The sequence below is a fragment of the Centruroides vittatus genome, unplaced genomic scaffold, assembly GCF_030686945.1.
Source record: "Centruroides vittatus isolate TY-2023 unplaced genomic scaffold, ASM3068694v2 contig_1050, whole genome shotgun sequence".
Classification (NCBI taxonomy): Eukaryota; Metazoa; Arthropoda; class Arachnida; order Scorpiones; family Buthidae; genus Centruroides; species Centruroides vittatus.
Genome location: NW_027120679.1, coordinates 1,035,123 through 1,107,211, shown reverse-complemented (window position 1 = coordinate 1,107,211; position 72,089 = coordinate 1,035,123). Strand labels below are relative to the sequence as shown.

The window sequence follows — 72,089 nt, the reverse complement described above, 5'->3', positions numbered from 1 at the left end:
TGGGCACGGTTAAAAATTAAGACAACGTAAGCACAATTATTACAGGTATTACAGGTAAAGAATTTTGAGTCCTGCCACAAATAAGCAACATATTGATTATTAATCATTTGTGACGTGCCATAACGAGTAAAAATTACAAAAATCTAATAAGTAGGTTTAAAATTAATAAATACAAATGTATACAGACAGTTTATCAGTTAACTATACTTTCTATTTGCAAAATTTCCCCAACCTTAACACAAAATAAGAAAAAAGTGAATTTTTAAGAAATTTGCGAGATTTCCCGGGATAAGAAAAATTTCCCGGGTTTAAAAAAAAACCACCGGAATCCCGTTTTGAAAAACCCTAGTATCCACGTTTTTGATTATTTTTGTGTTTTAGGAAACAACAAATGTAAAAAAAAAAAAAATATTTCGTGAATCAATTGTTTAAATTTTGTACTGTACAAATATTATATACTTTATGTATGAACTACATAATCCGCTATTAATTGCTATTAAATTCATTGAAACAATATTCAAAAACATAACAATATGTAAAGTTATATTTGTGATTTTTAATAACCATTTTTCCATCGAACACCCAATCGACCTCCTAACCGCAACTATCCCCTAATAATGTTATATCGACCACTTTGGCGATCCCTGGTCTAGTGTAAATTTTCGACCGAATCGGTGCAGATAATTCGATGGAAAGCTGACAAACCCATTTTTCAAGATAATTAGAAACAAGATTTTTGCTTTATTCTCTCTAATTGAGAAAAAAGGAAAATAAAAGTAGCATTTGAATTGCGTTCTTTTTGTTTCATAACAAGCGTATGGAATAATTACGAAATTTAATTCTTCCCGAATATAATGTTAGTAGATGTCCATCGTTATTTCTACGCAATTCTTATTTAACACATCAAGTCTGCTCTACAAAATTACACGTTGAGAATCCATTATCCGAAATCCCTAACGCTGATAAACCTCGAAAATCGGAAAGTTTTTCGAGTGCTGACGTTACAAATTAAACTTTCAAAAAACCGAGGTAAAAACGTTATCGTGTCCTGCCCGTATGGATTGTCTACCCACTCGGCTGTTATGCTTTAATTAGAAATATACAGTGTATACAAGGCTTTGTCGTACTCCTGCAGTGTATACAAGAATTTATCGTAATCCTTCAGACAAGCGTACTCCTGCAGTTCAGTCCTAATTTTTAACATTCGTTTATCAAAATACGTTTAAAATCTAAACAAATATGCGTTTTTTTCGAATTATAGCCAATCATATTCAGTTTCATCTGTCAACGCATAATCTACATAACGTAATCACACCCGTTTATCTCTACAATCAAAATGTTTCTAAGGTAAGCAGTGAAATTCTATTGTTCATTTATTGGCTAGATGATATTAACGCCACTAAGTAACCGTTGTGTTGCTACTCCCTTCATTACCAGGTTAATACAGACCATACTAGCATAGTTTATTTATTTATTTTTTCTTTTAAATTGATAAGTTCCCAATAAGGATATGTTTATATAATGTTGGCAAGTTATATAATGTCTTTAATATTAGAAAACCGATTATATCGCTTTCCAAAACAAAAAGAAAGGTAGATATTAGTGTGGGAATCCGGGGTTAAGAAAGAATTGTTTCTTACCTGTGTTTGGCGTCAGATCCGAAAGATCTGCACACAGTGTCACTGGATGGGATTATAATAATATTTTATTTGTGAACAGGAAGTTATTGTGATCTTCCTGTAGATTTTTCTTGACACCAGCCTAATTAATGCGTTAGGCAAGCGAAATAATAATTTTATACTTTAGTCCGAGGCAAAGGATTCGTGGATTCGCGAAAAGACTTTGTCTGATATTTGAAATCAAAAACAAGATCATTTTAATCGAAATAAGATAAAATTTAATGAAAACAAATTAAAATATAATACAAATATGCGATCATTCATAAAGAAGTTTTAAAGTCCCTATCTGGACGCCAGGGAGAGAGGGAGAGAGAGTTTACATCAATAAAAACTTACTACCTCCGTTGACAAATTGTTGCACGTGTGGCAGATGAAAATAATATTCGCGTGTTGTCGGACTTCTTCTCTTCTGTTGGCAAATTGGGGTGAAATTCGGCAGACGTCGGCTTGGAGAGAATGTGGAGCGGTGAAGGATTTTTTGGGGATGGAGCACAAAGTAAAGAGTCAACTCGTCAACTGCCAAAACTCCCCGACTGGTGGGAAATCGCTCTTTTTATGCGTAGGTTTCTTCCAATATAAATTTGGGATATATATCAGCTGACTGGACATGCTAATGAGTTAAACATCCAGATGTTTCTTAAAATTTGAGATAATTCCTTGTGAACAGAAATTCGATTTCCGTCTTTGCCAGAAAAGTGACAAAAGTGTCATCTTTCCGATCGGAAAAATAAGTCAACAAAATAACGTACAACAATTAATTTAAGTTAATTGTTTGAAAAGAAAGTGTTTTTGTTATATTTCACAAGTGAAAATAGTTTGGATTATGGCCCGAATTATTGCCGTTTTCTACATTGATTACTAAAACCAAGTTTCTGTAATAAGTTTTATAACTCACAAAAGATAGCGAAGTTAAAATTTATATTTCATTTAATAATTAAATTTGCGTACATTCCTTTAATATAATTATAAATCAATTGGGCAATACAATTAATAAAATTACAATTAAATAAAATTCTGGAATGCGGGATTATTAAACAACTAGGAAATAAGCCCGGCGTTGCTCGGGCAAAAAGTAACGATAGCGAAGATTAAGGTTATTACATTATAGCCAATCTTACCCGTTTTCACAAAATGCAAGAATTAGTCCCCCTGTTTCCAGACTAATTAGAGAGCTTTCAGATGGGTCTAAGGGTGCGACTATGCAGACGCGAATTTAGTAGCGAGCGAGAGGTTGCGAGCGATATAGTTCTCGCAAAGGAGAACCATGCACAAGCGAGAAGCGAGAAATCTCGCTGGCGAGAGCGAATTTCTGGTTCTCGCACATATCTGACAGGTTTTGATATTTCTCGCGTCTCGCCAGTTCTCGCTGAACGGTGCGCATGCGCCTTCGTAAAGGAGTACAAAATGGCTTCTTCCAGTGAGCAAGACGGCGGACCAGCCATAAAAGAAAAATTGATAAATAACGTTTATTTACACCCAGAAATATGGGATAAACGACTTCCTGATCACAGGAATCGAAACGTTTTATATGCAAAGTGGAATCAGATAGCTGAAGACACTCAATTAGACGGTAAGTTTCTGTTTAGTAGCGTATATAAGTATGTAAGTTCTGGTATAAAATAAGCTTATTTTATACCAGAAACACTTGACATAAAAAATAGAGAATAAAGATTCCGTAGCGTGTATAATCTGTTTAATATATGCTCAGAATTTTTATTACTTCGTTACATCGCGTCGTCGGATATACCGTGCTTTTCTTTGTCTCAGGACACGTGCAATATAACTAAAAGCTCTTGTAATTAATGTCGAAATATAAAACTTGATTATTTATGAGTTAAATTATACAGTAGTTGTTAATAAATTAGTTTTTATATTTGCAGTAACCAGATGCAAGAAGTTATGGAAAAATCTCTGTGATCAGTTCCGGGCTATCCACAACAGCTTGCCAAGGAGTGGAAGTGGCTTAGAAGCCAAAAAGCCTAAATGGATCTTTTATTCACAGTTACAGTTTTTAGCTGATGTGGTAGAAGCTAGAGAGTAAGAATCTTTACATTAATATTTTAAAATAATGATAAATAAATTTTATTTTATTAGTAGTTTTCTAAGGTACAAGTAGAACATTTCATACAATAGTATTATTATACTTATTTTCCAGAACACAATCAAATATTTCAGAAACTGAAATAAATGAAAATATGGAACCAACTGCATCAGAAGTATGTATTCTTTTTGTAATCTTTAAAATTATTTTTTATTGTTCTATTTCTAAATCTCAACAAATACTTCAGATTTTAGAAAATATTGCTATGGGTTGTGATGTGAATATAGAAGAAGTTTCACCGTCCACATCACATCCTCATCCTCATCCTCATCCAAAGAAGAGGAAAACATCCTTTCCAGAACAGTTACTAAAAGAAATTAGTAATGTAAATAGGTGAGAATATATTTTCTATGTACAGAACAATTTTATATGTAATAATTGTCAAAATCTGTTTGACAAAATTTTATAAAAAATTACAATTCAGAACATTAAAAATTTATTTCTTTTCAGAGAATTGAATGAATGTCAAGGGAGTCCTTTCGCACTATATCTTGACACCTTAATGAAGCAAGTGCCATCAAAAAAAAGAAGATTGTGCGAAAGGACGGTTATTGATATAGTGAATAGTTTTATTGATGATGTGTCAGATTAATAATTATTAATAAACATTACTTTTTAAACAATTTTTGTTTATTTAATCAATATATATTATTCCATTGCCAAGATACATTTCCTTCTGAAACAAAATATATGGCAAATTTATCTCTAATATCTCCTGCCAATTTTGAAAAATTGCGTGATACATTTTGTTTAAATGGTTTCCATTGCTCACACAATTCATCTGTGCGCCATGAACCTTCGCAAAATACACCATTAGTATCTAAATAGTCTCTGTATCCTTCTGGGCAATATGCTGCTTCATCTAGAAGACACATTAATACTATAAATACAAAATATAACAAATAAAAATAATTATTGTAACAAATGATACCTGATAAATTATTCTCAGTGATCATAAAATTGTGCAGCACAACAGCTGCTTTTATTACTTTATCTACGTTATCTGGTGCTAAAGCAATGGGCCTTCGAAAAATTCTCCATCGGTTGGCAAGTATACCAAAGGCACATTCAATACAACGCCTACAAATACATTAATTATTTGTATCTAGAATTATAACTATTAATGTAAAAAAAATATAAATATACCTTGCTCGACTTAAGCGATAATTAAACACACTCTGCAAAGGGGACAGTTGTCTACCAGGATACGGTCTCATAAAATCTGGGCGTAGTTGAAATGCTTCATCTCCTATCAACACATGTGGAGATAAAGTATTTGAATTAGGCAGAATACTTGAACTTGGTATCCCCAATGTTCCATTTTTCAATTTTCTGCCTAGTACTGACGCCTTCAGAACTCCTCCATCAGAAAATGAGCCATATGCACCAATATCAACAGCCAAGAATCTGCAATGTGCATCAGCAATGCCTAACAATATAATGGAGTTAGTTCCCTGGAAGAAATTTAAACAAATTAAAATTCTTGAATTTTATCTATTTCAGATTTCTTGACATGGTTGAGCATTAATAATTTTATCATAATTTTTAACAAGCTTTTAAAATAGTATATAGATAGGTCAATAGAACACAATTCCTTGATTGAAAGTATTAATATCTTCATTTGTACATTACAATTGTCTTTAAAAACTTTATCCATCAGCAATTGTTTCTCTAAATCATAAATAACTGATAAATATATTCATTATCTGTTTACTCTATATGTTATAAAATGCATTATGAGAAACTAATGTTTTAAAATAAGATTAAAAGATTGCATTGCAAGTTATTCATTCTTTTTGAAAATCACCTTATAATTGTAAAATTGAGAGCCACTATTTGCAGGCTGCTGAATGTTGACATGCTTGCCATCAACTGCTCCACAGCAATTTGGGAATTGCCATAATTTTTCAAATTCTATGGCAGACTTCCTCCATATCTGTTCAGTAGGTTCCTGCAAGGAATGCACACAGTACAGCAGATATATTTCAGAATAAACTAATGCAATATGATATATATACATGCTTGCCATCAACTGCTCCACAGCAATTTGGGAATTGCCATAATTTTTCAAATTCTATAGCAGACTTCCTCCATATCTGTTCAGTAGGTTCCTGCAACGAATGCACACAGTACAGCAGATATATTTCAGAATAAACTAATGCATATATATATATATATTAAAATAAAATGCAGTGCAAAAGTATGGAATTATCACAATACTTAATTACAATTATGTATGAAATTTTACATAGCATTGTAGTGTATATTTTCTATGTTATATACCAGACATACATAAATACTCACGGGAATGTATTTTTTTCTAAGTGTATCCCAAATAACTTGGCAAGTTTCTGGAATAATTTTTTAGATTGTGGAGAATCCTACATAAAATGCATAGGCTAAAGACTTGTAAGAGTCTCCAGTTGCCAAAAATCTAGAAAAGCATTTAATTAGTTGATAAATTATTTAATTTTAAATTTTTATCTGAACTATTATATTCGAATTTTACCTTAATGTAATCGCTAAACGTTCACCAGGAGAAATTGACTCATTATTACTATATTTTTGTAATCGATCAGCAGTCAGCCGTAATAACTGATCGAACTGTGACGGAGCCATCCGTAAATAGTTCCGAAAAAATGAGGAATGATTATTTCTCTTGTCTTTCATCTATATATAAAAAGATTTTTGTTTTAATATTATTCAAACTACAGACAAACATGAAATTATACAAATTCTATTTTCTTACCAAATTATTATAATGTCTTTTAGCTTTTCGCTGTTTCCATAGAGGATGAACACCGTATCGTCGTTTTATTTTTATTTCTTCGTGCAGTAATCCTAATAATAACAACTTTTTTTTTGCTAGTAAGAAGCGTCGATGTCGAACCATTTTGTGTTTTATTTGTATATAACAATAGCTTCACTCGTCAAGTTCGACGAGAACACGTGACTCATTAACTTCACGCCGCTTTCTCTCGTTCGCTCGCGCGCTGTGTGGTCGTATAATCGAGAGCGAGAAACAAAAGGGAGCGAGAAATGTCATCACCTCTTCTCGCCACTTATTCTCGCTCTCTCCAAAAATTCGCTCGCTCGCGTCTGCATAGTCGCACCCTTAGGGTGGACATAGGCTGTATATTATTCCGTTAAACATTCGTATACATGAGCCAATTACAGCCCGGCACACGGGCTGTGATTGGCTCATGTATTTAAGTGACTCGTACAACACGGATTCATATAACACGGAACTTATCTACCGTGTTATAGGGGGTAGGTTATAGTGTATATACTGTATAACACATTTTGAAAAATCTGCTAATGTAGTAAATCTTGGAATTCTCGATAAAAATACATTACAGTAGATGTGAAGGCAGATAACAAGATACCGATTAAAATACAGAAAAAAGTAAGAGTAGCACAGAGTAATGAATAGAAAATTTTTAACGCAAACTGTACTTTTCAGAAAGGTTGAAAATGAAGTACATTAGATTTGTTTCCATTAACAAAGTACCGTACATTATTGTTAATACGTAATTGAACGTTCTGTTGAATTGATTGGTAAAATTCAAAAGTTCGTCGTGTTGTGCTATAATTTCATTCAGTTCAGATTTCAAATTTCGAATGTTCTTTTTAAGAGATACGAATTTTTTTACAGTTTTTCGAATGCCTTCATTACAAGAAAGTGAAACAGAACGAGGAAAGTAAAGATGTAGAGAAGAAGGTGGTATTATGGAATTCCTCTATTTCAGACATAATAAATTCGAACTCTAGCAAATTGTGGCTGTGCTGCACTAAGCAGCCATCCATAGCAAGGGGAGGACGCCTCCCATTTCAGTTATGCGGTGGAACTCAGCGAACAGGACATTTGTTTTTGGCAATTCCAAACTTTTGAATGGTAAGTGAATTTAATTATTTCTAAAATATAAATCCTGTAGTTGTAGGTAACTGATACATATGTCCCATTTTATAGGCCTAGGGATACATGTTAATCTGTCTAATGTTTACGTTTTTAAAGTTTGGTGCTGACAGAAATTAAGTTAATCCAAGATGGAGATGCATGAAATATGGACCCCATTGGTGCTTTTAATATGGAACCCGATTCCTCTGGGGTTCGTAATACCCAGAAATTAAAACCATGGAATATTTTTGTAAAAGTACGTGGTAGACAAATGAAAAAATCAGAAATAGATACCTAAAACTGTAGATAAGTAGATCTAGCTAAATTCTAAAGTTATTTTTGGTTTTAAAATACTGTTCTGGATAGATAAGTGTTTTTTTAAACTGATTTTTTAAAATTGATTTTATTTTAATTTTTAGATTCTTAGAGCCCAGGTGAACAAGCCAAAGAAAAACTTAAAGAGACAAACATGGAACCAAGAAAAAATGGCAGGGACAGTGAGTATGGTAAAAGACAAGATAATGGGGCCGAAGAAAGCTGCAAAATTTTATGAGGTGCCAAAAACTACTTTGCGTACTTACTCTTTGCAAGCAGACATTCGTCCTGAGCAATTTGTGAAAAAGACACTAGGTAGAAAGCCAATTCTTCCTGAGTATATCGAAAAAGAAATGCAGGAATATACATTGTTGATGGAGATCATATTTTTCTATTTAAGCGTTCTTTCGATAAAATACATTGGAATAAATGATTTTGTAATAAATTAACTTTTTTGTACTTTTCTATTTGTTTTTGAATACATTAAAGCATTTTTTGAAAACATACAATGGGGTTCCATATTACCACCCGGCTTCCCAAAAACTACTTTGTCTTTTCTTACAGAAGCCCTCAAAAACCATACTTATAGTTATACTAGAGAAAAATCCAATTAGGAACATTTAGTTTGATAGTTACTAGTACTTCTCGCACAAAAAATGTGGGCGTAGTTATATCTTGTTTACAACTCACTATAATGTAAATGGAGTTCCATAATACTACGTTCTCCTATACATTATACTATTTTTTAAAAATAGAGTTGTGCATGTCATCTATCTAACTCCTTTCAGGGAAAATTTTGAATTTAAATAACGTGACATCTGGTACAAACCGGAAGTTCTTATATACTTAATCGGGGATTTCTGCCCCTAAGGTTCTCATATCTGATCGCGTCTTTCATCTATCGAACTCTGTTCTTGTAAGAAAAATCAGACGGACATGAGGACGGACGGACGGACGGACAACTGACGACAGTAGGAATTTATGGTCTACAATTTTTTTCAAATTGCAGCTCAAAAAATGAATGTCGCGTGACAACGTACAGAACTTAAAGTTTAGGTGTTTAGAGCTCTCTGTATAAAAAAAAAAAAAACTGGTAATTTTTGGATATGCTATCCAGTATATGCAGTTTCGATTTTCAAAAAATAATTTTACTTGAAAATTCAGCACTAAGGTAAAATTTGGCGCTAATGTTTCTTCAAGATTCATATTTAGTACATTTTCTAAATCTCGGGTATAAAAGTTCTGCAGATATTTTTTGATAATTTTCTCACGACTCGTAAGTAGGCTTATAAGAATAAATTCTCATGCCTCTAATATCATTACAAAAAATCCACGTAGACAATGCCTCAAATCTTTCCCTTCCCAGCAAATACAATGATGAACTTTTCGCAATCCCCTCTCTCTCTCTCTCATAAATTGTATACAAGTAATGGCTACAGTACTTTGTTTTACTTCGTTTCTTAACTTCCAAAATTCAATTAAAAAACGTACGTATATGCACATGGGGATAACAGTGCCAAATTTCATCCTAGCAGCTAAAGTTTGAAGTAAAATTTTTTCCCGAAAAATGAAACCGTATTTTAATTTTTTGTTATATGAATATACAAAATACGAACTGAATATAGATGTATTTTGATCGTTTTGCTTGCATTGTATTTTAATTTTATAATTATTCAAAAAAAATTTTGAAATCTTAATAACAATTAGAAATCTTTACGATTTAATAACACTTTTTGCTATACTCCATTTTAAATCCGAAAGAGTTTCACAAATTTCCAGTCAATATACAGTAATAAGAAGTTTAATTTTACAAAAAGTTTAAAAAATTGTATAATTTTAAAAATTTACAAATCAGCTAAATTCAAAACTCTCTTCCCATTTCTATTGCATACTTGTATACGTGAGGACAGTTGACAGACATAATCATCCCATAAGCAGTATCTAAATCAGGTAAAAGTGCTTGTTTAGAGCTAAGATAATTCCAAAGATGAATCACGTAACTTTCTCCTATTTTACGAATTACATGCTTCCTCGAATCTTTACTAAAGTATTGTTTCCAGTTGTAGTATGGAATCGGAAAAGCACAACTGGCAGGAAGAACAGCAACGTTGCAATTCATGTCGGTTTCTATGTCTTTCATGTCTAATCCCTTACAGAAAGATCCGAATTGATTAGTAAGGAGCCAAGGTCCTATACAAAGCCAACAATCGCTTCTATACTGCTCTACAAGATTTATCATACACTTAAACAAAAAGGGATGATTGCGTGTAAAACCGAAAACACTATTAGCCAGTACATTATCCCTCTCTTTAATTAAAAAGTTTCTCAAGCCACGATGCCAAAATCCGGATAGGGACGTTAACATCATCATGTCCAGATCCAAATACATACCACCATATTTCCAGATAACAGCTAGCCTTGAAGCATCACTCAGATGATTTATTTTGTACACGGTGCTGTTCCATTCTCCCATCTTATACCATTCGTACAATGGGGTACCTTCAAATATCTCTTCAAACGAAAGTAACTTAACCTGTACATTATCAAACATTCTAGTTAAGTTGTACGAATCTTCAAATTGATTTTGAGTGAACATTATAACAATAACATTGGATTGTAGATTATATCTAGCGGTAGATTCTACAGCACATGCTTGACGGATGGATAAATTAGTAACTCCTGTTGTCTCCAGAAAGAATATATTATGTGATTCGAATTGTGGGTTTGGCATGTTTATCTTGTAACCTGAAGAAATATAGAATATTACGAGAAGAAATTTATGTAACAAATCAAAATTACTTACTTACTTTTACGACTGTAGCATAATTCCTTATTTTCAGCTTTAAATGAATATCTTTTAATGAGATTAATCCCTATTCTCGAGCAGTAAAAGGTAGAAAATATCAATATTACGAAAAATATAATTAAATATATAATGGTTTTTTTACGACGAGTTCTCGTTTTCCTCTGGAGAAAACATATTATAGATATTTTACAACTACCGGGAAAAATATAGAATTGTAATTCACTACCAACGAAGATCGATTTGAAAGCGTTAAGATAAGAGCCACATGCTGTAACGTTATGCAAATTTCTGATAAACACAGCAATAAAAAAATTGATAAATTTACAAAAGTTTAAAAATTATAAAAATTTCATATTTATTAAATTAAAATTAACATTTAAAGAATGTTTTAAAACCTGTAGAAATATTATTTTATAAATTACAATATACACATATTAGTGCTTTGATTTGATTTGAAAATTATAGCTTCTTCGTGTAATATATTAATAATAAAAAGCTTAATTACAGAATTATAATTAATATTATTGTGTAAATAAAAATAATTAAGAAATCTGTATAAAGAGTACTAGAATTTAAATTTGCATGGCTGTCAAGACATATTTCTCGTCACTGAACACTGGTTGCCGGTTTATGGTGGCAGCCATCTTAATGTTTGTCTTCAGTGCTTGTGAAGCTCGCTGCACTAGCGTTACAGCAGCTAATTTAAAGCGGAAATAGCTTAGCTTTCTCTTAACAATGCGGCTTTGAACGGTTTTAAACTAGGAATTCGTCAAATGTATATTTTTAAGATCCTTTATAAATGTATACCAACGACATTTTGTGACAATTTTCTGATAATTTTGTATCATATGCTATTTCATTTATGAAAACAGCCGAACAATATAAATTCAAAACTAAAAAAATACCTAAATTTGTTGAAAGATTGTTTATTATGTTGCCGTATTTTGTTTCACAACTTCAATGAAAACTCGATTATCCAAACTTGATGAGCTGGGATTTCTCCAATAAACGAAAGTTCAGATAATCCAGAAATTCGTTTACTTTCGTGTTTTAGATACACCAAGTACTGTGCATTTAGAGTTTTATGAAATGTAAATACTATAATGCAATTGCAAATTGTCAAAATGCAAATTACCATATTTTAAAATAATTTACTCGAAATATGACGTAACGTTACGTATATGACGTCTACACAATCGACAAATATTGTAGTGATTTTCATTTACATGGAGAGTTTGGTCACTGTGTATTAACTCTTCTCCTCTAACAACTTTACAAAAGAATATAAATAAGTTACTTTATTGAATATTGATACATTATCCTACAGAAATTCTGAATTGACTTCAAACTTATTGTATCAAATCAAATTGCAATAATTAATGTCCTAATTGTCTGAAATCTGATTTGAGACAATGAGAATCCCAAGATCATCTACAACAGTCTTCGATCTGGATAGAATTCGGCGTTGACTTTTCTAGCGGTCCGAGGTGTCTAATTTCATCTAGAAACAAGCAAAACATTGTTGATTTTACAAATATTGGACATGATGTCTCTTTCTCAGTAAACGGCTTGTACAACATAAGAACGGTCCTTTTTTGAAGCCTTGAAAAGTAATACAATACTCCGTGCTGATAGATTGTCTATTTCTCACTGGGTTGATGGTATGTCGATTCAGAAAGGTTTCGTGATGATCTTCCTAACATGCAAGGAAAAAGTAAACCAGAAAAAATGATACTTATAGAAAAAATATAACGTTACGATAAGTGTTGTAGAACCACAGATACATTCTTCTAGGTATGAAGAATATATCTGTACATCTACAGTGTAAACTATAAATAATGTGCAAAAACACCGGTAAACCTTACAGGTATAGAAACTGCTGTCGAGCAAGCCTAGATCAATTGTTTTCAATTTATCACTATTTTATATTAGATGTACACGAAACACAATAAACTATGAAGCCTTCATTCAATGACTACGTTTTACATTCATAAATATTTCTCTATGGAAAGTCATGGTATCGGGGACGTCAACTAATTATTCCGACGTCAAAAGCTGTGATTGTGGAGGCTATTGGCGTGGAAAGGTTAAATTAAATACGGTTTTGGTATCGGTGCGAATGTCATTTTTAACGAATTATTTCGACATCGTATTACCGTCACCCTTCGTAACTGTAGAAATAAATAATTTTAAATATTTTATTATTACTATTATACAGGGTGGGCCAACGAAAACGAAACGGCAGAGTGTTCGTGTTCGTCCAAGCAAATCGCTCGGACAGGTCGATTTTATTCTCGAGGGGACATCTTATGCAATAAAGTTTTTGCGAATCTGAATGTTAACTAACTAACAAACATTTTTTTCGAAATAAATGCTTGTTTAGTTAATACAAAATAAATGAGTTTTTAAAATTTTTTGTTGTCTGTTGTATTCAGAATCGCAAAAACTTTATTGCAAAAGATGTCCCCTCGAGAATAAAATCGACCTGTCCGAACGATTTGCTTGGACGAACACGAACACTCTGTCGTTTCGTTTTCGTTGGCCCACCCTGTATATATGTTTTATTTCTATAAAAAGATTTCGGTAATTATTAAAATTGTCAAGTTTGTTTAACAGAACGTTCTGTAACTACAATGACTCCGAAATGCCTCGGCCTCTAAAGCCTTGGTCACACTATGCGATTTCCAGCAGCGCAGGCGACTGCGACCGCAACAAGCGCGAGTCGCGCGCGTCTGCTCGTGGTCACACATTGTTCGTTGACGTTGCAACTCGGAAACACGTGACCCTATAATAAACCAATAAAATTACAGTAGCTTGTTTTTGTCTACTTTCGTGAGTTTACCGACATTTTACGTTCTACTTCAGAGTATTTACGGAATTTTAGCCACTTTTCTTATTAAAATGGCAAGCAGTTCCTTTTCTGGAATGAATAAAAGAAAAAAGGCGATAATTTTGTTAGAGCTGGCGAGAATATACGAAGAGAAAAATAAGAAAAAACGTTCGTGCTGGGTTAAAACTTGGCAAAATGAAAATCAACGGGCTAAACAATCGTGCTTTCACCAGCTGATGAATGAATTAAGGCTTTCGGATGCCGAAGGTTATAGAGGATATATCCGTATGAATACCAATACTTATATATAATTTAGGCGAAACGTTTCGTAGTTGGACATATCAATTTAGAGTGGGCCATAATTCGATATCAGTCATTATCCCAGAAGTTTTGGATGCTATTTATCAATCTTATAAAAGTGAATATTTGAGGGTTGAAGTGGTTTAGAAAAAAGCTTGAATGATTTAATTCATTTATAATCGATATATTTTTTTCTTTTATATCAGCATTTATTTTATTCAATTGTATATTATTAAAAGTAATCAAACTTTTTAAAATAAATCTAACAATAACTTTTAAAACTTCAGATTTGATTTATATCGAATATAGCATTTAAATGTACTGAAACTCAGTTAATACAAATGTTATAATTAAGATATGTTGACAAATATACAACACAAAGTATGACGTGGCACAAAGACGTTTTCTGATTGAATGAGCGTTTGCAACCGTCGCGAGTAGAACAAACTTTTTGTTTCTAGCTGCGGTCGCAGTCGCGCCGGTTTTCGAGGGGGGATTACTAGTTAACGGGAACAGTCGTCGCGGTTGCAGTCGCCCGCGCGGCTGGAAATCGCATAGTGTGACCAGGGCTTAACGTTTTATAACCGACACGATACTCGAATTGTAAATAAATGCATCTAATTTAGATTAATTGTAGTTTTAAGTTCTCTCCCATATGAATATCGAAATTTGAACATTTAAAACAAATTTAAAGTATTTAATTTCGTTATTTTTGCTCCAAGCAATTAATTAATGAATAATTTTGTCGATTCGTACCGTTTACAACATTTATCAAAGGAACGATATCCATTTTTTATCTAAACTTTTCCACCAACAAAACTACATAAAGCCCTCTAAACCTGCTGTCGAGTGTGTCTAGAAAGTAGGTCAAATAACGTGTTTCTAATCGCTCAGTTACTCAGTTATTCAGTTTTATTAAAAGGTACAAATTAATGTACATCCTGGCTCTGCAATTAGCACTACCAGGGTTCAATACAGAATACATAAATTGGAATTACAGATATATATATAAAGTTACAAATGAATGTGAGAAATAAAATATAAAATAAAATAATAATGATAATAATAAAAGAAGACGTGTCACAATGAGGTGGCAAAAGTAAAAACCTAATAACTAGTATGTACAATTATATACAAGTTGAACAGTATTGCAGAGTGTATATAAGATAAGATATACAAACAAAAGAGGAAAGTATTACAATGTGGGGAGGGAAGAAAGCCAATTAACAAATATGTACAAAAATTTACATGCTGAGCAGTATTAGTGATGGTGATATAAGAAATGCAACGCAACAGGCAAGCAGGAGACAGATTGTAGTGTAAGTAGTACAGCCACGGGTAGTACAATGAGATCGCGTGATGAGTCAGCTGCCAGCTGCAGAGGAAGAGTCCGATGGCAACAGCTGAATCTAGTTGTTGATGAGCCTCATTGAGTGGTTGCTGAAGCTTATGGCTAAACTTTCAAAGGCAAGGAAGATTTCCTTGCTGGCCCAAATGTCTTGACGAGCAAAAAGGCTGTAGCTTTCTCTGTTATATAGACAACAGCGAAGTGTTCAGTAAGCAGTATCGCCTGGATCACTTGTGTTCTGTCTTCCAGGCAGAACTTTTTGCAAAATTGCTTTATTCTGTATTTTTTAAAAAATAATCAGAATCGTCGTCATTATTACTTTCCCGGCTGTTATACAGTATAGGCTTGTAAACAAAGGAAAAGAATGACGATCAGTCAAAAAATGACTTGTCTCAGATTTTTACTCTTTTGAACTGGGGGAAGCCTCGAAACGTAGAGAAGTGCAAACGGATGTTAGAATGTGTACCAACCGATTTAGTTCAACCATTTTCAAGCTTAATAACTCCTGCGTTAAACCATCCGACTCCGATTATAAATCGTGCCTCCCATACACTCTAACATTCGTACATACAAGAAAAAAACCGAATCTTTTGCATATCTCGACATTTCGAGATGCCGAGTTCAAAAATGCAAAAATTTGGGGTGGGATCATTTTTGAACGATCGCTACACTTTTCCTCTGTTAGATATAACAACAGAAAAGTAAAAATGATCGTATTGACTCATTACTTGGAGGCATATTTTAGCTTTGGAATAAAAAAGTTTCTACGTTCTATCTTTATTAGAACTATATTTATTGATGCTAATATTTCTGAGGTCACGTGATGACGTCAGAATTTTCGGGCCTACTTTATTAACAACTCCGCTCCTGGTCGAAGTCGGAGTCGGAGTTGAAGTCGAATCGTAAGAAAGAGTCGGAGTCGTGTAAAAATCTACCGACTTCACAGCCCTGGTTTCTGGAACTAATATAAATCGAAAATAAAGAATTTTGCCCGGATATATGCTGCAATACAATAGGGCATGCAGGTATACAATCATAGTATACTATTCTGTGATAGTATTTACCACAGATGTTGCATCTGCCGCTGCAGATCCCTCACATCCGTAAATGATCGATGCTAATATCTGATGTGGTTTCAGAAATGTTCGAGGGCGGAGAACGGACACACAAAAGAACTATGACAAAGTGATGCAGACGTGACCAAGCATTATCTTGTATAAGCATTATCGTTGTGTATGACCAAGCATTATCTTGCTGGAAAATTTGCTGTTTGCAGCTCTGCTATGAAAGGCAACACACGAGGTCACTGAATTTTCTGTACTTAGTGTTACGCCGTCAATGTCCTTTGTTGATATGATAGTATCACAAGAGTTGCTTCCTAGTTCGGTACCCCAGCAGAGGAAGCGGTATATGGATTAAATTAATTATCGCTATACCGGTAATGCAGTCGCTAATGCAAACGAAGCTAACGATGTTGAGGCGTTAAAGGCTGGAAAAATAGCAGTCGCTATGCTTGAAAATTTGCCTGTACTAATTGACTGCTTAGTTATTATCACTGAAAATAAATATTGTTCCGAGTATAATGTCCACGTCTTTATGAATTTTCTCATTACATGTTAGAAACATTAATTAATTATGACTACGAAAATTGAGAATTGTTTATTATTTTTATAAAGGAAACGCTGACGTTTCGACAAAATTTTTATGATTTTTTAAAGCACCTCTCCTTTAGTAGCTAGATCAAAAACTACATCAGCGGAAGAAAACGATTCCAAAGCTAAATAAGACCCATTACATAACTTTCGGAAAATGTATTATTACACAAAACTTTTCGAATGCTGCTTACTTTAATTTCACATTTCTGCGAGTACACATCTTATAGTATGTTGCAGTACAACTTTCAGACTTTTCCCCTTAACAGCGAAAATACCAAACGTCTTAAAACGTTAGGTGAGCTTAATTTGACGAATGTAGCTCATTTAGAGTAAATTTCGATGTGAAATTCTTTTTGGTCGGATATATTTTAAGTTTGTTACAAGTACTGTACATATTCTTTTTCCTTATATACATTTTATAAGTGTATATTTTTATATTAGAAAATATCTTTACTTAATGCATCATTTTTCTCCAGCGAAAACCGGGTATTTCATCTATTATTTTATAAAAGTTAAAATATATAACTATAGAATTATATGATTTTATATCATCATTGCTTGTCATTTTCAACATTTCTTTTATGTCTCAAATATGCTAAAGACAAGGATTTTATTATTAAAACTATGCTATTTATTATGAGCAGTGGTATAAACCCGATTACGTTTTTCTGGAATACAGTGTATATGTATAAAAGTGTCAGGTGTTATTAGATATTAATGGATAAACTTTAACGAAGCTTCTATATTAAAATTTATGTGCTAAAGTGAAGCGTAAGTAATATAACATTGCTGTGAACGTTTGATTGCAGGAAGAATACCAAGCATTATTATGAAAATTGCAAAGCAAACATATAGCAATAAAATGAACAAAATTCGATTCAGTAATCGAATATTCACTTAAAATTCTTGATTTATATTTTTCTAAAAGATTATTAAAATGTTTTCTCTTGCATTCACTTTACATAAATTACTCTTACTAAAACAGCTATCCATTTAATGCATTACATTAATGTCTTAATAGCTTAATTATTAGTTTACTTTAAGACTCCAGAATTAACATTAAAATTTCAAGTATCTTAAGAATCTTTCTTTACATTAGAATTTTAATTTTATTATATAGGTAAAATTTAGCTCTAGCATTAACTTACTGCTTTCCATTAAGTGCTGTCGTACTAATTAAAAAGTAATATTCAGTATGGTAATAAAATGACTATTTCCTGTATTAATGTATCCAGTGCATTTACATATACTCATATACGTCCATTAAAGAAGAATCTATTATTATTCTGTGATGAAATCATGGGTAAACAGTTTACAACTGTGCAAGAGCTGAAGTAAAACGGGTTTTCTCTTGGATTTGCAAGTCTTATTCATCGTATAATTTAATATATTTAAATTCAAATTTAATTATTTTAATATTTATCAAAATAAAGTATGGAAAGCAATCCTGATGAAAAGGATAATGTACGAGATAACTGTTCATGTGAGCATTTGTTACCAGCTGTAAATTTTATGAAAATATTCGGAATTTCTAGCTTATATGAATGTAAACATAAAAAAGAATTACGTTCGTCATATCTAAATAAACTCTTTCAGATCTTCATATTAGCAACTCTCATTGCATACAATCTGTGTCTCTTTCTGATGTTGCTACTTCCTAAAACTCAATCTCGCTATTTCTGTTCTACTTTATTAGAAAGCCACGGAAAGGATAAATTAACTACTGCTGGTTATGTTATTACATTCCAAAATTACATTATATTTATATACTTTATCTTAATAACGAATAAAAATAAAATCAATTTTGGAAATTTCCCAGACAGAGAATTGTCTGCTTTAAAGAAGTATCAAATGTTTATAATTAATCTTACTTCTATAATTTATCTCGTTCTGTGTGTGATGATTTATGTATTACATCTACTTTCCCTTTTTCCAAGGTTGTTAAAGACTGTTGGTCATCAAGTAGCTATAACTTGCCATTTCTTCATTACCTTAAACTGTTTTCTCGTGGATGGTATCACACTGTTTACTGTAGCTACAATTACTTTAAATGAAATAATAATAAAGAAGAAATTTGACCAATTAAAAAATGACGTTTTGAATTTCCATCCTTACTTTGACGATATCGAAGAATTTACCCAGAAATTTCGTCATAGATATAAAGAATGTTGCATGAGATTGGACGAAATTAATGAAGTATTTATTCACATCGCTTCTGCATCTTATTGTATGGTTATTTTTATATTTTGCCTTACACTTTATAATTTACTGTATTTCTCGCGAAATTCAGGGGATTTATTTGTATTAGTTATTAACATTCTACTTATGTTTTTAATCACCAAGTTAGTCACTGACATCGCAGCCGATCTCTCAGTTTCGGTAAGTACAGTACATTGATGATCGTTGTTTGATTTATGCTTAGCCTCAACACTTTTATTATTAGAAACAGTACCGTTGAGAGGGGAGGACAGATGGGGCTTTTTCTCTAAGACTGGAGTATATTTAGGGGAGTGTACGGGTATATTTTTAACCTTTCTTCCTGAGGAATATTTTCATACTAATTGTTGGTTTGACCAGGTCCACAATTTGTATGAAGCGATCAGGTGTTGAAAGACCATTATCTATTCGTTATTTTAGAAAATATTAATTAGTTATTAAAATATCTTTTATTAATTATTTAATTATCCATATACTTCTTTATTTTAATTATTTTAGGCAATTTCTCCCTTGATTGAGCTGAAGAAATTCTGTTTCTATGATATGACAAGACGTAATAGACTAAAGGTAGTTAGATGATTTTATATTGTTAATATCTAGAATATTGTCTTGAAATAAATTTAATTTACATGCCACTAATTATTTTCAGTTAATTTGTTCTTTAAAATTACTGGATGGACCATGTCGAGGAATGAAATGTTTGGATTTCGTCTTTACGAAAATTAGTATTCTTCAGGTGAGTTTTCATATAAAATAACCGCTATATTATTAGATTAATTTATTCTCTTGCAGATGATGGAGAGCTTGATTTCGATATTTTCGAGTATCAAAGAGCTGCAAGAAACGAGAAAACCCAAGCCTTGCGTAACAAAAATATCTTTTAATGATTATTTCATATCATCACTTTGAAACTCGAAGAATTCTTCACGATAATTGATTTTCGTGAATCAAAAATGTATTTATTTATTCAAATATTTAATTTAATTTTATTTTTTTTAATGTTTCATTCGGGTGGCTGATGGACAAAGCAGTAAACCTTACAGCCATTCTGAGGGACATGGATATAGAACAATCTGTTCTGGAATCTCAGTATGCTTTTTATGAATAGTTTGACTTAGATATGACGCCCATTCCTTTATATTTTGTAATCAAGTAGTGGCTAAATAGATAAAAACTACTGAATACTGATAGCTTGTCACGAGTTCACACTTTACCATACCCACATACACTTTTCTAGATTTTCTTTATATGTTTAACACTTAAATAGAGCCGGTTTTCCATAGAAAGTCCTCCCAAGAGAGACTGTTTTGGTACACCGTCTAAATGTGCGTTACTGTATCTCATATACTTGGCCGTCCTCATATAACCTTTATTGAATCCATATTTTCATTTTCAATATGGAAATGAAAGGAGGCTCTTTTAAAACTTTCAGGCAAAAAGACTTAAAATTGAAAAATCTTATTTGACTTTACATTTATTCTTTTATAAAATCTGACGCAAATAATGACAAAGCGAAAATATTTTAGTAACTTTAATCAATAAAATATTTATTACTTTTCACAGATATTTTTATCTACTCACAATTATACTAGCTGTAACCCATCAACAATGATCAAAAGAAGGAATTAAATACATAAGTTTTAAATGTATTGCACATATAAAAGCAGATACAATAATATAAAAGAATGCTCTCAATGGGAAAGTTTAAAGATATTGCTGAAATTTCTTCTATATTCTATAGTTTATAGTAAGGATAGGTAATTTAGTGATATTGATAATGTGGTAAGATTTTGACAAAGAATCACCAAATTACCAGTCTTTTCCCTATAATTAGAAGGAAAAAATATGATTAATTATAGCATTTCATCGATTTCTTATTTCATTATGAAAGAAAACATTTACAAGTTATATAAAGCATAAAAAAACAAAATACAGTATTTAAATTTTATTAAATGTTGTTTAGCTTTAAATATATTTTAAAATCATTCACCAAAATTTAATAACGTATAACGGCCAGATTGATGAAAACGATTTAAGTTTTTACTGCTCTGGGATATTCGGGGTCTCATCCGTGACTATCAATCTTACGAATATTCTTTGGGTGGTCTGTTCCGGGTATGTGGGTCCCCATCGTAGACCTGACAAGACCCATAATGAATATAATTAAAAAGTCTGTCTTAGTACCCACAGGGTAGAAAGAGTCAAAAATACAGAAAAGTGTATTTTACAAACACGACGTGCAATTAAATGATGATGATGATGTATAATTTTAGTTCATTACTTTTAAAATAAATTCACATGGAATATGTAAATATGGAAACTGATTATGAAAAACATAAAGAAAAAGTTCATAATTTTATATTATAATCTATTCCATTATTTTATTTATTTAAGTTGATATATTTTTATAATTTTTCTGTCATTATATGAATATGGTTTTAAAACTAACTTTTTAAAGAAATATTTGTTCGAAATTACAAATCATTCTTTTATTGTCAGGGCCGTTTCTGGATTGTTGACCCTCAGGAACAAAAATTTAGTCTTGTTAATTTAATATTATTCAATTAAGAATTTGATATGCAGTGTTTACTTTCATATCTGTATATATGTTACAGTCAAAATCCGTTTTTAGTTAGAACGCGTTTTAACTAGTTGAAACTAGTTTATACTGGACGTCTTTGTTAAAACCCGTTTTGTCTAGTTAAAACTAGTTTTAACTCAAATTCATTTTTGACTAGCAGTAAATTCTAGTTTTAACTAGACAAAACCCGTTTTGTCTAGTAAAACTAGAATTTACTGCTGTACATGTTTTGATTTTAGATAAAACTAGTTTTAACTTTTAACATTAGTTAAAACTAATTTTAGTTACATAAATATGTTTGGGGGAAATAAATAAAGTTATGTATAGTGATTCGGAGAAAGATGCCTAACATTTTGCTTATGAAGGAAATTATAACGATAATTTGGGTTTTGGAGGCCTCTAACGAAAATATCATATTCTTGAGCATGTTTTTCAAATAAAACTTTGGAGTATATGAAAAATAATTGTATATTGTGTTTGCAATGACGACTTTTTTACTGTCTGGCATTTTAGGCATCTCACCCCAAGTATCCGGGTGAGATGCCAAATGCCATTAGGGTAAGATAACAAATATAATTGCATAAAATTAATTTTCGAATATCTTAACCAAATTTAATTTATTGCATATGTAGTACAAAGTACTTCATAGTAAGTATAACAGCGCAGTATAAGTATTGTTAAGTTTCCGCCCGTTCTAACGTGCTCTATAGCTAGCTGAAAGCTCTTTTCAGTCCAAAAACCTTTTTGAGAAGTCCTTATATAATTTCTATGCATATCCTGCAATAAAACGAGAAAACAAAAATTTATTAAAAATAGGCATATTGGAATTCAATTAACAAGAAAATAGGCATGTTACCCCAAGAAAAATGTGGCATCTTTCCCATTTGTCGGAGTAAGATGCCTAGCGGAGTCACGTGTTCTAGCTGTGCCGATCGGGATCGGCGGTAGCTCACAATGGAAACTTTAGAACCTTAACTACATCACACATTAATTGTTTTTCGCAATTTTTAATAAATTCTATTTTAACTTTTAGTTTTAAAATGATTCTAGAAACATTTCACAACAAAAACTTCGTTCTTATCTTAGCTTTTATTCTTCTCGGATGTAGAAAATGAGGTAACGGTAGCCAACTACAGCTTTCCACACTCAATATTGGCCCAACGATTCATCATACAAACACGTGACAATATCTGACGTCATCGTTTGAAAATATCAAAAAGTAGGCATCTTCCCCCGCTTACCATCTTACTCCGAATCACTCTATATGTTGCAGTCAAAACCAGTTTTTAGTTAGAACGCGTTTTAGCTAGTTGAAACTAGTTTATACTGGATGTCTGTTATAACTAGAATTTACTGCTAGTCAAAAATGAATTTGAGTTAAAACTAGTTTTAACTAGACAAAACGGGTTTTAACTAAAAACGGGTTTTGACTGTAACATATACATAGTTTATCCACTTGGCCACTGGTGGCCATTTAAACACCACTAAATACTAAAACTTGAAACGTGAAGTTTTCTCGGTTTTTTCACGTTAGTAACACCTAAATAAGGACCATTCCTCCCTGAAAGAATTCCACTCGCCTGTAGCATTACAGTAACCAAATAAACCAAATATGTTTTCAAATAGTTTATAATCATCAAGATATTTTGATTATTCTTATTAGTTAAAGTTTTAAAAATAATACACGATCTCCTGGTTTTAGCTGTCCAGATGCTGTGGCATCTTTCTCACTCCCTTCAGGAACGGCCCTATTCATTGGTGCAAGGTTGACTGAACAATGAAATATTTCTAATGTATTTTCAAATGTTATAAAATGCTTCATTAATGCTCTAAGATGCATGTTTATTAGGCACCTGTAAATTTTTTGTTTCTTTTGAATAAAAACTGAAAATAACGAATTGCGGGTCTCCTTAATAAATATATATTTTAAATTTTTAATACATTTTCATATTAATAATTTCCGTTATAAAACACTTCGTTACAACCGTATAAATAGTCAACTTTATAAGCAGACTCTCCTGTTTAAGCGTACGTTATAAAATAAGACTGTAACGATAGCCAATCGAAGTATTCGTTTTCTTATAACGTAGCCAATAAGATGCTTCGATGTTTTGACGTCACTTTATCAAACATGGAGACTAAAAAAAAGCATTTCGATTTTCTAACACCGAAAGACTCAGAATAATCCACAATTGTTTAATGATATATATGGGAACACGTCATTATCTGTGATGTTCAACATTAAACCATTTATAAACTTATTAGCATAATAGAAGGTACCATTTTGTTAACTCGCTATTATAATGAGAAATGATACAATAGATATAATAAGAACCTCATTGATGGATTAAATTTTTTTATACATACGTAAGAAATATAATGTGCTATCAGAATCGCACAATTAACAATATGTTTACGTTTATTCAATTGCTTTACGTCCTTATTATATACAATTTGCTATATTTATGTCTACTAGAACTTATTATATTACTACGACTTATTATACTGGTGTTCCGTTTTTGCAAAATGAGGAAGTATGAAATTAGAAAAAACAAACAAACAATCTTTTATTGTTCACCTGTACACACAATGTTTGTACTTTGGTCCTCACAGTCCCTACCTCCTCAGCAGGTTTACATCAACAAGGTGCTAAAACAAGATTTATAAAAATTACAACAATATTCTAAAAATTTCCCGACAATAAGATAAATATTTAAAATGACTTACAGTTTCTCTTTGGTTAATTACATAGATATTACATAGATATATATAAAAATCAACAGAAAAATTCTCATCATATTAATATTTAAACAATTATCCCTGTATAAGTATTTAAAAAATTACAATGTTTGAAAAATTTGGGTTTAAAAACAATTTTTTACATACGTATCCCTCATTTGCCTTTGCATGCACAATTATCTTATTCACTTAGCTTATTCTCTTTATAAACCCCTCAACCTATTATTCCCCATTGTTAATTTTTTTTTATTTGTGATTTCAGGCCCTTTACTACTCAGAGAGCACAAAAGAAACCACTATTGTGGGAACGCCGGGAGGTAGGACGGAGTCGTACCTCCTTTTTTTTCGGCGAACAGGTCGGCAAGACCCACCCCACTGTCGCGGATGGCTAAATTTTTATAATATCCCGACTTGTCGGAATTGGGTAATTATTTGTCAGGTCGAGTGGAGGAAATGTGTGGGTTTGTCGATACGTTTAAGGCGATATTCGAATAAACGGAACCATGGTGAAAACAAATAACGATTTATTTAGACAGATAAACAAAATACAGAAAATAGATCTACTCTAACGCGTCCGGTTCCTAACCGCGGGGGAGAGAGAGTTTACAAATTTCAGGGTCATACCTCATCCTAGGATGTATCGGCTGGAGTAATCGTCTGGATAAGCAGGAGGATCGGTCTTGGCGGCTCGTCGTCGGCGGGCTTCGGAGTCCTCGGGTTTCGGCCCTCGATTCTCGATTCGGATCAGACGGGACGTACGCGTCTTATTCGGACCTTCAGCGACCCCGTTATCAGCTTTTCCCCCCCTTATATACTACAGGTTACGTTATCTTCGATCACCAATCGCGATAAATGGTGAATCGCTGATGATTCGATCTCCTTGACTCAGTTTGGATCCGGAGAGAAAGGAAGTGCTTTCCGACGGCGGAAGACTGAACGTCCTTTTAATTTCGACCTTTTCTAGAATTTTCCACAAGGGGCTTTGAACAAAAAAAGATTTTGGGCCGGGTTAAACCCGGTCCTCACACTATCGATAATACTGTTCCATGATTGGTGGATTTCTCTTCCCAAGTTATTATTGATTTTATTGTTTTGTCTTTTTATATAAATATGTTCATATAGTTATTTCTTTTTTTTCTTCTTTATTTTAACCGAATTTAAATCTATTTCACATCGTTCTTTATTGCAGTGTTCTGCTACTGCCGAATTTGCATAATTTCCTTTCATGGCTCTGATATATTCCTTTATATGTTTTTTTAATTTGTTTTTTTTTTTGTTTCGCCTATATACGTTTTTATTTGTCCACAACTGCAATCAAATGAATATACTACTTCTTTTTCTTCTTTTAATATCTTCATTAGTTATACTAGGATACGTATTTTTTATATCTAATGATATTACTCTCATGTTGTTATTAATAATTATTTTATCATTTTTAAATCTGTTTAACAATTCATTTACATGTTTAACGCAATATTTTGATATTTCTAATGAATTTAACTTATTTTTAAAAAAATGTTTCTAAATTATAACATATGTAGTTTTTAACGTCTATTAAATGTCTATACTTCACTGGTTCCTTATGTGTTTTCATTCTGATATTAAATTTTGGTGTTCTATTATCTTCTGTTTTTACTTTTTTAATGTCTTCATCTGTTATTTATCGCTGTTTTTTCAATTTTTCCAATTCCATATCCAATAAGTTCAACAAATTTTTGATTGAATAACGAAGTTATTAAACAAAGATACGTTATTACGAAAATCGAAGATCAATTATTCAGTTTTTATCATTTTTATAAGTTATATATATACCGTAGTTAGTTGTACATGATTCCTACTTATTTAAACAAAATATTAAAACAAAGTATTTGATAAAGCTAATCACCAGAAATGAATAGAAATGTTAAATAAAAATTATTTATTTTGACATACAACGTCTTATAAATTAATTAATTACATCCATAATTATTCCCTAATCTTTCGTTTTTTCATTTTTGACTTTCTGCTCTGTGGGCACTAACATGACTATTTTAGCAACATCATTGTGGGTTAGGCCAGACCACAATGGAACTGCCAAGGACTGAGAGACGAAACACGACATACGCAAAACAAAGAGGGAAAAATTAAACTTCCGCCCAAATTGTCAACATTCTCATGATTCTAGTCGGCCTACAGATGACATCGAGAGTGACATCGCAGCAGCGACATAAAGTCACCTGATCAAATTCCCATACTTGGTGGGGATATAACGGGCTCGCACCCGAGAGTCCGGGCAAACACCACCATACAAGCTCATGGACCAAGCCATCTGTCCCGCCGTTCTCCTGGCCAACCAGACTCTCTGAACGTCTCTGTCGAACGCAATCTCCAGAAACGTTTCCTTACTATTCGCCGAGCCTATCTCGACCAGATCCGAACACATCGGGTATTATCTCCCAGAGGTATTATACTTAGAGCATTGAAAACTATATCTCTCGGTTGACTTAAACATAAGTAGTTAATTAAGTCAAAGTAGGTGTATGATCCGACAAAATGCCGAGTGTGCCTGTCCATAAACGCAGTAATCAATGACGGTAACGATAGTAGATGTAACAACTCCGTTTGAGAATGGACAGGAGGTCTTCACAGCAGCCAGAGAAGAAAAGGAGCGGAATAACCTCGTACAGCACTTCCGCAGCAAAGGATACTACACACATTTTAGCGCCTTCATTGTTGGTGCACTAGGTGGGTATGACCACCTCAAGCTACCTCGAGCTACGCTTCAACGTCTGGGCATCGGTCGAAGATACTCCAATCTGATGAAAAATCTGACGATGAGCGGCGCTATCTGCTGGAGCAACGACATATACCGACAACACCTAGGAGATTGCAACCAAACACCAGCAGCTGCTATAGCCCAACAACAACAGTAGCCAACAAAAGGACACTGTTCCCTTGTCACCATCCGTTCCTCAGTCTTGTCACTCTCTAAGGCAGGTAATATGTCTCACTTTCTCTGGCAGGCAGTCATGTGCCCATGATCACGCGACTTTATATTTACAACTGTTAAAAATCCTGGTTGGCGAAACATATGCCCATGTCGCGAAACTACTTGTACAAATTGTATTTTTGTTATTTTTTCACTTTGCTGGCTAAAATTACCACTTTTTTTGCCTAAGTTACTCCTGTAATTAATTTTTGTTTTTTAATAAAGGTTTTTGAAATCTGTTTTTATCAGCTTGATATCTGATAGGGCCTCCATCGGAGGCCTGACGAATATCAACTGATTTTTGGAAACAGGTGGGGAATGAAGCTTGCTCCCTCCCGGCCACGGGTTGCCCGAGTATTGCACTACATCTCGGAATAGCCCACCCCCTTTGGGGATATAAATAACAAAAATTAGAAACAGACACGAATTAAGAAGAGAAAGAATTATTTCTCTAATAATTAAATCATCTCCTGCATCACGGAACAATGTAATGTAACCACAGGAACAATGTAATGTTTCTTGCAGGAGATGCAGGACGCTAGTGGAGAGAAAATAGTGGCTGGGTGCAAGTAGGATAGGCAACGGGAAAGTAAAAAAACCAGCAAAAAGTCGGGAAATCTCGGTGGCGCGAAAAACTGCCACTCTGCCATGAGGGGCAAGAGCAGTAAAAATTGGAGGCATACAGAGGGGAAGCCGATCCAACGAAACACTTCCTATAGGCGTAAGACCGCTACCGCCGAATTATCGGCACTGGGAGGCATGGTGGCAGATAGTCACTGTGCAGCGATTAACAAATAAACATTAAATAACGAGCGAAAAAATTATTTTCCAAAAAAAAATCGAAAAAACCAATTTTTTTCCGAAATTTTCGCTATGCCAAAAATCGGTAACGTAATCGGTGGTTTTCGTACAATAGATCCACACGCTTGGAACGTTTTCAGATGGGAAAAACAATTATATACTCAGACTTGCATTAGTACCAGGAGTATGCACCAGGACAAACGCCGGGGACGTTTCCCTCCCTCCGGCTATTGATGGTCGAAGGGGATTATTTCTCACCTATCAAGACTTACAAATACCAATGATTTCCTGCAGCCTTTAGCATCTCCACCATTCTCCTCTGTTCTGATTTCCTGCGCAATAACTGCTCCGTACCATATGACGTCACCCGGGAGGACATTGGAAGTGAAACAGATGTGTCCACACTTGGCGCGTTGGCACTTTTGATCTGCTTTTTATCGCTTCTCGGCCTTTTTGGCTAAGATCAAATGGCTCTAGTGTAATCATTGTTTTATTTAGTCTATTAAACTTTGTTACTTGTTAACCTGAGTGTTAACCAGTCTTTATTCGAAGATCAGACCCCATATCAATTTACCTACTGCTCTCCCCACTCGAACTACGAATTACCCTCCATACTAATCACCGAATCAGCCACTCGGGTTCAGTTGCGGATGAAACCCTCGTACTCAACATTCTTTTACTATACAAGCGAGTTAGGACACGCATTATAATTATCTAACTGGTGTCAGGAATCCTAGACAATCAGACGATCACGACGATCTTCCTGTTAAACTAAACAAGAGCCATCCAGTGACTAAATGAGCGAGCCTCATCGTCTCGACGTCAGAAAAAGGAGTTTAACTCGAAACAGTCGACCTCCCGACTTCTCATACGAGAGTAATTTGTTATGCAGAATGAGTAATGGCAAGTTTTGCTTTGCGTAAATTACCATTATGTACAGGTACGAGAAGTTACGAGCCTATCGTTGAGTTTTCAATAACGTACGGTCCTACCAGTTTCGTAAAGCACTTTGTAAAATTTAATTGCAAAAACGAAATATCTGTAATTACAATTATTATTGTTATTAAAATCATCGATAACAATTGCAGTTTGGCTAGTTTATAAAATGTAGCTCTCTTTTAACTTTTACTATGATATTTTAGGCACAATACTTATATTTTAATTTACAGGAATTGTGGATAAAAGATATCTCATATAACGAATGATACTCATTACTTACAGGCTATAAGGAAAACACTTTAATATTTCTACTGAATACATTATTTATTATTTATGCTGATAAATTAGAAAAGTAATACAGAGTCAATCAATAAAAAAGTAATAGAAAGATCAAAAAATTAATAAATGCAGAAAGATTAAACAAATAAAAGACATTTATTATACAATAACAATGTATTTAATGAATATATTTTTTAATTAATTTAAATATTTTACATGGTAATTGCTCACGAGTTCGCATCTTATGAATACACTGACCACGTGGAGTTTTCTGGGACTTCTTCACGTGTCTAATATCTAATTATAAGGGCCAGTTCCCCATATCAAGTGCTCCTGGTAGGTATTTCTCTTTGGCAGATTGCCCATGGGTTGCGTTATTGTATACCATCAATCTTCTTAAATATTTTATTTCTACACAAGGAGAGATTTCAGTTATTAAATTCCCGGTTAATATGAACACGTTACAGCATTCATTAAATAGTTTTTCGATTATCTTTATAGACAATCTTCATTTAATGTATGTTTTAAATTATATAAAGTTCAGTTAAATTATGAAAAGCAATTAACTTAATTTATGAAAGTATGTTATAAAGCTAATTATCATTGTTTACTTTTCTAAGAGCTTAATAATATTATCTACGCTCGCTTTCGAAAGAGAACATTAAGTCAGCATTTACCAATCAATAGACTATGGAAACTGAGAGTTATATAAGAAACGGTTTATATCTGGTGTGATAGACAGAAATATTCATAAAAGTAAGGACGAAACTTTGACTTTGGTTTTCATTCTTCCTACTGAATATCAATTTATAATAATTATAATCATTTGCGATATAAGTTAACAGAGATAGATAGAAACATGAACATGGAATTTCCTGAACAAAATAATTGTACATGCAAAGTTCTTTCACCAACAATCCATTTTATAAAGATATTTGGAGTTGGTAGCTTATACAGATGTAAACATCGAAAAGGGTCGTGCTCATCCTCTATTCGTAAAGTCCATCAAATATTAATATTGACAATCCTTATCATCCACAATATACTTCTGTTTCTGATGTTGATCCTTCCTAGAAGTAAGTCTGTCTTTTTCTGTCCTGCATTCTTAAAAACTCAAGGAACTGATGAATTAACTACTGCAGTTTATCTTATTATTTACCAAAGTATAATTTTGTTTGTGTATTTAATATTAATAACAAATAAGAAGACGATCAATTATAGGTATTTTTCAGAAAGAGAAATTTCTACATTGAATAAACGGCAAACATTTATAATAAATTTCGCTTCTGCTATATACCTAATTATTTGCATATTGGTTTATTTGGCACATTTATTTGTCTTTTTCCCAATGCTGTTAAAGTCTGTCAATCATCAAGTTGCACTAGTTTGCCATTTTTTTATTACACTAAATTATTTTATCGTGCATGGTATTACGCTCTGCACAATAACTATTCTAATTTTTAATCAAATCATAATAAAAAATAAATTTGACGATATGAAGAATGACGTTTCTAATTTCCATCCTTATTTTGATGATGTCGGAGAATTTCTTCAAGATTTTCGCCATCGATACAAAGAATGTTGCCTGAGATTAGATGAATGTAATGAAGTGTTTATTAATATTACTTCCTCGGCTTACTGTGCCATTATTTTCGCATTTGCCCTTATGCTATATAATTTACTATACTTTTCTCGAGATGCAAAAAATAGTTTTGTATTATCAATTTACATTGTCTTTATTTTCTTCATTACTAAAATGGTAACATATGTCGCAGCGGATCTTTCAGTTTCGGTAAGTAAGCTAACGATAATGAACTAATTCGAAGTTTCTTTTGTTCTGATGAAAATCCAAACAAATGTCACGTATATCCAGAAATGTTTTGATCATTTTGGTTTTGAAAAATCATGAAAAGAAAACTTGTGCTCAAATTTTCTTTAGTTTTTAACATTTCTTTACTTTTCTTATTATTTTCTAAAACGTTCAGAAGATAAGATTTTCATTATATTTTTAACATTTTGCGCAGTAATTTTATAAACATCATGAAAAATTCTCTACTTTATTAGACATTTTCTTTTATATTCCATATCGTAAATAGCAGGCAAAAGTAATATAGTCGAACCTGCAAAAACGACTACAAAATATTGTTTTAAAAAACATATAAAGAGAATAGTTCTAAAAAACATGGCAATGTTTACTATAACCATGTTTGTTTTTGTTATTTAAATAATAATTTCTATGTAAAAAATAACCTTTAAACAATGACCATTTTTTAGGTTTACAGTGGTCATTGTTCAGAGGTTTGACTGTAAAGTATTTTATTTACATTTATATTTTTTAATAATTAATATTTATTTTTAGGATATAATTTCATATATAAGTTTAACTAAATGACTGTATTTTAATGCACTTATTTATTAAAAACTTAAGTGATTTATATATTATAAATTGTCCTATTCTTATCTGCGTATAAACATTCTCATGACTTTAAAAGTGTCAACTTCTATTATAAATCGTGAATTCAAATATTGCACTTATTATAGGAATATTTTCGAAATTTCCAGACTGCAATTAAAAAGTCTTTGAATGCCAGATCCAAGAATAAAACGTCGTTTTTTCTTAGATCTGGCAATTAAAAATTAATTATTAATATCTAAAAATTGTTTTTTAATTGATTATGATTAATGAATTATTTAATTGATTGTTAATTAATAATCAATTAACCGGTGTATTTTTATTTTATGAATTTACTGTTTTAATATACTGTTTCATATAAATCATCCTCCTAAATGGCTATATGACCGAAGGATCGGCACCTCTTTGATGTCTTGTTAGATCTGACACCACCATGTCTAGGTTGACACGAAAGCCGCGACGGACAATTTTGGGTTGGTTAAAAAATAGGTCGCGCGAGCGGTAGTGTGAGTAAGCGATCGGATTCGGGATAGAGTCAGGTTGAGAGATGGCGTACCAGAAGTGAATCACTCGGATACCAGGTTAACAACTAATAACATTTTAATTTCGACAGAACCTGGATACACTTTACAACTTCGTTAAACCTTAACTATAAGGGATCTATAGACGAAGGTTCGCGAGAGCGAGAGAGTTTACACCAGGTTCGCGCGAGGATAAATACCTTATTGAGGATCTTGTAGAGGATCTTAATCTGGGGCGCTCTGGTTGAAAGGAAGAAAGTTCGGGATGAGAGTTCGGGTATCCTGTAGATAAAATGTTCGTAGGCTGAAGGAAAACGTATTTGTAAAGGTAGTCAAAACGATGGTCTCCGATGATATATTAGAATGATATATGAACGTATAATAAAATGATATATCCAAAGATGTCCGAATATTGAGGCACTTGAGATAAAAAATGGCCCGGTCAAGGAACTAGCGACGACTGCCTGAACTTGCAGTTTCTTGCTATATTAAACAGATGAAAACGAGACAGTGGGTCGGAAGGGTATGAGAAAGCGTCGCCTTTACTGCTGAGAAATTAACAAACCCTTTACTTCCAGGTGTGAAAGTTGGCAGTTATCTGACAAAATTTTTTTCATGACGTGATGTCGTTTACGTTGAAGTCCGGATTCTCACAGCTATTTCAAGTACAGTTTGAAGTAGTTTAACTCATTGTTGATCCTGCCACTGATACGCAGGATTAACAGTCACTACAGTGCCTCTTACAATGATACAATTTACAACGTGTCTAAAAATATATATTCATTAAAACACCATAAATAAATGGGCTAGCTGTTGACAGCTGCTGCACATAAAAAGTAACGTCATAAAATATTTTATTATCTCAATATTATAAAAACACCAACTTAGTAATACACTTCCCACAGAAAAGGTAAATAAAACTTTATAAAGTACACAATACACTTTTGAGAGATTTCCCGCTCTATTTAGAGTTTTTACATCTATATGTTAATTGATTTCTCCTTTCCGGGACTTCTGTCAGGAGAGGTCAAGAGAGTGACCCTTTGTTTTCCCTCTTTACTACGACGCAGTAAAGAGGTGACCTTCTCCTCTTACAAACGACGTTCCAAGCGTCATGGAAAATTTTCCCCTCTCGCATTTTAGTTTCAATTATACGTATCCACCTTCGTGGGACATCCTCATTGCCCAATTACCATAAGAGGAACCAATCCCTCGGTCGAGAGTGGAAAAAAAGATCACCTTGCTGAGAGGTCCGAACCAAACATTCCCACTTGCTCCCATCTTGATGATTCACCAAAAGACAACAATTATTTCATAAGTCCCAACATAGATCTTAACCTTCCGACCCCACCATCCGGGGTTGGGAGTGCTAACACGTCTAAAAAGACAGAACGTTCGATTTGGGACAGTTTATATCAACAATTATTAGTCATGAATCGAACTTATGACTCCTTTCATCACCTGATGTGTGAGTCAGCTTCCGTTAAATAGGATATAAAAAGGGGCTGAATGCAGACCTCGGGGTGGACATCAGCAGAAGACAAAAGACCCGTCTCGCCATCTTCCTCACGATCACCTCCGGCCCGACTCAGCTGTGCCCTCCGATAGTCCATCTCCAACTCAGCTCGACCACCCAGTGTCTACAGATCCATCGCATAACCTGGGAGCTATGCATGTCTAGAGATATTCAATTCACTGAAGCGATTATTGTAAACTCTCTCTCTCCCAAATAGTTTATAAGTAAAATTTATAAGAACATAGTTTTTAGTTTTTTTTTGTAATATTCATCCCAAGAACGCGACGAGTAGACAGCTAGATAGTCGCATGGTTTATATCTGTGTATACTTTATCGTATATTTATGTTTAGCCATACTTTGTAAACTTAGTTTAGAGATAATAAATGTGCCTTGTTGTGCTTATGTTAAACCTGTCTCCTGTCAACCCGAACGCCTGTCAACTTACTCGCGACCTCCCCACTCACTTTTTGCCGTCCTAGCCATCCAACGACAAAGAGATCGGGTTTTACCAACCCGTGCAGAGTAAGTGGTCAGCGAGATTTAGCCCCTGACCCTCTGCTTATCTCACACTTTTATTATTATATGTAATTGCTGTCCAAATTTTATGTATATCTTTATCATTTTCCAAACACACTTCTGTAGGTTCTTTTACTGTCTCAGTTTAATTCGCTGCTTGACTTGAAATAATAAAATAATAAAACCTTCCTTCTTTGTAGATTTACAACGATCTTCTGTTTTTTCAGATTGTATTTTTTGAGCTTCCTCCAAGTTTTAATCGCTATTTTTAGAATTCTTTTCTACAACTCCGAGCAAACAGAAACCAATATTATGGTATTGGTTTTTGTTATTGAATTAACTGATGTATTTTCCGGTTCGTCTGTAAACATTTTTTTCTTTTTGATTCCAGAAATCATAGATATTTGATTTGTTGTTATTAGAATGATCCGTTCTGAAAAGTGTCTATTTTGTTTAATCATTCAGTAAACCAATTATTTAAAAATCGTTACTCATTCTGTAAAGGTTTCTTTTCGTTCTATTTAAGATTAAACATCACTATTTCCGATTATTCTAATTTGTAAATAACGAGTTTTAATGTTTATTTTTTAACAATGGTTTATTTTAAAAAAAACATTAATTAAAACAAATTTATTGCACAAAGTTTAAATAATTTACTTTAAAGCAATTAAACAATAAACAAAATTCTGTGCTTGGAAGTTAAACCAGCACAAATTGCATTCCGAAAAGTTAAAATCTTCTACGGAAATAGAGCTTAGGACCTAGCGTTAAAACCGGCACGCTTTATTCGCAAAGACACGTAGTGCCCATTATTATTTGGTGAGAGAAAAAGAGCATTTTGCATATTGCAGCCATTGCCCGAGCAACTCCTAAAACTGCCTCTTATGGAAAAATCTATGTAGATATTTTTTGTAGAGTATAAATTGTAATAATGCTTTCTATTAGCAAATTTCGTTTCTCTCACGTAAAGAGAGAAAGCAAAATACAAATTTTAATGAAAAAACTTTAACGCACCTGTAGTTCTGTTTTAAATTATTTCAAAGAAAATCCTACGAATGCTTGATATTTTAGGTTGTTCAGAAAAAATATCACGAATGTCGTCTTCAAAACACCATTTAAATATAAAATTCCATCATAGCAGGGACAGTTTCAGAATATATGTGAACCCTTAAACAAGCATGGATTTGTGGCCTTTTTATATAACTTACTGAACAGTGGCTGTTGGTCCGGTATTCACGCTTCACCAACGAGATTGCCGCGTAGAGTATAATGGGATTTTTCATGTGTATAACAGTTAGAGGCAAATTTCCAATAGAGAGTCATCTTTAAAGTCATGGCCCACCAGTGGCTAAGCGGTTTTATCGAACACTGGGAGTTCGGTCATGGGTTCGCGCCTCGCGTGGCCAGGACGGGCTGGCCACGTGGAGTTTACCGGAGTTTTCTTTACTTCTGTAACGCCTGAATAGGGGCCAGTTATCCTTAAAAGTCCTACCGGAAAGCATCCTCCTAAGCAGATTGCCCAAGAGTTGCGTTGCCATAACTTAATAAAACAAAACAAACTCTAACGTCATCCCCCTTTGGAATGTGTTGCGTTTAATATGATCGGTCCAGTACATTCATCCATCCAGTTCAAATTTTAGTCTAATCTTTACAACGTAATTGAAGACTATCTGCGTAGAATAGTTTTAAAAATATAATTGATTTTTATAAGCAACAACTAATCATATCATGTAATTGTATTTCTAGGCAATTTCTCCTTTGATCGAACTGAAGAAATTCTCTTTCTATTGCATGACAAGATTAGACAGACTGAAAGTACGTATTTAAATATTAATTACAATATTTATATAATTGTTATATTAATATAACAATTAATAAATATATTTTCATAATTAAATTTTAAAAGTTATAAAGAAAACTTTTTGAGTTTTCCATATTTACACGAATTACAATATTCAGTTAAGTTTAAGGTAGTAGTGTACATGCTATAGAATTTAACATCGATGTCCGGTTGGATAAGTGGATACGGTGTCAGCCTATCCGCTGGATTTGTTCCCTGGTTCATTGGACCGGAAAACAGGTCTGGCGGATCGAAAATGCACAGGAATTTCTTGTAATTGGTAGTCCGGATAGGTCGTCTCGGCCTCATCTCTCATCATAAGCCTGTCCATTGTGAGCCTGGCCAAACCCACGATGGGTTGAATAAAAAGATTCTCTTCGTGTCCACACAGCGGCCCCAAAATTCATACATCGTGCTGGTATATATCTTTGGTGAATTTAATCTGATCCGATAATTTGAGTACTGATAATTTAGAATTTTAGCAACATAATATAACTGATTTATATAATTTTTAAAAATTTTTTCAAATTATTTTTTTTAAGATAAATGTAAATTTCTTAAATCTATTTCCAGTTAATTTGTTCTTTAAAATTATTGGATGGACCGCATCGAGGAGCGAAATGTTTGGATTTCGTCTTCACGAAAATTAGTATACTTCAGGTGAGTTTTTATATCAAACCTCTGAAATTCTCTCAATTGAAATAAATTTCTCTTGCAGATGATCGACAGCTTAATTTCTATATTTTCAACTGTTAAAGAGCTGCAAGATTCGAGGAAACCCAGAACTTGCACTAAAAAATTATTCCTTTAGATTAATATTTATCCGAAAAATCGCGTATTAAGCTAAATGCTACTTTTTCGATTTCATGCATTTTTTGACTATATTTTTCGGAGCACGATGGTAGCAATTTGCATTTATATCATTGCACTCACAATTCGTGGCATATTCACTTTTCCATACACAGGTGATATTTTTAGTAAGAAATGTCTTGGATCAGACAAAAGATTTATGAAAAGAAGGTAATTGAACTTTTGTTTAAAATAACACAAATTGTTTAGAATATTCACAGATTACAAGAAACTAAAATATTGTCTTGAAATATTTATATATAAATTGTCTTTATCTTAACACATGGCGTGAAACACTCAATTTTAAATGTTGTCGGAAAAGTCACGCAACTCGTTGCTGCATTTTTAAAAACGTTTTAATGTGATTTTATTTATAATGTACAGTGAAACCCCGCTTAACGAGCATAATTCGTTTCAGAATCTTACTCGTAATGCGAAACACTCGTTAAGCGAAACAATTTTTCCCATAGAAATTAATGTAAAATATGATAATGCGTTACACGTCGAAAAAATGCTCAAATGTTTTATGTATAACGTTTATTCAAAAAATTTATACAATATACATTGTTAACGAGCGTGAATCATCATCTTTCCTTCTAGTGCGGAATGAACCAACCCGTAATGCGAATTCAATTTGCGGAAAACAAAATAATCGGAAAGAAGTCTCATAAACAGCCAAACAATATGCCAAATTCTTGGGCTATGCAAAGGCTATAATTAGATATTAGAAATTAATTAATTTGTCTAGAGGTAGGCAGTTATGCTGCCATCTCGTATTAAATTTAATAATTATAAATAATTAATTTTTAATTTAGACATTTCTAAAATTTAATTTGGAATCGGTCATTAAATATAATACTGAGATGGCAGCATGCCATTTCAGTATTATATTTAATGAAATATAGCAAGGCAGAAATTAATTAATTGACTAGAGGTCAATTAATTAATTTCTAATATTTAATTATAGCTTTTCCTAGCCCAAGAATTTGTCATATCGTTTGGTGTGTTTATTATATATATAACGGGCGATGGTTGTTGATGTTTATACGTAATATGTTTGAACACAAGTTTGGAAAATGTGTGATCACGAGCGGCACTAAGATGCTAGCGGAACGAGTGCTAAACACAGACTGATAGAACATGTGCACAATCCGGGACTTCCCCTCTCCTCGTCGCTCGTTATCGTTATTCTACTTTGATCGTTAAGCGAGTCATTTATAACGTGTTTTGCTCGTTACGCGAATTACGCGTTATGCGATGTTACACTGTATTCCTTTTTACATTTCGATCAGCAACACCGGACATATTAACTAGTGTAAACATATATCACATTGTAAAAATAATAATAAAATTAAATAAAAATACATTAAATGTGTAAGAAATGATTTGAAAATTATTTACTCTCGTTTTAATCATATCAAATATTTTAAAAACTATTCGAATAGCATTTGTCGATGTTAGATTAAACAGTAAAAAAAGAAATGAGTATATTCTGTAAACAGAATAATACAACACTCCATCTAAAACCAATATTGATTATTTTCGATAACAAGAAATTATTGAAGAATACCACATAAATTTCAGTCTGCATATAATTAAAATTTGACTGAAGAAATTTCTAGTGACAAATAAAAATAAATAAAATAAATTTTTAAGCAATATGCAATCTTTTTCGTCTTTTAACGTATTGAGATGTAATCGAGATGTATTGATGATAATGATGATAATGATAATAATACAATAATAACACACGCAAAGCCCAAATGGTTAGGAGATGAAAGTTAAAATTTGGTACACAGTTAGGGCTGCAAAATTTTTCATTGAAAATACCATAAACATTTAGCTAATTTATCTTATAACATATAATTAGGCTGAAATTTAAAATAAAATTGTAGACCTATAAATTCCCTCTGTCGTCCCTCCGTTCCTTCGTCCTTCCTTAATCTGGACAACGGAGTCAGATGAAATCTGAGACGAGATATGGGAACCTTATGTGCAGGAAGCCCAGAGTAACTACATAAAAACATTCGATATAAACTGGAAGTCACGTTACTTTGATTAAAAATTTCCTCTGAAAGCAGTTAATAGATGACCGGCACGACTCTGTTTTTAAAGGAAAAGTATGATATACAGGGCAAGCCACTACTAATTTGAGGTGGAGAGCATATACTTTAAATTTAAAAAATAAAAAATATGATTACAAATTGCAGTCCGGCATTATGACAATATCACAATAAATAATTGCTGTTTATTGTGAGGACCGGGTTTAACCCGCCCCAAAATCTTTTTTTGTTCAAACCCCCTCGTGGGAAATTGTAGAAAAGGTCGAAATTCAAAGGATGTGCAGCCTTCCGCCGTCGAAAAGCTCTTTCTTTCTCTCCGGATCCAAACTGAGTCACGGAGATCGAATCATCAGCGATTCACCAACTATCGCGATTGGTGATCGAAGATAACGTGACCTGGAGTATATAAGGGGGAAAAAGGCTGATAACGGGGTCGCTGAAGGTCCGCATAAGACGCACGTCCCGAGAATCGAGGGCCGAAACCCGAGGACTCCGAAGCCCGCCGACGACGAGCCGCCCCGACTAATCCTCCTGCTTACCGCCACGACCGGAGAACGACCGATCCCCCTGCTTATCGAGGCGATATTCCTACGATTACAGCCGATATATCCTAGGAAGAGATATGACCCCTAAATTTGTAAACTCTCTCTCTCCCCCGCGGTTAGGAACTGGACGCGTTAGATTTTCTGTATTTGTTTATCTGTCTAAATAAATCGTTATTTGTTCTCATCATGGTTCCGTTATTTCGAATATCGCCTTGAACTTATCGACGAACCCACACGCTTTTTCCACTCGACCTGACAAATAATTACCCAATCCCGACAAGTCGGGATATCATAAAAATTTAGCCATCCGTGACAGTGGGGTGGGTCTTGCCGACCTGTTCGCCGAAAAAAAAGAGGTACGACTCCGTCTTACCTCCCGGCGTTCCCACATTATATTCATAAACCAGTGTCTTAAATTAGTAGTCTAATTGTTTATTTGCGTAATTGAGAGATGAAAAATTGAAATAATTAGAATATGTCAATCTTATATTTCTCTGGAGAATTTTTAAATAATATTAAATTATTAATTTGATAAATATCAATATTTTGACACTCACTTTTTATTTGTATTGGAAGTTTACCATTTGTTTTAAAAACATATGTGATTTACATAGAATAAAAATTATATTATAGCAAGTAAATTTCATAGTATTTGTGTATTAACAAAGATATTTCAGGCAATCTCTCCTTTGATCAGCTTGAAGAAGTTTTATTTTTATGACATGTCGACCATTAATAGGTTAAAGGTGAAATTATGATGTGTTACAATGAAAGTTAGTTAATTTCTATTATGCATAATCGTCATTAAGTACTTTCTATTTAAAAATGGACATAATTAATTAATTTCTACTTTTTAATTATAATTTTTATCTGTGATTTCTTTCTTCATTTTTATTTATGAATTTAATATAAATGAATTAAATATAAATTCTATTTTGAATAGTTTAATTACTTTGTATTCATGAGAGAATGGGTTTTACGAGGAATTAATTCGTGCGTTGTACCATGTCCTCGACTTCTGGAACTCATATTTCGTTCATTTTCCACTTTCAGTCTTCTATCTCAATAGAGAGAAGCTGAAAATTTGAGGACTTAAGTCTGCTAATGCATTTTAATTAATTATGTTTTAGTCTGGCCTTACCCCATAATGTAGATTTCATTAATGTGCTCGTGTAAATGCATGATAATGATGCCTAAGGTGAGATGGTGTCACCACTGCCATATGTATATTTATATTAATCTAAACTAAGTCTTTAATTAATTGTGACAAATAGGAAAAAATTATTGATTTAAGTTATTTATTGTAATTACTAAAGCTAACTAATAGAATTTTTTAGTTAATTTGTGCTTTGAAGTTATTAGGCGGACCTTCTCGAGGAATAAGAATCTTGGATTATGTTTTCACTAAAATCTCAATTTTACAAGTGAGTGATAATATTATATTAATTTAAATAATTACATTATTGATTACTTAATCGATTTTTCTAGACGTTCGATAGACTAATTTCTGTTTTTTCAACTGTTAATGAATTGAAAAATACAAGAAAGCTGAGAGTTTGCGTAAATATTAAATTTTTATATTAACTGATAAAATAATATTTGACAAAGAAGTTACTGAAAAGTTTTCTATAAATAATTAACAAATTCGTTAGAAATGACATTTTGATAAGCTTTAATATTTCAATTCTGAATGGCTATTCGTTAGAGCATCACTCTAATTGCACCATTGATTAACGAGCTAGAAAAAAGACGAGCAAAGAGAACTGCTAATGAAGATGGTGGAATGGCTTTCATCAATAGTCTGCATTAATTCTACACCTGTATAGTGACTTTATTTTCTACGGGTATTGAGAGAAAGAACGTCAACAGATATAGATTTAATAACTTTCTACAAGAATTACATTCAACACGGTTTTCGAGTATCCTATTTTCATGCTTTCGAACGGATTTATATAGCAATCCTGAATTAATATTTCTTTTCTACAATTTTCCTTTAGATTACATACATCTTACATGAGTAAAATTATACAAACTTCCTAAAATTTCATCCTCTATGTTTCAGCTAGACGTAATTTATGTCAAGCAGCATCCATACGTATGATGTTGCATAAAACTAAATGTCTACAATAAGGTGCATATGTATATGCACCTGTATACTCCTGTATACTTGTGGCTCTGTATAGGAGTAAGAACAGATTAATTTTGCTCGGTATAAACTGCATATAGTCAGATTTTCAATAATGTTTATTACAAGTAATTATAATAAATTGCGAAATAAATGATTATATTTTAATTCTGTAGCATTCCGAAACAAAACATTAAATGCTCTATTGTTATAATTATTTATTATAGATGATACTAAGCATATATTATAAGTAGAATAATTCTAATTAATACATTTCAATTAAATTAATGAATATAATTAAGAAAAATTTCTACAAATATTAAATAATTTTATTATACTCAATTGGATGATATTGGAGTTGCTTTGATTAATATTGAATCTTTCTCACGCATTGAAAATATTGAGTGTTTCACTTCCGATCTCTATAGAGAAAGAGAATATACATTTGAATTATTATATAAATTATATTATGTAAATAAACTATAAACATATATATATTTACCCCACATTCACATGCATCAAATACGAAAGATCTAATCAGATTAGCCATGACCAATTTCATGACTGTTCGTGCCATTCTGTACGCCACACAATTTCTGGGTCCTGCTCCAAAAGGTTGATAAGTCATTGGGCTAATATTTATTCTATTTTCAGGTGAAAATCTGTAAAGGCATAAATTTATTTTATATATTTTTCATTCTGTACCGTATTAGTAGCGTAAATTATGATATTCAACAAGTCACACCTATCAGGGTCAAATTTATCTGCTTCGTGCCAATAATTCGGATCTCTATGAAGAATTGCCACCGGTACAAAAATCGCTACTTGTTTTGGTATGGTCATTCCTTTATATTTGAAATCCTGCTCAACCGCTCTGCTAATATTTCTACAAAATATTTCATAATGAGTTACAAAAATATAGTTTTTCTTTTGTCTTTACGAAACTTACATAACAGACTGTGATGAAAATCGCAGTGTTTCTGAAATAGCCTGGTCCAAATACTGAAGTTTTATGAGATCTTCGTATTGAATATCTTTCTGTAAGAGTGATGTAGAATCTATTTAATTCCGCTGTAAATTTGAAGAAGTTAATTATAATCATCATTAAAGCCTCCATATTCTTTCATACTATTAAACTGATTAATGTAATGATATAAAAAATAACATTAGGCCACATATTGGCTTCCCATTCAACTAACATTCCAAGTGCAAAGAAAATTACGAATTGTTATTTTGTCAAAAGAAACATTTTCATGAAAACAAAACAAAATTAAAATTTCCAGCAACGAGTTGCATAACTTTCCCGGATAAACTTTAAAATTGTGTATCGTCATCTGTTATGAGATAAAATTTAATTTAAAACTTTTTATATTATTAATTATTATAAAATGGCAAAAAGCTTAATTTTAAGAGTACAGATGAGTTTCATAATAAAAAAAAAGCTTGTAAATGCCAATAACGAGTCAAAATCTTCATTAAGTGTGATCTCACTTCAGATACTGTACTAACACACGACCCCTTCTATCTCCCCTCCTTCTCGATCTTTACTCGCCAAAATTAAACAGCCTCAATGCCCCTAATACACCAACTTCCCCGCAAAAATTTAAAAATTTTCGACAAAAGGCACAGAAGTTATTAAACTTTAAATCGTATGAACAAAATTGCACCCCCTGCATACACACCAACATCCCTACATACAGAAAAAACCCCAAATTTTTGGCATTTCTCGACGTTCCAATGTCACCCGAATCCAAAAATGTAAAAATTTGGGGAATAATTTTCTGGCCGATTGCCATACTTTCCCTCTAAAAGTGATAATGTACTAAATTACATTTTTTTCGATGTGATTATTAATTTCCAGTCGAATCCTATCTTGTCTTTTTGAATTATATGCAAGATAATACGTGTAGCACTCTAATGTTAAGCTAATGGCTTCATACCTGTAAAAATTTTAAAGTATATTAATTTTCATTTATATAACTTTAAAAACTATATACAGTATAATAAAAATATAATAACCTTGCTGTCAACAGCAGTACAATGTTAACAAGAATAGAATCGCTGGTTAATTTTCTGTCGCGATTTGTCGAGCTTACTTCAGCTCAGTGGCGTAGCGTGGGTGTCAGCCGCCCGGGGCGGAGGAAAATTTCGCCGTCCCCTTATTTAGGTATTTTTACAAGATATTATTATTTATTGTGAAATTTTGCCGCCCCCTATAAGTGCCGCCCGGGGCGGACCGCCCCTGCCGTCCCCACTACGCTACGCCACTGTTGACCAGATATTTAGTTAATGTTTAATAAACTCATACTTGTCACATCTTTAATTAGCCATATTATAGCCCGATATTTAGGCGATCGTTTGGTGTAACATTAAAAGTGCTCAGCAAATAAACACATAGAAATAAAACACCTTAATTTGTTGCTGAGAAGAATATATTTGAAACAAACGTTTTCAGCCTGGTTAACAGGCCATCATCAGGTTAAAAAAGGAAACGAAAATGGAACAGATACGTTTCATGTATTTAAATCAAAATTTAGAACAAAAACATTTTTTAAAAATATCCAAGATAAACGGAAGAACATATAAGATTAACACGAATTAAAATAAAAAATATCATAAATCTTCCAATAAACTAATTCTAGTCCGAGTTTTTAGTGCACTTTTTAATCATGTACAGTACTTCCACGCTGACGGCAGGCTCTCAGCACTCTCATTTAAACATCCCTCATGTAGCCTACTTCTATATATTTCCATCTTCTCCGCCGTCATTGATAAAGTGGGGGAAGATATAGGTTTTATAATTGTTGCCTCGTCCCATTTTACCACCGAACCTTGGACTTGCGACATTTGCGACAAAATTGTAGCATTGGATCCTTTTTTTACGTTATATCTATGCTCTTTTAGTCCTACTGCCAAGCTTCTGTTGGTGACGACTATATAGTCTTTCTTAACATTTAGTTGGATGTTCTCATAAGGTACTTTATAGACACCTGTATTTTCTTCTGTTCTTATTCTGTCTTTATCGTTCCTCAATATCTTATATAAATTGGGGGCTCTTTTTAAAATCATTCTTGCTTGTTTTCGATTAGCAACTTCTTTCATAATACTATTCAAATTACTATTATATGTTAAAATTGGAACAAAAAAAGTTCCTTGAATGTGCACTTCTTAGACATTAATATCAAGTTCATGGGAGATCATTTGTCCACCAGCGTGTATATGAAACCTACTTACACCCCACTATATATACCCGCACAGTCAATGGATCCATATCGATATAAAATGGCCGCTTTTCAAACTTTGATAAGAGGAGATTATTTGTATTGTGATAGAATCGATGACAGAAATAAAGAAATTAATAGGATATTGCAAGTAGCCCAGACCCTAGGTTACCAAAAAAAGCACTATTGTTGGATTACTCAAGAAGTATGAAAGGAACGAAGAGAAAAAAGGCTTAAATACCGCTCCCAATAGGCGCTTGAAGTTTACATATGACCATCCTTGTTAGTCATTGATTCTATTTAAAAACTCATGTATCCTGTTATTATTTCTCCATAAAATAAAAATGTCATCCACATATCTACAGAGATGTATAATATTTTCTTTAAAACCACGCAGGACTCTTCTTTCTAATCTTCTAACTACTAACTCGCAAAGAATTCCAGAGAGGGGACTTCCCATCGGAACCCCTCTTTTCTGCCTGTACATTTGACCAAATTTCTGTCATTGACCACTTTGCGACTGTATTTGTATATTAATTGTACTGTACATATTTTATTTCTTGTATTTTATTATCTGTGTTCATCATTTTGTATTTTGTACTTTAATATCCATCTACTGTATTATTCCCTATATTGTATTTTATTTTGTACCTGTATCTGTATCTTACAACATGTTAACCCATCTGTACTAATTTTCATACACTTCTATTGTTATTTTAATTCTGTACCCTCTGTTCATTATTGAAAATGTAACATTGTAAATATGTTCTGGTTTCCACCTGGTTATATGTCTATGGCACCAGGTATGTACTGTACCCCAGTATTTTAGAAATAAATAAATCTGCATCTGTACATTTGACCAAAAAAGTAAAACAAGATTGATGGCATACAAGGCTAGCTAGCTCTTCTAGGTCTTGGGTGTAATTAAGCAACTGTGGTTTGTTGTTGTACATGAAATTCAATAATGTCTCCACACAAGATTCAATCATTACTGAAGGATACATGCCTTCATAATCCAAAACGGTCGCTACTTCATCTTCCATTAAAGAAATATTTTGTACTTCATTGACTACGACAAGAGGATCTTTTACCATCAGCCTATTATCTTCAAGTTGTGAGGATAAATATTCATGTAATCTTTTTTCTAAGACAAAGGTGAGCCCCCTACATTTCTCTACCACTGGTTTTAATTCGTTTCGGCTTTGTGCGTCTTAGCAAACGCAATTAATCTTGGAGCTCCTGAGTTTGGATTGTGACATTTTTTCAGAAAAGGTAAAACGGCAGCAAGACTTGAGCGTTCTAACCTCTTGACTCTTCTGTCCAAAGACCCAATAATCTTGTCATCAACAATGTCACACTCGGTCTTCTTGATGTAAGCATGTAATTCCTTCTCAAAAGTATGCCTCTTCATGATAACTAAATGCCTAGTTTTGTCTGCTTTGGTCATCACTAAGTCATTCGTTCTTAACCACTCTTTCGTAAGCCATATGTCTCTATTCTTAATACTAGTTGCTTTTTTCTTTGGGCGGTGACTGATGACCGTCTTCCATCTAAACAATTCTTTATCCAAGGGATCCATACCAACTACCCCTCTTTCAATCTCCTGTATGGAGGTTTCCCAACTATTTACAACATCGGACCTGGGAACACCGGGAAGTTAAGGCCTTTTTCTAGTACCTCCCTGATTTTCTTCGATATTTCTATCTGGTCCCATACTTTCGCTACTTTCAACACCTGGTATAACAAGGTGACGGCCGGATGTTTGAGCGATTAAGACTTCAGTCTACCGCTCTGAGATCGATTTCGGGCTGTTGAAGAACCCGGGGCGATCTGTATCTGGTGTGTCAAGACAGTCCAGCAGCCCAAATTGTGGATCTTCAGAAACCGACGATGGGTAAGATTAAAACGGCCCTCTATAAACAAAACAAAGAATCACCAGCTGCCATATATGCAAGTGTGATGAAATATACGATGAGCACGAAGATCTTTAATTAATGATCTTAGGTAAGAGTTAACAGTACTAAAATACGAGCGAGATTTGTGCGCAGATAATTTCTTACCACAGTAAATTTAACAGAAAAATTTATCACAAAACGATTATTGATGCTAATGTCTGAAATTCTATTTAATCCATGCAAGATGTGTGATACCAGAGCCCCTTCGGCCGCCAATTTAAAGTCTTTTAATCTTTAAAATTGGCGTTTCCACTTCCCGGGACGAGGACCCAGGGGTTGGATTTGTGGGAAGCGAGTGTTCGGGTTGTTTCATTGTGTCGAATTACACAGAACGTGGCGCTTGACGTGTAAGTGCGTGAGTGCGAGAATTCGAGTAAAGGTTAAACGGTGTATATCTTCGTGTACAGTGATGTTGTGTCCGTGTGTGTGTGTGATCGAAGAACGTATTCGGCATGCCTATAAACAGAAAAACAGTAAATTACGATACGAGAATAAGATGTGTTAAAAAATGAAACGAAAGAGTTCTTACCATCGAAGATTTCGGAAAATATTCATATGTCCACTTGGTCCTCTTCGTGGTAAAGTTGGGAAGGGAGAAGAATCTCCCTCCCAAATGTTCCTACAAAACACAAAGACAGTGAGAAAAGCAGAAGTTGATTCATTTATTACCTAAGGTGAAGATTATTACCTTTATCAGACAGTCTTTCTTCCCGAACAGTGTTATGAGAAGAGCGAAGGACCTGACCTAGCCTAGCCTAGCCTAACCTAACCTACCCTAACCGGAAGCTCAATCCTCATAACAGCTGTTTGGGAAGAAAGGTAAGCCGAATGTCGATTCCGGTGAAGAAACGTGTCACGTCCGGGTGGTCACAATCGGGAGTCAAATCCGTTGTCGTCGACCGAGTGTCACGTTCGGGAGACAAGTCCGTGGGTCACGTCCGGGAAAAGGTGTCGAGTCCGGGTGAAAAGTGTCTAATCCGGTAAAGATTAAATAGAAAAAAAAATTAATTAAATTTAAGGTTTTAGTTTAAATGTTAGTACGACAAGAGGAAAAAAAATTAAAAAACCTCTTGCCTTCTTATCCTACGTTAGTAAATTGAAACCGAAATCTTAAATTTAATGTTAGTACGACAAGAGGAAAAAAAATTAAAAAACCTCTTGCCTTCTTATACTACGTTAGTAAATTGAAACTAAAACCTTAAATTTAAATGATACTTCAGAAATAGCAAAGGAAAAAGTCGTTCACATCTCTTGCGAAGCGACGCTTTTTCCTTTGCATCCTTGCCCACACCGAACGAGAGGATCCCACTCGTTGGAAAAGGGAGGAATGATCGAAACATTCCTCCCCTCCCAGTGCGGCAAAGATGATGTCGTCAACATGGAGAATTTTCACTTTTCGGAACAAGTCCGAACAGCGAAATGCCTCCTCTCCGTTCAACGCGGAACAGAGAATGCTGTCGACATCTTCTATTCCTAAAGTCGTTCCGGTGAAGAAAGAACCCCTTCCGCAATTGATGGAAGAGAGTTCCTCTCCCCGCTCAAAGAGGGAAAAGGCCCTCTCTTCATCCATTGCGGAAGGAGAACGCCCTTCACACTTCTTCATCTTCTTAGGCCGCAGCCACCGCCAAAACCGCCAGTCCTTCATTCTGTAAAGAAAGAAAAATATATATATATATATTAATGGGATTCGGATATACTTAACGCAGAAAAAGTTCACGACGAATCGGAATTCGGATAGCTCGCGTTAGATCCTAGCGGAAATTGCTAGAACGTTCCAACTGTATTTGCAGTAGAGACGACCGACCCGGAACGAAGAAACTCTCTTACATGTAATTTGTATTTGTACGAAGGAAAATTAAAGACACGCCGCACGTAGCCATGCGGAAAAGGCACTCGAGCCCAAGTCGTAACAAGTGTTTCGTTATAGAGCAATTTACCCTAACGTGTATGTCGCATAAACGCAACGACGGCATTTAAAAGAGTTTCGTGCAAAGAAATTGCCAACGAGTCGTCCAAAACACAAGACAAACGTACGAAGAAGCGAAACGTGCCCACAGCCGAACTCGTCATTCGGGACACGAACGTTTAAGTGGCACAAAGCATTGGCAGAGGGTTACGTAAGTGTGGAAGATCGACTGCACTCAGAAAAGACCACCTCGTGGAAAGACACAAAGAGCCTAAGGAAAAGAATTCTTTGTGTCCAGCCTGTATAGATAACTGTCAAGTGTATTAGTATTAGACGTGTTTGCAGACAATTTAATTCTGGCAAAATAAGCCATTGAAAAGCGTTGTAACTAATACATAAATTGCATGGAGAAGTCGGAGGTCAAAGGGCGAAATTTTTGACCTGTCGAAGGAACAGCCCATGCTTCAGAATGCCGTCTCCGTCCATCAATGTTACCAGAGTATATTTCAGTTAAAATTACGATGGAATTCGTATTTAAAGTTAGTATTAAATAATTTTTAATTGAATTTCTATAAATAATCCTTATTCTTTGACAGTGTTTATAAAATATAAATGAATTAATTACGAAAATAAACCAATGAGCAAATACTTAATCGGTTTTCGGCGCTTCGGTCGTTTCCAATGTGGCGGCTTGTTTAAAAGTCCTAATTCACAAGCGACGGCAGATTTAAACGCAAATACGCCGGCCGATGCCGTCTCCGTAAGTTGGATTAAACGAAACGAAAATAAAATCTTACAGCTAGCTAAATTCTAATTAAAATCTTTCTTTGTGTACTGTCGGCGTCCAAAAGTCTTCTTAAAACCACTTCGGGTAGCAAAAAACACCGAGAAAAGGCAAAAAACACACCGAAAACAGGAGCAAAGAGCGCACACGTCCGTCCGGCAAGCGAAAAACGTGCAAAGTGACGCAAAATCGTGTTGCAACAATACGCGTTTCCATAGAAACATAGAAACGGCAATTGTTGCCGTTTCTATGGAGATTAGAAAGCGCTTAACGAATTCGAATGCGATTGACGTAATGGATTCTTTTTGAATTTTAAGGCTAAATATCTGCATTTTTTACGTTTCTATCCCCCGAATGACGACGGATTGGGATCGAGAGACTCCCTACCGCCCTCCGCCTTCCGTTTCCATTCTCCACAAGGGGTTAGAAGCAAGATTTTCTATAATCGAACGTCATCTTTACCTCGCCACCCCCCCAAAACTAGAACAAATCATTCCTCTCGTTCGTCCAGTATTCTCCGATTGACCGACAGCGCAATGTTTGCTAAATTTCGTAATATTTCGTTTATCCGAAGCTATTTTAAAAGCGGTTTCCTGACGTCATCGGACGTTGGTTATATGAAATATAGTGTACGTGTTATAGTTTAGTTACGTAAACGTTAATTAAAGTGACTTATATATTAATAAGACTTATTTCCAAGAACTAATAATTTATTTACTTTAAAGTAATAAATTTTAAGTGAAAATAAACTAATTTTTTAAAATAAAATTTTTAACGAATTTGGGGAGAAGCATATTTTTGACAGCAGTGGCGTAGCGTGGGTGTCAGCCGCCCGCGGCGGAGTGAAAATTTCGCCGTCCCCTTATTTAGGTATTTTTACAAGATATTATTATTTATTGTGAAATTTTGCCGCTCCCTATAAGTGCCGCCCGGGGCGGGCCGCCCCTGCCGCCCCCACTACGCTACGCCACTGCTTCAGCTTTCAGGAAAGTTTGAAGAATATCTTGTTGATTATTCTGAAAATATTCTTAATTTAATAAATTAAAGATTTTGTGGGTAAGAGTTGAAAATAGACCAACCACCAGCTGTTTTCGAGCAGCAATTATTTTTTTAACAGTGTTCAAAATCGATCGAATTGAATGAAAGTTTAACATATTTCTGGCAATGTCCATAAACAATCTAATGTAAGTAGGAAGTGGTTCGATTTCAGGAAAGTACACTAAATGAACAAATTTTGACTGAAGAAGCATAAATTTCTTTTTCTAAATTCCTTAAAAAAAATAGAAAAACTCATTTACATGATAATCTATTTGATGGTATTTTCACGATATCATTTTGAAGTAAATAATCTAAACAATGGACAATTTTGTTGTATTCTTCGTTTTCTTCATTAAATTTAGCACTGAATATTAATTTTCCCATTATATTAAACACTAGACCCTTGTAACTTTGAGCAATATCGGGAGGTTTGCCATTTTCTTTTTTGATTTTTTCTATAAAAGCAACAGTCGGATCATGTATCGCTGTGCTCATCTGAAAACGTAAAGAAGTAAACAATATTGAAATATACAGTAGAATGTATGGAATATAAATGAAAGTTTTATAATACCATTTTAATTTTCTGAGAGGTAAAGCAATTCGTCATGACACTTCTTAAGTTTTTCCACTTAATACCTTTTTACAATGCCATAATATATTTTACTGATTCGTGAGATATTCCCATATCTGGAAGTATTCGCTAGAAAACGACGTTTATAAATAAATCGTTTTAAAATTTAATGTTTCTTATACAATGAAGACCAGAAGCTGAACTTAGTCTCTCCCGCAAAAATTTTTAAACTTTTTAATTTGCATAATTTTAAGGAATTCGATATCAGAACACATTATATAAGGCTTAGCTCCTAAAAAGAATCTAAAAATATTATTGTAAGATTGATTTTAGCTTAAGTACAATTAATTATTATTTTTAATATATATTTAGATTTTCATCTGCATTAATACAGTAAAACCTGCGTAAACTAGAACCAAACGGTACCAAACGTTAAAACCCGTTTAAACGGAACCTACCAAACATGTTTCCTGTTTGGCAGGTTCCGTTTAAACGGGTTTTAAACTTCTCATCCCGGGAAATCCCGCAAATTTCTTAAAAGTTCACTTTTTTCTTATTTTATGTTAAAGTTGTGGAAATTTTACCAATACTAAGTATAATTAACTCATAAACTGCCAGAATACATTTGTATTTATTAATTTTAAACCTACTTATTAGTTTTTTAAATTTTTGCTCGTTATGGAATGTCACAAATGGTCAATACGTATCTTATTTGTGGCAAGACTCTAAAAATTCTTTACTTGTCAGAACCTGTAATGTCTGGAATAATTGCGCTTATGCTGTCTTAATTTTTAACCATGCCCAGTAGCTTCAATAAATGCGTAGCTGTAACGCCGGGTTGTGCAAATTGGGCAAGGATACAAACGAGTACGGAGTCTGCAAGTATAAAGTTTTTCTTCATAAACCTAATTATTAAAGACAAACGAATTGCCGAATTATCGGGCTATGAGCTCGATGCCGCTGTTAAAGCAGACGAGACAGACAAATCAAGAATACTAAAGAGCAAAAGAAGTGCTACAATCTCGAAAACGAACTAGAAATCTTCCAGGCTACGGGTGAAAAAACACATAACATCTGTTTTCTCTTAAATGCATTAAACACGAGTCCACTCATATCAATTGAATCGGAAAGAACATTCCCGGTAGCGGCTCTTTTCATAACTAAAATAAGAATCGGATTGAGTGATCGGAGTATCGACCATCTTAGCTTTTTAAAATCTTATTATAAAAATTTACGGGGATACTATAGATTACCACCTATGGAATTTCAGGACTTTGAATACATATCTGAACTGAGGGGACCGAGACGAGTTCAACGATATCCTACTTTTAGACCGGAGACGAAAAATAAGAAAGTTATCATAGTTTTTAAGTTATCATACTTTTTTAATGCTTTCATGCAGACGGCACCGTAGTTGCTAGTTCTGCCATCTCGCGGTAAAGTCTGCAAACAAATTTTAAAAAAGCACTCTGAAAGGCTAGAAATTGCACGAACAGTCGAATGCCACTTCCTTTTTTTTCTTTTGTTCAAGAACTACCGTGAATCAATAACTAGTGACGTTAAAACAATCGGCGGCCTGCCGGTGGCTCTCCTCCCGGGGGGAGTCCGCCCGGAGCACGAACGGTCGAACGCCCGTTCCTTTTTTTCCTTTTGTTCGAGCATTGCGATTCCCGATCGCGATAGCGCGGTCGGCTCGTAGTACTATCCGACCGCGAGCGATAGCGAGACTGAGGAGCCGTAGCCCCCGAGGTCGACTAGCGCGAGGGTGTGCAAAAAGGACTTAACCCGAACTGTAGACGATCGGTGTGCTCGTGGATCAACATATGCCTTTGTTGAAGGTATATATGACCGACTTGCCGGACTGCCTGTTAAACACGCGATAGGCTTAGCAGAGAGAGCGACGCGACTTCCGATCATCGCGCGATCGCCGAAAAAAGTATGATAACTTTCTTATTTTATGCCTCAGGCCCAAAAGTAGGTTACCGTTGAACTCGTCTCGGTCCTCTGAGTTCAAATATATACTCAAAGTCCCGAAATTCCATAGGTGGTATTCTATAATACACCCGAATTGACAATAATATTTTTTGTATTATGTTTTATTTAAAATACGAAAATTACCTTTAAAGTTAGAAGTTCGATCTTAAGTTCATTTTTTTTTTTTTTTTTTTTAATTTTCAACTCAATTCAAAGCATTTTGTTGTTGTAGTTGTATGTAGTTTCCAGCAAACTTTAATAAATTTTTTCTATTTGTGAAAATTTCTATGTAATTCAAAGGTAATTTTTAACATATATCTTACACAGCATTATTAATATGATTTTGGAGGTTGCAAACGTATTAAATTACTTTAGAAAATGAAAAATACAGTCGAGTCCGCATAAGTCGACACTCCAATGGGAAGTAGAAATGTATCGAGTTATCCGATGTGACGACTAAAGCGAAGTTGGAAAAAAAACACAAAACTACAATTAATAAAATACAGTAGTGCGTTATACAGTAGTATAGGCTTATGATACATTGTGTCTTCCATTTACAATTACTCTGTAGATGAAAAATTGAAATTTCGTTTAGTGTTGTTTGTTTTGAGCACTTAACTGTCTCGACTTTCTTCTTTTTCAACGATCACGAACGCCTTTAAAACATAATCTTTGCAATTGTCAATTGTTGGCAAGTAACATCTAAGGATTCTTAATGCCTCTAGCGTGATAAAACGCAAAATTGGATTATGGTGCGATGTTCGTGTAGATTGTATATTTTCTTTTTGTTTATCTGTTATTATTTTATACATAAAATGTTAAGGCATTTTTATTAATATGTATATATATATATATATTAATAATATAATATATTATTATATTATTAAATATATTAATTATATATTAATAAATAAATCGACTTCCCACCTGAAAAAAACGAGTTTGCACCACACATGCAGAGTGAATTCATTTTTTCACGAGGGGGTGACGACTTATCGGAGTGTGGGACGGCAAAAGTATGTCGACTTATCCAGTGGTGACGAGTTAAGCGGTGTCGAGTAAACCGGAGTGTTTTAACATTAATGCCTATGTAAGTCGGCCAAGACCACAGAAAACTGACTACTTAACCGATGGTGTCGAGTTATCCGGGTGTCGACTTATGCGGACTCGACTGTAATTATATAATTTAATTTCAAGATATTTTGTACATCTTAAAAGTAATTATTTCTATTCCGGGATTTCCCGGGAAACAGTTCACTTTTATCCCGGAATCCCGGGAAAGCAAAAGACCGGGAAATGAGAAACCCTAGTGTTATGTAGATTACTCTCTATGGAATTTCGGGACTTTAGTATATATCTGAACTCAGGGGACCGAGACGATTTCAACGGTATTTTACTTTTGGACCGAAGACCAAAGATAAGAAAGTTAGCAGATTAACAATTTTGGAAAGCGGTTAAAGTTTACCTTGGTAGCCCCAATGACCGCGCTTCCGACTGTTCTTGCTCCCAACAGCCTTCTCCCGGAGGGGGGCCACCGGCAGGCCGCCGATTGTTTAACGACACTAATTATTGATTCACGGTAATTCTTGAACACGTATCAATAACTAGTATGTAACAATAACTAGAATAGAATAGAACAGAATAGAATGTACTGTGCTGAAGAATGCTTTTCAGTGCATTCTTCAGTACAGTGCATTCTATTCTATTGCTGTTCATTCAATTGTAGTTCATTCTGTTGTATTTCATTCTATTCTACAGTGCATTCTAACCCAACCTATTCTAACCTAATGCATAGAGTGCACTATGAAAGGCAAGAAATCGTTAATTTGCTAACTTTCTTATCTTTGGTCTACGGTCCAAAAGTAGGGTACCGTTGAACTCGTCTCGCTCCCCTGAGTTCAGATATATACTCAAAGTCCCGAAATTCTATAGAGAGTAATCTATATGACTTCCATTACGTTTTTCCTTCAAAAAAGGTTAAATAACATATAAAACATTTATTTACCCGTAAAATTCGTAGATGTTACCTTTAATTCATTATTGCAGGCAAAATGCATTTGTGAGCATTTTAAGCGCAATACGAGCGTATTTGCTCGTTTGCTCGTATTGCGTTTGAAATGCCCACGAATTGTGTGTTTTTCCTTAATAAAATCCGGTACAATGGCAGACAAATTGAATGGGAGAAAAAACGGGTCTCAACACAGAACTACCGCTCCTGTTATATCAATACTTTATTCAGTGGTGGCAATTATTACAAGATCATCCAATCTGATCGTGATCGTGTTCGTTTCTTTGCGGTTCTTTTTATGACGTAATCAGTTATAAACACTAACAAAACGTAGCAATAAATTAATATTTTCTGATAATAATCAATGAACGTAATGTTTGTAATCGTCTTTTCCTAATCTGGGGAAAAGTTTAGGGGATTTTTATGGGTAAAATATTATTTTCTAGGGGACGCTGCAACTTGGAAGTTGGCAACTCTGCATATTTGTTTATATGTTGTTGGTCACGTGATGAGGTTGGATGTATGAAAATATTTTAGGCTGGATTCGGAAGAATTAATGAAACTTTCTCGATTTAAAGTTATGAAGGAGTCATGATGGTAAATATAGAAAATACATCAGATGAAGGAAGTATTTTGCGCAAAATGGGAGACGACTGTGTAGTTTATCATTCTTCAGTCACTTTCCAAGACTATTTGGATGATAGCCTGGAATCCTTCACCGATCGAATCTTCGATAATGAAAGAATCAGAAACGATGTCGATCATTTCGATCAGAACCTTAATACTAAGGTTGATAACAACGTGGAAGAACAAGAAAATGCCGGGTTTGTATTTCTCACAATTATATTTCTATTTTCTTGATAGTCATGTTCCATTTAAAGTCTTATTGCTAAAACTAGTTCATATTTGATAGAAATGGGTACTTTGCAAGCAAAAACCGTGTAAAAAGATACCGAATTGAACATTGTAGCCAAACATATTCCTAATCTATGTTACTTCCTTATTATGAAAATATTTTAAATACTCTATATGTAAATATTGTTCATTTTTCAAAATAATGCATTTTATGTTTTATATTAAACAAGAATAAAAAGAAAGAAACAGTAGTGCTGTTTGATAATGTAATCGAATTTCTTAATTAACTTTCTATATTTCTTGTTGGAGTCTGAAAGATGTAAATAAACAATGTTTAAAGTAAAATCAATTACATAACTATTTGTTAAAGTACAAGTTGAAGTTGAATCTAATTAGTAATTTGTTTTTGTTGATCTTTTCTGATTGATCGATTGCATTGTAAGACTAAAACTATGATCAATTAACTAGATGTTGATAGCATTATAAGAAATTATGGTATGTATAATTTCTTATGAAAGCTTTTGAATTGACTATATTCAACCAAAATGATTTGCTCAAGTATTAATTTAGCTTTTAGGATTTTTTCTAAGTTTAGATTTTTAACCTTTATCACAAGCTTACCTTAAATTTAAGCTATCTTTGCTTTATATTGGCCTATATAATTAGATAGTTATATATAGATAACTATTTCAATATAACTATTTTAAAACTTACAACTAAAGTATAGATATAACTATTTTATTTAAAGATGTCATTGAATTAAAGCTAGTGTTTTAATATTATGAATATGGAAGATTATAATTATGAATATTATAATTACTTTTATTATGAATAATAATTCATAATGTTTTAATAAGAGTATTTAAGAAAACATATCTTAAAATATAGTCTATTATTCCAATAAAAAATTATTACAAATCTTTTTACTTTGATATGAATTGTTGAAAATTTTTTAATGTTTCTCATGAATATTATCGTTGAATTTAACTTTATTATTTTAAAATATAATACCCCATAATTAAAAAGAAATTTACTTTTGAGTTAATACATTTTTGGATGAATTGAATCTTATAAATTTATTTATCTTAAAACTTTATTTTCATATATTTATTATTCTAGGAATACGAAATTTAAAAATTAAGCTTTTCAAGTGATTTTTTATGTTCTGACATAAATTGTACTTTTGATATATTCATCAATTAGACCAAATTCAGTGCTACCATCACCATCCTTAAGGGTGATAGAAGACTCAATGGGATGCTGGAAGGCAAGGGAGACAAAAATTCATTTTGAAACAAAAAAAAACATATATGTAAATATAAGAAATATATGCACTAAAAGGGAGAATGGTCCAATGAAAAGTGTGAGAAACACAACTAGACTAGTGGAGACAGTTTTTTCATTACACTAAAAATATAATTTATTGTTTATAAGTTAAGCAAGTAAGAGAAACAAGCAAACTCTCTTTATTAAACTTGGTTTCTGATTAATTGTTTTAGTAAACTAGTTAGTACATTTATTAATAATTAATTATTGCTAATATATAGTCATTTGAAGAAAATAAGTTCGTCTGTAATAAAAAAAATAATTTGTCACATTTAAATAATTTTTATAAATATCACTAGTTACAATAGGTCTTAAAAATTCTTATTTTATTGACTATTATATAAGAATTTGTGTCATGTTCAATTGAATGTTTCCTGCTATGAGTAGATACAATTAAAAATAGACAACAGAAATGTACAACATACAGCCATTAGTTATTTGTTTAAATTACATAATTGAACTATTAAAATAAATTCATAATGCATAGAGTGGCTATAAGAAGAAATATAAATCAAATAAGATTCTTATACACTTTAAGAAAATAATTAAAAAATTAGATTCTTTCAATAAGAGAGAGAGAGAGAGAGAAAATATTTTAAATCCTCATATTGAATATATTAATTTGACAAATGTTTTTTTAAGCTATATCCAAATTATTTACAATTTTAATTGTTTCTAATTCCTCCTCCACACCTCCATGACTTTATGCATGTTGTAATGTGTTTATCTGTAATTTTGTAACTTTTTTGTTATTTCTTGTTTTGATAATTATATATATTTTCTAATTTATAGTTTATAGTCAAGAAGTATAAATTTAGTTTTTGTATAAGCATTGTTTTATTTTCACAATATATATATATCTCATCTGAATTTTCTTTTTTCTTGTTATGTGACATCAATTTAATTGCATACAATCTTAGATTATCAGACTAATAATGTGAATGAGCAGACAAGTTTTTGTGATTAATTTAAATTTTATAAATTAATTTACATTTATTAGGATATTAATTTTATGATGATTATCTTTTTATTTTTAAATCCTAATCAAATTAGCTAGCATAACAGCATATCTGTATTTATATTTGAGTTTTGTTACTTCTTGATGCATTCCTATTTAAAGTTTATAAACATTGTATCAGAGATATAGTTATAAGCATGTATATTACAAATTAACTAGTTTTAAACATTAAATAAAAAAAATAACAGCCGGACTTTGAAAATTTAATTAAAATCAATGCTTGACAAACAAATTTTACCCATTAACTACTGCATTCAGAAATTCTAAAATACCATTGGCCTAGTTGTCATGAGTTCAAGAAGTTGTATATTTTTTTTAATGTTTTTCTCTTTGAACTTTCAAATGACTAATAAATTGTTCATAGATTGTTAAAGATTATCTGTAAAATATATATGTATAGTATTTATATTTTTCATTGAAAGCATTTTTAGGCAGTAACTAAAATATTATTTTAAATGTAACATTTCAATTAGTTTTCAATAAAATCTTTTTTGGTTTATCTAAAGAAATAAATAATGCATGGTTCATTGATAGTTGGAATGAGAAGATCTATTTGTGGCAAGTACAGTAAGCATTTACACCAAGAATAAGCTCATATTTAGTGTATTGAATTACTTATATATCAAAATAATACTTGTATCAAAAAAAATGTCTTCCTTATATTATGTACAAAATCAATCTTTCCTGTATAAGGTTAATAAACTCAAATTATGCATTATTTTTTACTTAATAATTCATTTAATTGCTGATTACAGTCTGTTTTGAAATTTTTTAAAGAAATCTGAGGGTGACCTTGATTGTAAGTTACCGGTATCCAGTTGTTTTTTGTCATATCATTCTAACATATTTCCTAAATAAATAACTGAAAAATAATTACATTGTTTTTATATACACACAAAAACATTATTTTTAAATTATTAACTTTTATTATAAATAACACTGTTTATTTAGTAATATTAAGGTTGCTAAGATTGCATAGCTTAATTTAATAATGTTATAAAATTGTTTTTCTGGTTATTTTGTAATTGCAGGATACTTAATAAAGTAATACTTTAAAATGTTATAGCCTAATATAATACTTATATACACATAAAAGTAGCAAATTTAAATATATAATTTTATATAAAATCAATATGAAATTTATCACATTTAATGATAGTTTTCTATTAATTTATAAACTGAAAAAATATCTCATTTTCATATGTTAATGAAATATTAAGGTAATTTTTTTAAGAATTATATTTTTGACATTGTATTTTATCACATGTTAGATCACTATTCTTTGATCATCTTTAAGATGGTCTATGCTTGATTAACAATTATAGGAAGCTATTTTAATATTTTTTCCCTGAAAATTTGAATTTAAAAAGTGGAATCAGTCTGCAAAAATTGCATGTCTATTCATTAAGTTTATGATAATGAACTGGGGCTGTCCAGATGACCAAGTGGCTAAGAGCAGCCCACTGCTCTGGGGGAACCCAGGATCAAATCTGGATGGATCAGAAAACCTAGGAATTTTTTGGGGTGGTCCATCTGGATATATTGGGCCCCATCTCTCACCACTCGCCCACCCTACTGTGGGACCAGCCAAACTCAATGGGCTTACTAAAAAGATCCTCTTAGTGCTCATAGAACAGAAAGGGTTTTAATTAAAAATAATAGTAATAGTAATTGTGAATAATAATAGTTGTGAAAATGTTGAAGGATCAAAGCAGATTCACCAATACAAAAACATATAACTTTTTCTTAATTGTGAGAAAATACATATTTTTTTCAAAAATTATTAACACGTTCATGGCATTATTAACATGTTCATCAGTAGATAAACATTTAAGCAGCTGCTGGGCGTTACGAGTCACCAGTGCTGCCTCGTACTATTAAATTAATATATTTTATTGCACCTAATAAAATAATATCGATATATCAAGTATGATGTCTGTAGAATTATGTTATCAAAACATGTGCGCCGCCCCATGGAAAAACAAGCAATTACATCTGTCACCCTAACTAGACATGTCCATACAAGTCACATGTGCCTCGTAACACCGTGAACGTGTTAATATCTCTTCGATATAACTAATAGTAGACAGTTATATCACAAATTATGATTTCAAATCTAATGTTGATAACACAAAATTATTTCTGAATAAAACTTTTATCAATGAAGTATATATTCATTCAGTATTTCTTATCTATAGATACTAGGCCAATTTAATCATTTAATCAGATTTACTTTTAGTGAATGCTGTCTACACAATTTCAAAAAATTTAAAGAACAAAAAACAATTTTAAAGACTACAAATACGTAAAAATATTTGAGACAGACAGTCTGTCTCAAATATTTTTACCTCAAAAACCTCTATCTTGAAAATTTTTTCCTCTGCATTTTCAGTCTAAATTCAATACATTTTCCATACTTATCTTAAATAATCTTCTCTATAGCTCATATTATGGACTGAAGTGTCAATTACAAAGCTTGGCAACTACATTTTGATATCAAATTGCAGTTGAGAAACATCTCTTGCAATAAAGTTTCACAAAACCTTTCACTCTCTCTCTAGCCATTTCTTTAATCCATTAGATAGGATTAAGATTATTAGATATCTAATGGATTAAAGAAACAGCTAGAGAAAGAGTGAAAGGTTTTGTGAAACTTTCTTAAAGAAGGTCTAGCTTTCCATGCATGGAATCTCTTGCAATACAGTACATAGTTGCAATTAATGCTGCTTTTTTCTAATTGGTGAGTTTGGCTTCTATCTTATTGGTTGAAGAAAGTCAGGCATCAGAAACTATTGAAAAACTATTTCTGTTAAGGTATGTCAATGTTTTATTTATACTTAATACAGGAATGTACTGTACTTGCTATTGTATTAATAAAATACTGTATTTCCAATCAAACCTATTATCATTTACTGTGTAGGAAACTCTATACCAGATTACCTTGAGGCTATAATATGAATAGCCATTTTACTGAATTTTCTGTAAGAACTGATTAATCCTAAACAATGCTTGCCGTATCAAACACTTTTATTTCACAAATTACCATTAAGATACATTTTATGATAATTTCTCCTCCCTTCAGTATAGAATTTTATCGGTTTTAACAAGACATCTTTGCAATAATTAGTTCTTATAGGAAGTTCTATAAATTAAGTATCATAAAACAATTTCAGGATTGATTGCTGATAGCACATTGTAGCTTAAATGTAATTTCATGACAGCTATCTGGTTAATTAAAGAATATGTAAACTTTTAAAAATGGAAGTTTCCTGTTTTTATTATTATTATTATTCAATTGATTATGTAATAAAATTTGAGTTTTCTAGTTAATTTATGTCATTATTTTCAGATATATTCAGCATACCATATCTGCTGATCAGATATGCATGCAGATTAATCCTGGTAATGTTCCCATGCCAAAGAATCCTTCTCATGCAATATTAACAATAGAAAGTAGAAACCAAGAAACAAAAAAGAAAGAAATTAAAAGATTTCGTTGTGATTATGAGGGATGTTCGCGTACTTACAGCACTGCTGGGAATCTCAAGACTCATCAGAAAACTCATACTGGTATGTTATATTCATTTATTGTTTGTAAATTGATGTTTGCTTTATTATAAAAAAAAATTTAAATTGTGTGTGTGTGTGTGTATATATTTATCTTATCTTATCTTAGGTGAATATACATTTGTTTGTGCAGAGGAGGGATGTGGAAAATCCTTTCTTACTTCGTACAGCCTGAAAATTCATGTTAGAGTTCATACAAAAGAAAAGCCATTTGAATGTGATGTAACTGGTTGTGAAAAAGCATTTAACACATTGTACAGGTGAGTATTTACTTTGAAAATTTATATTGAGTTATAATTGTATACAGCAGGGATGGTCAACAAGTTGATTGTGATTCACCAGTCAATCAGCACATCATTTTTGGTCAATCTCAGAAAGTATGGCCCTGTTAAAATGCAAAGAACATGGTGTAATTTGGTAGGAATATTAAACTCTTAATTTTTGAGAGAAATCTTTTAACTGTGTGCTATGAGTTGGTAATACTCCATAAGATAACACATAGGTGGATACAAAACAGTGCTCTTTGTGTTGAAGGTTATTGCTAGGTTATGTTATTTTAGTAATTATTTTGTTGTGCCCTAAGCTATTTCAGTTAAGTGCAAAATGAGTGAGCCAAAGAGGAGCAAAATTTATGATTGGCAACAAAAGAAATAAAATTCTTTTTGTTATGATAAAAATAAATGGTGTTGTTTAATTTATATTTAGTGTATTTATGAAAGAGATAATCTGGAATGCTAATTACTGTGATATAAATAAATATAAGTTTGTTTTGCAGCATAATTTTATTAAGCTATTATAGAAGAACAGAGATGTGAAGTGGATCATTGATGCTCTTTTAACTCAGAGGCGGATTAAATGGTGGGAAAACTGGGTGGCCACCTGGGGCCCACAAGCCCACAAGATTCTTGATATTTCCATAACAAAATAGTACAATATAAAATTATAAAATAATAACCATATATTTTTAAAACCAAAAATATAACATTAATATTCATGTAGAAATAAAAGCAAATACCACATTGAAAAAGTTATCAAATTAAATTAGTTTAACAAAATAGGGGCCCTTTCAAATTTTATCACTCAGGGACCCCAAGTAATCTGCCACAGTTTTCTCATAAAAGTCTCTAAGTTGGACAGACCTGCTATACAGTATTTGTAACAATATTATTATTACCAATACTGTTATTACTACATAATATAAAATTTTCGAATAAAATGATTTGTAATGATGATAATACAATCTATAATGTTCAATGGACAATAGAATCAAATTTGTTTCAAAAAGTTAATATTTTTCTGTTAAATTTCAAATATTGATATGATAAAAAGTTATGTTTTCTAGTATAAGATTAGCATCATTATTGTAATACAAAGATATATAATTATATTAAAATTGTTTTTTAACTTGAAAGATATGAGACAAATTACATAACAGAATATTGAGATTTATATCAAAATACAAAATTCCATCTTGAGTAAAGGAATATTTATTTTTGATCATAAAATAAATTTTACAATTATAAAGAGAATAAAACAAATTAACTTTGTTTTTTGCATAATGAATTTTAACAAAATCTTTTGTTTTTTTGTTCAGTGCAATTAATCATAAATGCTCATTGCATAAATCTGTTTCTTAAAATTGAAATTGAATATTTACAGTATCATTTGTTAAGTTAATTCTCAAAATTTAAGATTGACAGCAGAGGAAATGTTTGAATTGCATGGAAAAAATCATATTTTTGAATACATCATCCAAGAATATGACTTTCAGAAAGTGACTTTTTATAATGCGTGCTTAAGGTTTTAGATATTGCAATATGTTTGTTCTTTTCATTTAATATGGAAATGATATTATAAATATAAAAAATAATTCACATTTGTTTATGTAAATATTTCACTGTTTTAAAAGTTAAATTTATAATCAATTATCATCATCTTTTTGAAAAAGTGTTTACAAAGAGCATTTGAAGTTTTTATATTCTTATAAAGATTTCACAGTTGAAAAGATTAGGTATCATATCTTAATGAAAATATAAATCAGTAAAAAAGAATAATTTTTTATTTCATAATTTAATAAGATTCAAAGACTTATAAGCAAAAATTTTTATTGTGAATGATGATAAATGTTTGTAATTTAACTGCTATTATTATTTATGCAACGGCCAACAAAATAGACTGTAGTCCTTGGGCCCAACCAAAATCTATAACAAAATTTTAAATATAAAGTTTGCAAAATTAATGTATATAATTTCAGTTGCATAAAGGGAGAAAAAAGAAATGTAAAAATCAAGAGCATCATCTCAGAACAAGGGATAGAGAGGCCTAGGAGACCCTAGCTTTGGGATGTAATCACTTCCATATTCCAACACAATTGTTTTTATGAAAATCTAGTTATGTTTAAAAACACTGATGCTGTCATATGTAAATGTGAAAAATATTACATTCAATTGAACATTAATTATATACTTAAAATCAAAATACACTGTGTTTATCACTTTACATCATTCTGGAGACAAAGTTGTTAGCATTAGATCAATAAAATTTTGTGAGCACATTTATCTTGATACATGAAAACTATGAACAGAGTTTCAAAAATAGTTAACAGTTTTATTACGAGGGGTCTATAACAGCACTACTGCTGTAGCTATTTCAAAGAAACTGTTCAACATGCTTTCCATCACTCTCAGTAACATATTGCAGTCAAGTTATCAAATTAGCAACAGCCAAGTACAGCATGTCAGGACTAATGAGACACTTCTCTTTCAGTTCATTTCTTTAGTTCTGATTATCCTGCAACCCATGTGTATAAGCCCTACTTTTCAAATAGACCCATAACCAGAAGTCACAAGGTATGAGATTGGGTGAACGAGTTGGAGTACAGACACTTTCAATTTTTACTTAGAAATAGCTAAATTCATTTATCATAAAGAAGACAGACAAAAATTTATTTTATTTGGGTCTCTAAAATGGTGTTTTGTCGTTTTTTATTAAAGTGCATTTTTATTCAACTAATATATTTATAAATAATATGTAACCCAAAAAGTAGCCAATGCGCCAAATGATATTTTTTATGCCAAACTAAATAAAGGGTAGCCAAATCTTGCAATGCTGGAAGGAATACTAAATAAAGCTGGAGTTGGGACAAAAGATTATAGACCCAAATGCAGGGAAAGGAGAGAAAGGACAAAAGATAAAGAAGTGAGGAAGGTTGGAAAATTAAGGGTCAATATTTACATGACAGAAGGTCTATTTAACCTTTCTGTTATGTGACATTGTTGTGACAATAGTGCCATTTTAGACATATAGATCCCTAGTGGCAAAAATTTTAATTATTTTTGAAACTAGTTTTCCCATGTTGAGTTAAACATAGGAAAACTATCCTGGTTAAACATACCTATAAAATTTTATCAACCTATCTCTAATAGCTTTCCCTCAAGAGTAGTTTAAAACTACAAATGCTATCTACAGATGTCTGTTATCAATATGACAATGACCTAGGGCATTCCTGGCCAACTTGTAGCAGGATGTGATTGATCCTTTTAACTCATAAAAGTCAATGATCACATCTCAGTTCTATAAAAGAATAGAGACCATTTACACAAAGAGCATTTCTTTGTATCCACCACATTATTTTATGGAAAGTTACTAATCCATAGCAAATAATTAAGCTTCAGTGAAAAACATGGATTTAATATTCCTTTTAAAATTACATGGGTTTTGATGGGTCCATTTTAATGGGTTATATTTTTTGCATCAACCAAAAGTAATACAATCAACTTGTTGGTTACCCCTAATCTAGAGTTACCTGAGATTTTTTAAATTTATTGTTAAATAAGACTTTTTACAGATAATAATAATAATTATAGCTCTTCTTTTATTATCGATATTGTATGATAATCAATTTTTATTAAAATTTATTTAGGCTAAAAGCTCATCAAAGGCTTCATACTGGTAAAACTTTCAACTGTTCTCAAGAAGGTTGTCTCAAGTTTTTTACAACTCTTAGTGATTTAAGAAAGCATAATCGTACTCATACAGGAGAGAAACCATTCAGGTATCTTATTTTCCAAAAAAAATCTTTTTTATTTAAAAATTGTTTTACTACAGCAATTTTTATTTCAAGATGTGAAGAAAATGGATGTGGTAAATCATTTGCAGCAAATCATCATCTAAAAACTCATATCAGAACTCATACAGGTATTATTTCTCATCTGAAACATTTTGAATTGTGAAAATAGAAGTTTATCAATTGATTAAACAGTGTCTTAATTATAGGTGAAAAACCTTATTCATGTACACAGGGTGGATGCCAAAAATCATTTTCTACACAGTATAGTTTAAAAACACATATGAATAAACACGATAGACTTCAAGATTCAAATGAGGTAAACTATTTTAAATGAAATATATATATCAAATGATTATTTAATAAATAACAACAACAGTGATGTTTGTGCTTTACAGACAGAAATTAGTAAAGAAACTCCTCTTACTACAGAAGAACTTAGCACAAGTGCACAAGTTTTACTTTCTTCTATGTGCAACAACAAAACAAAGAGTGACACTTCACAATCAATGATAAATATCCCTCTCTCAGCTCTCAATGTAGATGCAACTGTTTCAGAAGGAGTAACAGGTGAATTTAACATTTAGTTTTTAAACATTGTTGTAATGTAAGTGTAATTTTAGTAATATTTTAATTTTTATACCATCTTTCATATCACATGAAGTCAGCAACATGAAACATAATAGTGTCTTTCTATTGCACCTCATTATATCACACTTCTTTTTTCTTTCAAATATAACTTTAGGCAATAATTTAAAACAATTAGTTACCATTGAATTTCTATTTGCGAAGAAATTACCTTATTCCAATCACAGACTTTGAAATTACCACTGTAAGAAATACAGGGTGTCAAATGAGTCGCTGACAACTTTGATTGAGGACAACTTTTTAACAATCTGAGGGCACTGATATCTCGCAGCCACCATCTTGTAAACAAAGATAATTGTTTAGTGCTGACATGCCAATTTTTAAAAAAAAAATTTAAAATTGAGCAAATATTCAGTGGATGAATGCATTTTTTGGTTAAACATTGGTACAAATGTGATGAAAACCCCACTCTGCTACTGCAGATATGGTCAACAACAACCCAAATCCAACAAGAGGTGTGGTTACCAATTTAATCAAGAAATTTGAGAGAACAGGCAGTGTAAAGAATGATGATGAAGCCAGGACAGGCAGACCACAATCATTGAGATCAGAGAGGAATATCAAGGCAGCAAGAGCCATAGTTGATGAAGATCCAAACACATTTCGGGCCAAGGGCAATCACTGAAGAGTTCCCAGAGAGCGGCAGAGGAGGAGTTTCATGGCCACCTTATTCCCCAAACTCAATCCCATGGACTTTTTCCTCTGAGGATATCTCAAGATAAGATTTATTGGAACTCTATTGCCAACTTCAAACAGCTCAAATCTGTTATCAAAGCCCAAGATTTGAGCCATTCCTGATGAAGTTCTGGCAAATGTGGTTGCTGGTTTTGAGTATCAATTATGGTCCTGTATTGCCTGCCAAGGGGATACAGGACCATAATTGATACTCAAATTAATTGAGAGCACTTCAAAAACCTCATCTACTAATTACTTTTGGTCTCAATAGTATTCTCACCAAGTTCCATGTTGATGATAAAAAATCAGAAATTTGTCACCTCAATCAAAGTTGTTTGTGACTTATTTGACACCCTGTACAATCCACAAAAAAGCATGTCAAGATGGAGATCAAAAATATTCAAAACAGATGGATAACGTTGGTTATATGGTGCCATCTGATATGTTGTTCATTTGTGATAATTACAATAGCCTCTTGTTATGTGATAAAATTAGCTAAGTCATATCTGTAACATTCATTTTCATATTTCACTGTATTCTTACAAACAAATTTAAATTAACTCTTAAGGATTGAATACAATAAAGCCATATCAGTATTTGGATCATACTTGATTTCTTTAATTTTAAATTATTTATATTAAGTTTTTTAAATATTTGTGCACCTCAAAACAGAATTTTTAACAGAAACAAAATTTTTGATCTCTTGATATTGTGTTTATGATGATGATAAAAGATTATCTTTGTTTAGTACCAATCTGTGGAACTTCTGTTTTAATTGATAAGCACAGTTAAACACTAAACACAAAAATCGCTAAGAAAAAAGGACAAGGACATTAGGCTGCTTTTATGCAGATGCAAGAAAAGGGTAAAACAAGCAAAAGAGAACTTTTGGAATCAGAATTTGCACTTATGATGCAGTTTATGCAGAAGAGAGAAATGAGCAGAATGCTAGCAATCTGTTGAACATGAATGGTCTGAGAAGCTGTAAAAAATAATAATAATAAACATATAGAGCTATAAATAAAAGGAAGGAAATGTTAAAGAAAAACAAAATGAAAAATGTAACACTACTCTGATGAATTTTATAATGAAGTAAAGTTAATAGACTTTTCCTTCCAGTTTTTGCTTGAATGCAACTAGAGGGAAAACAAGGAGAAAACTTCTGTAGGTACATGATCTTGGTTTGCTTGGTTTTTCCATCTCTTGCATTTCTCACATCTACATAAATGCAGCCTAAGGATTTTATAAGTCAATAGATGATATTTATATTATTCAATGTAATTGTTTACGTCTTTCATAACATTTCAAAGGAAAAGATAAATATAAACATCCAAACAGAAATGATTTATTACAGATTATATTTTAGTAAATTAATATTTCAAACATTGATAAATTCCTTGATTTTATTTTAATGGTTTTATTTTTCAGCATATGCATTGATTCCATTGGGAAATGTTAATCTAGTAAAACCACCAAATGGTTTAGAAGAAGTACAGTCGAATAATCCATCTATGACTAGATTATTTTTACCACCGAATGTAACTTTTAATGCTTCTCAGTTAGAAAACATGAATAGTGTTCAATTAGTACCAACTACAAACTTCATAGATAACATTGACAATTCCCAAATTGCTTCTAACATCCAACAGCTGGAAATAAATCAGTTAACAGCTTCTGAAAGCCAGAACAACCAGGAGAAAGACAATGTAGACATCATCAGTGCTTCAGTAATCGAAGCAGAAATCTGTAAATGTGAACCATCTGCTTGTCAAAAAGATGGAAAGGGATGTTGTTCGGGATGCCCCTCCGAAAATGATTGCGTGGAAGGAATGCCACTAAATGTGGAAAATTCAGGCAATTATGACAAAGTTCAACAAACTGTTTCTTCTTTTCCAGGATATATCACAAATATTTTAGATGTTCCTGGAAGTCAGGTGCTTGCTTCTCTGGATGAAGATATCTGTAATTCCAATGAAGATATTTTAAATCAAGAATTGTTGTTTGAAGCTTGAATGTGCTTTTTTTTTCTTTCCACAAAATTTAAGTTGAATTTTTGTATATTTTTTTAATTTAATAGCTTAGTTTTATTCAAATAAACATTTTGTATTTAACTAACATAAGATCATGCATGTTTAACAAAATATTAACACATTTGTTGATGAGAAAGAGTCACTTCACAATCTAAATATAAAATTCCAAAAGGAATAAGCTTGTGTAAAATCTAAAATTTACATAATTACATGTATAAGTTAGTTTGTAAGATGATTGCTCTATTCAAGTTAATACAAAAAAGAAAAAAAAAAAAAAAAAGAAAAACCGTCCAGTATTTGATTTTTGTAAGTCATTACAAAAGCTAAATGTTCTACTAAGTAGCTTATTATTTGAAAAATAATGCAATATATATATACATACATACAAGAGGATGCTCTATAAACTTTCAAGGACTGATTACAGAACCAAATCTTAGAATAAATCATGGTTTAGATTCACCTCTGTCCAGATCAAGACCACAGCTTTTGAAATGGCTGATGAGAGTTTGATGATTAACAATGGTTATTTGTTTGAATAAAGGAAAGATTAAATGTCAGAGGCTTAACCTGTGATTTAGGTTAGACTTTGCTTCTGCAATTGTTCTAAACAGTTTTAAATTTTTAACAATTTCTAAAGGAGAAATTAAAAAATGTTATGGAAAAGGTTATCCTCAAATTATGCTGAGAGCACAATTTTATCCAAATTTTTTTCAAAAGAAATTTTGCCAAATGTCTTATAAGTATTTTGAACATGCTAGAATAGTCATATACCATGTTTTCTTGATTCTGGCATGCATTACATTTGCAAGTTATTGAAAACACAGCCAGAAAAAGTTAGTGTTTCATGATGTCCACATTTTTGGATGTATTCATTTATGACTCCTTTAACAAGTACAAGTACAAAAATTGACCATGATGTAGACCATTAAGAAATCAAAATTATCATGCAATCAACATTTTAACAACATTTTGTGTTGGTATGCACAAACATAAAATTTACCTGATACGTACAGTATATAGCATCACATTGAAATATTGTGTACACGTTCTTTGGCATGGTGGAAAACTCAGCTTAAATACAGCTTTTTAGGCAATTTGTCTGCTAGACATCATTCACAATGCTACAGTTCAAAAGACCAAAACTGTTCCAAAACCGTTCCAAAACCAAAATTAAAACTGTAGTGGTAGAATGTATACCATATCTATATTGGCATTGTAATATATATGAATTGCCAAGCAGAGTGAAGAGCAAATGACACTGCATTAAATCAACTTTGTGCCCAATTCTAATGCACCCTTCAATTTTTTGAGATGGGGAAAAGCCAAAAAAAAGATGCAGACAGAATTGAGAAAGCATGGTATTATAGTAACATTTTATACAAATGAAAACTTATGTGGCAATTTGAAAGTTATGTTGATGTCATTTTTCAGCAAAGTATTATAAGATTTTTTTTGTCTAATGAGAAATTACTCTCCATATCCAATTATTGTTCTTCCATGTTAATATTAGTATATGAATATATCTGTGATAATAAATTAGTTTTGTCAATATTTGAAATGACTAGTTTTTGTCTCTCTATATCCATATACATGCACATATACGTCTCAATAATTTTTTAAAATTTATATTAACCAGATGATGTTCAAGAAGATATTCTTTAAAATACATAAAACTATTAATTCCTTTTTCTATGAGAAACAATATATTTCTTAGATTTATACCTCATATATATATATGGTACAGAATGTTTCACAGTTAATAGTTGTAATTTCAGGAATAATCCTATCTGAAAAAAAAATTTAAAAGATTGTGTGAAGTAGTCTCAATTTGCAACTATACAATGGTGATTTGATCAACAGCCAATTGGTCACAAACTAACCAATCTGGAATACATACTGTTGCATATACTCGGAGATTGCTTTTGGTTACAGTATTTGACAGAAATTAATTTGCTTGTTCCAAAATTAGGAGTTGAACCTTAAAAATTTTAAGTAGACAATTTCTTTAGTGCTGAAAAAAATTACTTTTATGATATTTAAAAGAAGATATTTTTTACACACTAAATTTTTGCAACATCTTCAGCAAAACATAAAACCTTTGATAATTTTTAAATTTGCATGGTATATTTATGTTCAACAATGTTTTTCTCACAAAGAAATGTGAGCAAAACAATGTTTTGGAAAGCATAAGAATGTGGAAAAATATAAAAATTATTTGAAATCTAGGAGATAATTTGACAATATCATATTTACTTGAATACAAGACATCTTAATTTTATGTAGGCAGTTTTTGTTTCAACCTCTGATCATGCCAGTCTTGTAATTGTGATATCTAGGTAATCAAAATTTATTTCTTTTTCGTAAGTGAATCCAATGAAGTCAAGATGAAAAACTACTGTTTCATAAGTACGAAAAACTTTAAATAATAATAAAGTGGTTAATTATAAATCATATTGCTCTATGGGAATTAAAAGTAACATATTTTTAAGGAACTAAGAAAAATTTTTAATAGAACAACGTTACAAGAATATATTGAAGGAGAAACTAAAAACTTTTTAAAAAGTATTTATTGAATGATTAACCACAGCGACTTATAAGAATT

At 32.4% G+C, this 72,089-nt stretch overlaps 4 protein-coding genes, 2 long non-coding RNA genes and 1 other non-coding gene across 8 annotated transcripts; 2 read left to right on the top strand and 5 right to left on the bottom strand.

Annotated features, from left to right (window-relative positions):
• Nucleotides 1-4,388: 4,388 nt before the first annotated feature.
• On the bottom strand, nucleotides 4,389-5,800 carry LOC136971240 (uncharacterized). The gene is made up of 4 exons (XM_067265710.1): nucleotides 5,588-5,800; nucleotides 4,927-5,234; nucleotides 4,712-4,860; nucleotides 4,389-4,642 (listed from the first exon to the last, which is right to left on the bottom strand). The coding sequence occupies exons 1-4, from the start codon at nucleotides 5,798-5,800 to the stop codon at nucleotides 4,419-4,421; spliced, it is 894 nt and encodes a 297-aa protein (XP_067121811.1). The 3' UTR covers nucleotides 4,389-4,418.
• Nucleotides 5,801-6,895: 1,095 nt separating this feature from the next.
• LOC136971234 (lactosylceramide 4-alpha-galactosyltransferase-like) lies at nucleotides 6,896-11,007 on the bottom strand. Its single transcript, XM_067265705.1, has 3 exons — nucleotides 10,801-11,007; nucleotides 9,862-10,738; nucleotides 6,896-7,028 (listed from the first exon to the last, which is right to left on the bottom strand). Exons 2-3 carry the CDS (start codon nucleotides 10,722-10,724, stop codon nucleotides 6,896-6,898), a joined length of 996 nt encoding a protein of 331 aa, XP_067121806.1. The 5' UTR covers nucleotides 10,725-10,738; nucleotides 10,801-11,007.
• Nucleotides 11,008-27,629: 16,622 nt separating this feature from the next.
• LOC136971253 (U2 spliceosomal RNA) lies at nucleotides 27,630-27,825 on the top strand. Its single transcript, XR_010880127.1, has one exon. It is a non-coding gene; the product is annotated as a U2 spliceosomal RNA (small nuclear RNA).
• Nucleotides 27,826-41,896: 14,071 nt separating this feature from the next.
• Nucleotides 41,897-46,160, bottom strand: LOC136971225 (cytochrome P450 3A15-like). Its single transcript, XM_067265698.1, has 8 exons — nucleotides 46,018-46,160; nucleotides 44,584-44,951; nucleotides 43,865-43,946; nucleotides 43,677-43,785; nucleotides 42,795-42,883; nucleotides 42,591-42,731; nucleotides 42,348-42,507; nucleotides 41,897-42,267 (listed from the first exon to the last, which is right to left on the bottom strand). Exons 1-8 carry the CDS (start codon nucleotides 46,158-46,160, stop codon nucleotides 42,184-42,186), a joined length of 1,176 nt encoding a protein of 391 aa, XP_067121799.1. The 3' UTR covers nucleotides 41,897-42,183.
• Nucleotides 46,161-47,222: 1,062 nt separating this feature from the next.
• Nucleotides 47,223-48,489, bottom strand: LOC136970842 (uncharacterized). The gene is made up of 3 exons (XR_010880048.1): nucleotides 47,710-48,489; nucleotides 47,551-47,640; nucleotides 47,223-47,477 (listed from the first exon to the last, which is right to left on the bottom strand). It is a non-coding gene; the product is annotated as an uncharacterized lncRNA (long non-coding RNA).
• Nucleotides 48,490-51,083: 2,594 nt separating this feature from the next.
• Nucleotides 51,084-51,443, bottom strand: LOC136970836 (uncharacterized). The gene is made up of 2 exons (XR_010880047.1): nucleotides 51,321-51,443; nucleotides 51,084-51,244 (listed from the first exon to the last, which is right to left on the bottom strand). It is a non-coding gene; the product is annotated as an uncharacterized lncRNA (long non-coding RNA).
• A 4,361-nt stretch (nucleotides 51,444-55,804) lies between these two features.
• Nucleotides 55,805-71,038, top strand: LOC136971026 (metal regulatory transcription factor 1-like). Of its 2 annotated transcripts, none has more exons than XM_067265528.1 (8): nucleotides 55,805-56,126; nucleotides 61,851-62,071; nucleotides 62,202-62,328; nucleotides 65,991-66,122; nucleotides 66,192-66,265; nucleotides 66,344-66,453; nucleotides 66,533-66,704; nucleotides 68,886-71,038. In XM_067265528.1, exons 1-8 carry the CDS (start codon nucleotides 55,894-55,896, stop codon nucleotides 69,467-69,469), a joined length of 1,653 nt encoding a protein of 550 aa, XP_067121629.1. In that variant the 5' UTR covers nucleotides 55,805-55,893; the 3' UTR covers nucleotides 69,470-71,038. The 2 variants fall into 2 exon arrangements, with proteins under 2 accessions (XP_067121629.1, XP_067121624.1); XM_067265523.1 differs by having other exon boundaries at nucleotides 62,178-62,328.
• Nucleotides 71,039-72,089: the final 1,051 nt, after the last annotated feature.

Excerpts from the sequence above, each read along its gene's own strand:
- LOC136971240 (XM_067265710.1), bottom strand. The coding sequence starts at position 5,800 with ATGTATATATATCATATTGCATTAGTTTATTCTGAAATATATCTGCTG. Across the intron at positions 5,235-5,587 it reads CTCAATTTTACAATTATAAG|GGAACTAACTCCATTATATT; the intron begins GTGATTTTCAAA and ends AATTTCTTCCAG. Across the intron at positions 4,861-4,926 it reads TATCGCTTAAGTCGAGCAAG|GCGTTGTATTGAATGTGCCT; the intron begins GTATATTTATAT and ends ATGTATTTGTAG.
- LOC136971234 (XM_067265705.1), bottom strand. The coding sequence starts at position 10,724 with ATGCCAAACCCACAATTCGAATCACATAATATATTCTTTCTGGAGACA. Across the intron at positions 7,029-9,861 it reads GCAATAGAAATGGGAAGAGA|TTCCGTGTTATATGAATCCG; the intron begins GTTTTGAATTTA and ends ACGGTAGATAAG.
- LOC136971225 (XM_067265698.1), bottom strand. The coding sequence starts at position 46,160 with ATGGTAAAAGATCCTCTTGTCGTAGTCAATGAAGTACAAAATATTTCT. Across the intron at positions 42,732-42,794 it reads TTTTCATCACAGTCTGTTAT|AAATATTAGCAGAGCGGTTG; the intron begins GTAAGTTTCGTA and ends AATATTTTGTAG. Across the intron at positions 42,268-42,347 it reads TTGATGCATGTGAATGTGGG|AGATCGGAAGTGAAACACTC; the intron begins GTAAATATATAT and ends CTTTCTCTATAG.
- LOC136971026 (XM_067265523.1), top strand. The coding sequence starts at position 55,894 with ATGATGGTAAATATAGAAAATACATCAGATGAAGGAAGTATTTTGCGC. Across the intron at positions 62,072-62,177 it reads TCATCAGAAAACTCATACTG|GTGAATATACATTTGTTTGT; the intron begins GTATGTTATATT and ends ATCTTATCTTAG. Across the intron at positions 66,123-66,191 it reads ACAGGAGAGAAACCATTCAG|ATGTGAAGAAAATGGATGTG; the intron begins GTATCTTATTTT and ends TTTTATTTCAAG.